This window comes from Labrus bergylta, chromosome 22 (assembly GCF_963930695.1).
Source record: "Labrus bergylta chromosome 22, fLabBer1.1, whole genome shotgun sequence".
In the NCBI taxonomy this organism is placed as follows: domain Eukaryota; kingdom Metazoa; phylum Chordata; class Actinopteri; order Labriformes; family Labridae; genus Labrus; species Labrus bergylta.
In genome coordinates, this window is record NC_089216.1 from 14,719,709 (window position 1) to 14,779,862 (window position 60,154).

General features: G+C 44.1%; 5 protein-coding genes across 14 annotated transcripts in view; 3 read left to right on the plus strand and 2 right to left on the minus strand.

Annotated features, from left to right (window-relative positions):
• Window positions 1-1,307, minus strand: part of nat16 (N-acetyltransferase 16) — a 35,130-nt gene extending 33,823 nt beyond the window's left edge. The window contains exon 1 of the mRNA XM_020649299.3: window positions 1-1,307. This exon is cut by the window's left edge and continues 505 nt beyond it. The gene's annotated coding sequence lies outside the window, so the exon portion shown is untranslated.
• Window positions 1,308-3,955: 2,648 nt separating this feature from the next.
• mtm1 (myotubularin 1) lies at window positions 3,956-20,835 on the plus strand. Of its 2 annotated transcripts, none has more exons than XM_020649284.3 (16): window positions 3,956-4,051; window positions 6,874-6,955; window positions 7,879-7,951; window positions 9,843-9,937; window positions 10,021-10,131; window positions 10,536-10,637; window positions 11,691-11,774; window positions 12,717-12,866; window positions 13,334-13,519; window positions 13,625-13,807; window positions 14,149-14,304; window positions 15,112-15,159; window positions 15,258-15,350; window positions 15,487-15,600; window positions 15,815-15,991; window positions 16,142-20,835. In XM_020649284.3, the coding sequence occupies exons 2-16, from the start codon at window positions 6,899-6,901 to the stop codon at window positions 16,334-16,336; spliced, it is 1,824 nt and encodes a 607-aa protein (XP_020504940.1). In that variant the 5' UTR covers window positions 3,956-4,051; window positions 6,874-6,898; the 3' UTR covers window positions 16,337-20,835. The 2 variants fall into 2 exon arrangements, with proteins under 2 accessions (XP_020504940.1, XP_029136133.1); XM_029280300.2 differs by having other exon boundaries at window positions 16,145-20,835.
• A 2,733-nt stretch (window positions 20,836-23,568) lies between these two features.
• On the plus strand, window positions 23,569-33,894 carry mtmr1a (myotubularin related protein 1a). 8 transcript variants are annotated; one of them, XM_065950122.1, is made up of 20 exons: window positions 23,569-23,737; window positions 24,647-24,746; window positions 24,886-24,909; window positions 25,297-25,320; window positions 25,767-25,835; window positions 26,462-26,549; window positions 26,639-26,733; window positions 27,073-27,174; window positions 27,694-27,792; window positions 28,099-28,182; window positions 28,526-28,675; window positions 28,821-29,009; window positions 29,291-29,476; window positions 29,555-29,713; window positions 29,793-29,840; window positions 30,308-30,400; window positions 30,478-30,591; window positions 30,691-30,734; window positions 30,834-30,966; window positions 31,360-33,894. In XM_065950122.1, exons 1-20 carry the CDS (start codon window positions 23,631-23,633, stop codon window positions 31,522-31,524), a joined length of 2,073 nt encoding a protein of 690 aa, XP_065806194.1. In that variant the 5' UTR covers window positions 23,569-23,630; the 3' UTR covers window positions 31,525-33,894. The 8 variants fall into 8 exon arrangements, with proteins under 8 accessions (XP_065806194.1, XP_065806199.1, XP_065806195.1 ...); XM_065950127.1 differs by lacking the exon at window positions 25,767-25,835; XM_065950123.1 differs by lacking the exon at window positions 25,297-25,320.
• A 6,533-nt stretch (window positions 33,895-40,427) lies between these two features.
• LOC109995508 (prothymosin alpha-like) lies at window positions 40,428-42,549 on the minus strand. Of its 2 annotated transcripts, none has more exons than XM_065950130.1 (3): window positions 42,296-42,549; window positions 41,021-41,285; window positions 40,428-40,732 (listed from the first exon to the last, which is right to left on the minus strand). In XM_065950130.1, the coding sequence occupies exons 1-3, from the start codon at window positions 42,355-42,357 to the stop codon at window positions 40,640-40,642; spliced, it is 420 nt and encodes a 139-aa protein (XP_065806202.1). In that variant the 5' UTR covers window positions 42,358-42,549; the 3' UTR covers window positions 40,428-40,639. The 2 variants fall into 2 exon arrangements, with proteins under 2 accessions (XP_065806202.1, XP_065806203.1); XM_065950131.1 differs by having other exon boundaries at window positions 41,021-41,282; window positions 42,296-42,548.
• On the plus strand, window positions 41,281-43,822 carry LOC109995509 (polyunsaturated fatty acid 5-lipoxygenase-like). Its single transcript, XM_065950132.1, has 6 exons — window positions 41,281-41,716; window positions 41,937-42,018; window positions 42,325-42,409; window positions 42,609-42,787; window positions 42,884-43,016; window positions 43,619-43,822. Exons 4-6 carry the CDS (start codon window positions 42,617-42,619, stop codon window positions 43,711-43,713), a joined length of 399 nt encoding a protein of 132 aa, XP_065806204.1. The 5' UTR covers window positions 41,281-41,716; window positions 41,937-42,018; window positions 42,325-42,409; window positions 42,609-42,616; the 3' UTR covers window positions 43,714-43,822.
• The last annotated feature ends 16,332 nt before the right edge of the window (window positions 43,823-60,154 follow it).

A 60,154-nucleotide genomic window follows, 5' to 3' on the forward strand; every position in this document is an offset into this window, starting at 1 on the left:
CAGATCTCACTTCGCTCTTTTTTCTGCATCACCAGAGATTTATTTTATATAAAGATAATTAAAATAAAGAAACACATTAACATTAATTAACTTTAAACATCACAATGTACGGAAGCCCAGAGTGGACATATCCTTACTTTTCATTTATTAAGTGTTCCTGTGATAACGAGTCCATTAAGTTTGTTTCATCGAGATCTGACGACAAGCTGCTTTTCTCTTCGTTATGATTTAAAATATCCAAACCTCGAGACACAAAGTCGTTACCACGTGAACTGCAGTGGTAACCCCGAGATCACGAGGTTAATGAGTCGAGATCTCAAGGTCGCTTTTCTCGGGGAAACAGAGATGACCAGACTGAGGATGTTTTTATTTCAGTGAATATAAACCTGCAATATTCTAACATCAAGTGGGGAGCGAGGATTGTTTAAGAAGTCTTATTGTTTGAGGATTGCGTCATATGGAAGCCCTGAGTGGACATTTCATGTACCTCTGAGTAAATATTGTCTTGAGATCTTAAGAAATGTAACACCTTAAATCACCTGACACGAGCGTGGTGATCTCGAGGTGATGACATAAAAAAGTTCAGATCTGATGAAGACGGTAAAGTAAAAACTTTAATACGATCCTAATGAAAACTATGAACACCTGATTGGCAGAGTTAGGGCAGGGCTACCTGTGATTGACAGGCTCTGGGGAGATGCGTGTTCATGACTTCAGTAAGCACATTTAGTTAGGGAAGTGACCATATTTGACAAGTGGGAGGAGCCTGGCTCATCTTCAGCCCCTCCTACTTGTCCAAATGTCCACTTCCTGTTCTAAAAAAAACCCCTTAACCTTCATTCTATTAAACATGTAAACATCCAGTGAGTCAGTTTGACACGTTCACTTTTTTATTTCTTTAATTTGTTTTTTAAACTTCATCTTTAACGTAACAACACTTTACGTTAGTTTCGAACAACATGACCACACGTCACGTAGTTACAAACAACATGACCTTACGTTATGTTAGTTACGAATAACATGACCACATGTTACGTTGGTTACGAACAACATGACCACACTTTACGTTAGTTATGAACAACATGAAGACACGTTACGTTAGTAACGAACAACATGAAGACACGTTACGTTAGTAACGAACAACATGAAGACACGTTACATTAGTTATGAACAACATGAAGACACGTTACATTAGTTATGAACAACATGAAGACACGTTACATTAGTTATGAACAACATGACCACACGTTATGTTACTAGCGAACAACATGAAGACACGTTACGTTAGTTACGAACAACATGACCACACGTTACATTAGTTACGAACAACATGACCACACGTTATGTTACTAGCGAACAACATGAAGACACGTTACGTTAGTTATGAACAACATGACCACATGTTACATTAGTTACGAACATGACGACACGTTACGTTAGTTACAAACAACATGACCACATGTTACATTAGTTACGAACATGACGACACGTTACGTTAGTTACAAACAACATGACGACACTTTACATTAGTAACAAACAACATGATCACACGTTACGTTAGTTACGAACAACATGACCACACGTTACATTAGTTACAAACATGACGACACGTTACGTTAGTTACAAACAACATGACCACACGTTACTTTAGTAACGAACAACATGAAGACACGTTACGTTAGTTACGAACAACATGACGACACGTTACATTAGTAACAAACAACATGATCACACGTTACGTTAGTTACGAACAACATGACCACACGTTACATTAGTTACAAACATGACGACACGTTACGTTAGTTACGAACAACATGACCACACGTTACATTAGTTACAAACATGACGACACGTTACGTTAGTTACAAACAACATGACCACACGTTACTTTAGTAACGAACAACATGAAGACACGTTACGTTAGTTACGAACAACATGACCACACGTTACTTTAGTTACGAACATGACGACATGTTACGTTAGTTACAAACATGACCACACCTTACTCTAGAAACAAACAACATGACGACACATTACGTTAGTTACAAACAACATGACGAGTTACACATCAAACAATTTCAACCTGCGAACACCAAATCCCCCACAATGCATCAGTGTCACTTTGATGTTTAGCCATTTAAATCTCCTCCTGAAGTGGTGACGGACTCAACTCTTTAACATATGAAGATCTCATCATAGATTCTTCTCCGCTCTGAAAACTGATGAATAATAGAAACATAGAGCTCACCAGCTGTTGACCTTTGACCCCGCTGAGCCTGACACCTGTTCATGCTCACAGTTGAGACGACAGCAGGCCAATCAGAGCTCCTGTTACTGCCCTGTGGCTCTCCTTCTAAACCCGAGCTGCGACCTGACGCTTGTCCGCATGGTCGATGTCTCTGCACGTGCTCAGTGCAGCTCGGTGTCATCGATCAGTCAGGTATCTGTGATTCAGAGGACGGACGTTCCCCTTGGGTCATTCATCATCTCTCCATGGTTCACCTCACACTTCAGCCTCTTTGTTATCCCAATGAAGTCGTAGCCTTCATGAAGTCGTGTCATTCACGATTAAGTCATAGTGTTCACGATGAAGTCGTGTCGTTATGATCCCTGCGAATCCTCAAACAGTTTTATTCTCTACGGAGGCCCTCAGATGATATGTGCAGAAACATAACAGTTCCTGTGAGCGTGAGATCGTTTCCCGAGCTCACGCTGTGGGTGTTCATGCGAGCACGTTAAACTTTGTCATGGAGAGTGTTTCCATCCTGCTCTAGTCACCTCAGAGGCTCAGATATCACTATTTTATGGAAAGAACTTGTACAGCCTTCACAGGATAATTGTGTGTGTGCAGAGAATAAAAAATATATATTTTCTGGACTTCATACTTCTTGATTTCATTTATTTTATTTTAATATTTGTTTGTTCAACATCGAGACACTTTGATCAGAGCGCTCGGCTTCTCGTCTTCAAACTCAAGGATTAAATTCATTTCCTATAACGATGTTGGCACACAGAAAAACAAAGAACTAAAGCTCCTCTGTGTTTATGAAACGAGAGTAACAACAGATTAAATGTGGGTTCTCATCATGAATTCACTTCATTGATTGAATCGATATGAAGCTGCAAAGTGCTTGTGGATAAATGAACTATAAATAGACTACACCACCAACCAGCTGGGCTTTACTGCCCCCTGCTGGATACAAGGAGAACTGCAGCTGAGAGAGTCAGAGCTGTGTGAATGCACGAGTACATGAAGAATAAAACATGTAAAAACATGAACTGATAAAAGAGTCTGCATGAGGCGACAGCGCAGCGAAGAGGAGGAAACAAGAAATACATGATGAAACATTCTTAGGTTTATTGGAAAACACAAAAGAAGATTTCAGTCTGCTGAGGGAAACGTTCGGGGGGGGGGGAGGGGGGGGTCTCCTCCCCCAGATGAACAGTCGTGGTTTATGGAGGGGTCTGAGGCCCCTGTGGACCTGAATGTACCGGATGTTTGGTTAGGCAATTGATGGAGGGCTGAAGGATGGTCCTGATGCAGAAGAGACTCTTAACCCCTCATTGACCATCAGAGGAGTGATGCATTGTGGGAGAACTTGGTCAGCAGTTTAAGTTGTGTTATTAAATTTAATGAAGTCATGTTGAGGTTTAAGTTGTGACTTTTTATCTGGACTGAAACTCAAAGCTGATAAGATTTAACAAAAACATCAAAGATTGTGCTTCTCTCCTTGAGTCACATATTCATTAAAAAATGTTAGAGCAGAATAAAAAATTAGAGCAGATAATTTCGTAAAATTATCATCATAAAAATTACAAAACAAATAAACTTATTTTAATTTAAAACAAGAACAGCGCTTTTCTGATCCATTTCAGGAACCACGGCCGTTTACTTAAAAAACTACATTTTTCCCAGGAAACAATGCGAACTCCAGCTTGACAAGCAGCCAATCCGCGCCCTGACAGTCCGGCACGTGACGCGGAGTAAGTTCCTGCTGAGGCTTGAGGGAAACAGATCGACATTCAGCCACGGGAGAATCGCACTTTGCGGGTAAGTTCCGACATTTGGCCTCCGCGAGGCTTCCCGAGGTCACAGCAGGGGGTGTTCGGGGGGGTTTACCGGATATTTCGGTCCTCTTCGGGGTTTAACGAGCCCGTTTTTCGGCGGGAACGAGCTTTCGTAGCGTGTAGGCCTCCGCTGTTTCCTGGTGCGGCTCCACAGCTGCTGGAATGGAGGAGTTGGAAAAGTTCAGTTCAGGCTCCAGGAGCAGCTTTGTCCCGGGTCAGCTTTGTCCCGGGTCAGCCTGCTTCATCCTGCTCTGTGTGGACTGGTTCGGAGACGGACCCGGGTTAGATACCAGACTGCGTTGTGTGAAGTGGAAGAGGTTTAAAGACGGTATTTCTGTGTTTATGTTCACACCGAGGAGCTGCTGTCAACACACAGCTAAGTGCTACACCCTGAATGATCCTGTACCTGTGTAAACAGGTGTTCACCTGGCTATGATTGGGCTTTATCAACACCTCATATCCCGGTTTTATCACGTCATCTCTCAGGTACAGTCAGGTGTGTGCAGGTTGAGTAACTGGTAACAGAGCTGTGATTGGTTTAAAATAAATCTGTCTGAAATGTTAGAGTGTCACAGTACCTGGATCTTAATATTTGATGTGATTTTAATACAAATACAATTATATTGACACCTGTTGGTTACCATGGCAACAGAAACAGCAGTCCTAGACTCCTGACATTCGATCATTTATCGTTTATTTGCATTTTTTCATGGACTCCTCCCTCCTGTACCTCCTGGGTGATTTATTTATAAGTTAAAAAGTTTCCTCTGACACGCCTGTCACATGTAGCCTACCTATCTGAATACGAGAGAAAGTGAAAATATGCAGCAGGCTGTGACACACACACACACACACACACACACACACACACACACACACACACACACACACACACACACACACACACACACACACACACACACAGAGAGAAGTGAAAGTGAGGAAACTTTAGTTTGAAATCTCAGAAGTCATGAGATCCAGAGATTAAACTTCAATAAGTCTGACACGTTTATTTTCTTATTTGAGGACGGTTATAATCCTGATTGTTTAGGTTTTCTGACATCATCGAGCAGCCCTGTCTCACCGTCCTCATGGAGACGATTGGTGGACACGTCTTACAGTTCAGTCTGAACGTCTTCAAAGAGAGACTGAGCCAGATGAGAATGTTTAAAGTGATCAGGGCGCTGATGGCCTTGCGGTTGTGGTGCGTGCCCCATGTACGGAGGCTGTAGTCCTCTTCTCAACGGCCGTGGGTTCGAATCTGACCTCGGCCTTTGCTGTACATTGTCCCCCTTTCTCTCACAACTTTGAGCTGTGTTTTATTTTGAAAGGTCGTCTTGCGATTTGACAAGTCTGTAAATAATATATTCATCTCGTATTCAGTGTTGAGTTACCTGAGCTGTGCTGTCTCCCATATGCACACTGCACACCTGTCACTCACCTGACGGTCACTCACCTGTTGGCTCCTCCAGTCAGAGACGAGGGGTAGTTTGTTAATGTAACCAACGTAGAGCTGATGATGAACACGTCCTGAGATCATCGCGAGGAGCTTCATGTGTGAACTCAGATTGTAAATATTAATGACGCCTAAGTGAGGTCGCCCGTCACCTGCAGGGGGCGCTAGAGTCCCATCAATGGCGGTCTCCATGCTGGAAATGCGAACTCAAAATCAAAACTGATGAGTTATCAAAACATTCACCCCCGTACAGTCTGTGCCGATCAAGACATGAGATAATCAGACCTATTTGGTTTATTGACCAGGCTGTAAACATGTTAATCTCTGCTGTAAAAACAGGCTTTTAGGGCGCAGTCTCACTGGCCAGCCGTACCGTGCCCAAGCAGACCTTGGCTTTGGCACACAACGGAGAGGTGTGCTTCAGCACGGTACACTTCATGCACAAGCAAAAGCACGCGGGTACACAACCCTGACAGCCTTCATTATGGAGAAATCCAGAGTTTCATGGCTGTATCTGACTCATGACTCAATATAAGCCACAAAGTAGCTGTCATGTTGTCTGTGTTGTTCTCTGATGTGCGGGCGTCTGCACGGCTTAGCCGCGTGTCTATTTTATTTTTTTATTTTTTTATTGCTGTGTCTGAAAAAAATGGCCTAAAAATAGCCACAAAGTCAGTAAAGTAGCTGTCATGCTCTGTGTTTTTCTCTGATGTACAGACATCCGCCTGTTTGTAAACTGAGCATGCTTCATAATAACATAAAACGTGCATGTGTTGTATTACAACTTTATGTACAAGAGGTAATCGTGCTTGGGCACAGTTAGTCCTGGCCAGTATGACTGCGGGCCGTGCCGGCCGGCGTGGGAATGGCGCAGCGGGGGGGGCAATCGTGCTTGAGTACAGCACGGTACAGATGGCCAGTGTGACCGCGCCCTTAGAATGGGTGTGTATGTGACTTCCTGTGCTTCTGCAGCCAGCCTCTAGTGGACACTCGACAAACTGCAGGATTTTACACTTCAACGTCGACTTCATTTTTCGACAGGTTGCTGCTTGGTGTGAACGCAGGCGGCTTCACCCCAAGTGTCTCCTCCCCGCTTTCTGATTAAATGTCTGTTAAAGTCTGGGAGAGCTGATGTGAGGACACAGATGGAAACATCCTGAGTCAGAGTGAGGAGCTTTAGTGAGAGTGTTAACGTGTGTGACCTGCAGCGTTACACTCCTCAACGTGTGAACACTGAGAACACTCTGATACCTGCCGTGTTGTGCTGATAACAAATCTTTGGATTTAATCTGGAGTTGGATATTCACTGCTGATCCACCCTATTAACTCTCTCTCTCTCTCTCTCTCAGCCTGTGAAGCCCCCCTCCCTGAGCGATGGCCTCACCAGTCTCCGTCTATAACTCCAACGCCTTGGACACACGCATCTCCAGTGTAAGTTCACTCAGTGTGGAATATGCTACATCATATCTGTGCTGTTTTCAGAGTTCATCTGTTGATGCACCTGGAGATCAGACGTCAATATATATCTAACTCTGACCCCTAGTGTTTAAAATGGATACTGGGTCTAAATTCTAAACATTGTAGAGAGCTGTCTCCCCCCGCCCCCTCCTCTCTAGAGTCGATGCTCACGTAGGTTGCCATGTGGTGGACACTGAAGCTTCAGTGTTTATCCAGCTCTGCATCAGTCTGTAAACCTTTCTGTGTTCTAACCTCTCTCCATTTTTCAAAAGCATCTCTAATATTGATCCTAGTTTGAGCACGTTTCTGCTCGTGGAGCTTATTAGAAACATGCAGAGGCTTTTTAGGTCGGGTACAATCACTTCTATCTGAACCACTTCTCTTGCCCGCTTCCATCACTGCAACACCTGTTGACCTGATAACTGCTCTCATATCTGGCAAATTGAGGGGTGTCCAAAACGGCCGTGTGGGGGTGCCTTAAAACCGCCTTCTGAACAAATCCAGAGCATTCAGGATCAGAATCAACATAACATGTTTCCTTAATGTCTGATCATATAGTAAGGTCACTTTATCATTTCACTCACTACACATCTTACTGATTGAACTTTACCGTTCAGAATGTGACCCCATTATCTGACACTTTTAAAAAAAGAAGGAGAGGCCACAGCGGACACCTGGAGAACAGCGGAGACGGGAATAAATGGAATTAACCTGTAGAGGATGATGAAGAGCTTTAGTCTCCTCGCTCCTTTAACCCTCAGGGTCTCAGTGATGCTGTTTCACCTGACCTCTGACCTCCGCTTGCTCACACAAACCTGCTCCAAGTACAAACATGAAGCTGAGAGCCTTCACTGTCTCTTTAAATTAATCTGTGTGTGTGTTTGTGTGTGTTTCAGACGTCCAGAGAGTCTCTGAAGATGGAGCTGCTGTCGGACGTGTCTCTGCTTCCAGGAGAGGAGAGGATCATAGGTGAGTGTTGTGACTGTGAGGCGCATTTCTTTCTAAGCGTCTTTACATCAGAAGACGTCACATGATGAATCACCTGCAGTCACACTCACGAGGGCTGCACCCTCCCTGAGAATGAAGACGATTCTCTCAGACCATTCTCTTTCACTGAAGCCGTATCTCAGTATTAGCGTCACCTGGTGACCTCAGGTAGTTTGGTAGTTACCCCCTTTACGTCCGTGTTCAGTGCTGCGCTTTTACACGAGATAAGTTTTTATTTACTGACATTTCTGATCAGAGACGTTGAGGCGCTGCATGATGACCTCCCCGTCTCTGGGGGCAGCATCACACGTCACAGCGTACACCCTGCCGGGGTTTCATTAGAATTCATTAGAATCCCCGTCAGGAAGAAGACGACTGGTCCACTTCTACAAACAACCAATCAACAAGCGCTCTGAACTAAGAACATTAGTCTCTCTACGACGGCTGGTTTCTCTGATGGAGTTTAGAATCGGCCACCGTGTGGCGAGGTGAGCCGACTGAATTTAAAAAGCTGTCCACACCTTGGATTAGAACGACCAGCACAGCCTCCAACGCCACAAAGGACTGAGCTGCTGAGTGAGGTGTGGGAGATGATATCTGTAATTCGCCCTTGAAGTTTTACTTTACAAATTATAGACATGGACGATTCGCCGGTTTGAATGGCATCCAATCACTGAAGTGTATCCACCCCTAATCTCACCTGCTGCGCTGTCATTGGCTGGAGGAAACACACCAGCTCCGCCCAAAAACATCCAGAGTCAACCAGAACAGTAAATTCCTGTCAGAGGACACGGGCCGTATCCGAATTGCCAAGTACCTACTCAATCTTTCAGTATGCAGTACGTACTATCCATGCTGTTTACTGTTAGTACCTACTATTCAGTATGCACACACTGTAGGCAGATATTTGTTCCTACTTCTTCTGATTCATTCAGTATGGAAGTGACGTCATTTACGTTTCCCGAACCGGCCGCATCCACCCATTTGTTGTTGTTTTTTTGTTTATCTTTATTCAAGAAGAGTAATGCGCATATACAGTCAGGTAAACAAAAAACAATATCACAATGTAACTCAAGTAAAGATTACAGATTAAATAACTAAATAACATACAGTACATAAAGGACAGTACTAATGAAAGACAGTAATATACAGAATATAAAATAAACCAATAAAGACGCATTTAAATAGTGAAATTATTATTTAAATAGAGGGGGAAAGGTTTTATAATAATGCAGATATTTGTTATATTTTCTGTTGTTAATTTAAAGTAGTGATTTCAGTCGGGACTTTGACTCTAGATTAAAAATGTATTCAATTAATCCACGCTCGTTTGTTTTGATTTGGAGGACAATTTACGTTTAATTTCGCACAGCATTGTGGGTGATAAAATACAATTCATTTCCTGAAAGCATGCATTCGATCCATACTGCATGAAACCCGGAAGTTAGTATCCATACTGAAATGTTCAGTATACTGAGGTAGACCCAAAATATGCATATTGAATGACCACGAAAGTTCAGTATACTGAAACTCCATACTGAATAGTACGTACTGCCTACTGAACTGTGACAATTTGGAAAGGGCCAGGGTCTCTGCAGACACAGTCACCACCGTGGAGCAGCTTCTTCGTGTCTCTTTTAGTCTTAGAACCTCTCAGAGGAGAGGGCCGTTCACAGATGTACTCATGCTTGTATTTTTAGCCACACTCTCTGCACGCCTCTTCTTCCTCTTCTCTGCACGTGAGCTGCTCTCACAGAACTCTCCGTCAGCAAACACACGAAGCTGCTGAGAGGAGAGGAAGCAGCAGAGTTACAGTGATGATCTGTGTGTGTCAGAGCTGCTGATGTTTAACTGATGATCTGTGTGTGTGCAGATAAAGACGTCATGTACATGTGTCCTTACAACGCAGCAGTAAAAGGAAAAGTGTTGATCACCAACTTCAGACTCTACTTCAAGAGCTCGGACGCCGTGAGTGTTCGCCTCAGTAATAAATCATGTAATACGATCACACACCAGTAACATGTTCACATCATCACCACTGTTCTCTGCAGGACGTTGCCGTCATGTTGGACGTTCCTCTGGGCGCCATCAGCCGGGTGGAGAAGATGGGCGGGGCTTCAAGCAGAGGAGAGAACTCGTATGGCCTGGATATCACCTGCAAGGTGTGAGAGGAGGAGGAGGAGGAGGAGGAGTGTGTGTGTGTGTGTGTGTGTGTGTGTGTGTGTGTGTGTGTGTGTTTGTGTGTCTCTGTGTGTGTGTGTGTGTGTGTGTGTGTGTGTGTGTGTATCTGTGTGTTTGTGTGTGTGTCTCTGTGTGTGTGTGTGTTAGTGTTTGTGTGCCTCTGTGTGTGTGTGTGTGTGTGTGTGTGTGTGTTAGTGTTTGTGTGTCTCTGTGTGTGTGTGTGTGTGTTTGTGTGTCTCTCTGTGTGTGTCTCTGTGTGTGTGCGTGTTTGCGTGTGTGTGTGTGAGAGTGTTTCTCTGTGTGTGTGTGTCTCTGAGTGTGTGTGTGTGTGTGTGTTTGATTGTTGTAAAATCTTGTCTCTCCTGTTTCTCTCCCTTTTCTTCAGGACATGAGGAACTTGAGGTTTGCGTTGAAGCAGGAAGGTCACAGCAGGAGAGACCTATTTGACCTCCTCTTCAGACACGCCTTCCCCCTCTCACACGGCCTGGTAAGAAGACGCACACAGAGCTTCACTACACACATACACACACACGTTTATCCCCCCACATAACCAGACTCCTGATGTTTGACATGAGAGAGGTGTGGACCAATCACAGGGCTCGCAGTCTGCATCGTGTCGTCGTGTAGTTTCATTTTTAAGATGTGCATGTCAGGCGGTGTACGCAGGCTGCAGGTTGCTCTACTGCCACCTACTGAATAAAAACTATCGGAAGATTTAACGCCTAGCGACGAACCAAAGTTGTCACAAACTTTGATACCTGGTGTTTTAAATCAATTTAATCTGTTATGTAACGATCCGTAGCATCAAAACGTGTCTGTGTGGTCAGGCCGGCGTGACGAGACAGAGGAGAAAACGTTGCCAACATGTTTGTTCAGGAACAAGAACCTCTCCGGTATCGGGTGCTGAGGTCGCCGTGGTTTTCCCGATCATTCTTTTAATGTTTGAACTAGAAGCTACTCTTAAGTCGTGTTACCATGACGACCCTACAACATGTCTCAGATGATTGAAACAGAACGCCGCTCTGCCTGTACTGATTGTAATTAAAGCAGGAATCCATATTTGTATTCTGCTTCTGGCTGAGTTAGAGTTTGAATCAGTATTTAGTGCAGGATGTTAAAACATGAGAGCTGCAGCCTCCTCACACTGTGACACACAGCTCAGCGCCCACGCTGCAGCTCCATCTGCACGCCGTGTGAGACCAAACATTTCTGAGAAAACCTTCATTCTCATCTCCACTTATGCTCCCGTTTGTCCGCGTTACTGCTGCCGTCTCAGAGGAACACAAAGAGTCGACAAGAGTTTAATTAGTTGTCACAGATCTTTAAAATCAGCTGCAGGAAACATTTGACTGGAAACTGAGAGGCAGCGAGCGCCAGTGTCAGGGACGATACGAACAACAGATCAGAGTTTGTCCATCAGGAGACTTCTTCTACGCAATAAATGTTTCTGTGAGACGTCAAAACCTCACCATGCTTCTCTTCACGCCCTATCTTTCTCTCTCTCTCTCTCTCTCCATCCCTCTCTCTCTCGTCCATCCAGCCTCTGTTTGCGTACGTGACTCAGGAGAAGTACGAGGAGAACGGCTGGAGCGTCTACAAACCCATCGAGGAGTTCAGACGGCAGGTGAGGATCAGCAGCAGTAATATCATAATAAGGATTAAACTGTGAGCTGGTGCGTCATTGTTTAGAGTAGGTGTGTGAATAAAACATGGAGGCAGAGAGTGGGAAGAGGTCAGAGAGGACCAACCTGCTCCCTGAATAATCCTCTTCAAAGGATCCTGAAATAAAATAACCCCCCGAAACGTTCCTCTTCAACTGAAGCCCGACTGATTCATCGACCAGCCAATAATATCAGCCGATATCATCTCATCCAGTGACTATAAGTATCAGCTAATTTAATCTGAGCTATGCACTGATATTACAGATTTATTCACCAGTCAGATATCATTTCATTTGAGCTTCATTGTATTACACTAGCAGTTCTCTGTCACCAGCAGAGGGCGCTATATGGATTACAAGGAGCATCATCACTCTGCAGAGAGTCGAGCGGTGATGCTCGTACATGGTCAGTTACTTTCCAGCTGAGTGACCATCTTCTCTTCATTATATATCTTGACCACGAGTGTTTGATAACTGAGGGATCAACAGATTGAAGATGGGTAGACGAAAGATATCGGCAGATATATCGGTATCTGATTGTTTTGTCTCTCTTTATATCAGTATTTTTATCGACCTAAAAAAGACGTATTGATCGGGCCCTAGTTTCAACCAGTACAAAGCAGAACAGTAAAATCCAGTCAGAGGACAGAGTCTCTGCAGACACAGTCACCACCACACATGTACGGAGGCCCAGAAGGGACGATGGAGCAGCTTTACTTTAGGAGAAGTCTGTATTTTATTTTGAAGGACAAAGAAACAGACTCTATCTTTGAACTTGAAAACACTGCATAAACCCTGAATAAGTAAACAAATCAACGTAAACACTGGCAGAGCCTCGTAGTTCCACTGGTGTACACGTTAACAAAGCCGGACTTTTCTCTGACTGAGCCTCTCTTTGTGTTTCAGGGCTTACCCAACAATAAGTGGCGTATAACGTTCATCAATAAGAACTACGAGCTGTGTGACACCTATCCCACCGTGCTCGCTGTTCCCTTTAAGAGTAAAGAAGAAGACCTGAGGAGAGTCGCCGCCTTCAGGTCCAGAGCACGCATACCGGTAAGAGAAAACTGAACCAGGATCAGTTTGAGTCAAGATTATTTTAGATTCCCTTCATTAACATGGAAAGATAATGACTGTCTGCAACGGGTAAACAGACTGTAACGTCTGCAGCGGGTAAACAGACTGTAACGTCTGAAACAGGTAAACAGACTGTAACGTCTGCAGCGGGTAAACAGACTGTAACGTCTGCAGCAGGTAAACAGACTGTAAGGTCTGCAGCAGGTAAACAGACTGTAATGTCTGCAGCAGGTAAACAGACTGTAATGTCTGCAGCAGGTAAACAGGCGGTAAACAGACTGTAATGTCTGCAGCAGGTAAACAGGCGGTAAACAGACTGTAACGTCTGCAGCGGGTAAACAGACTGAAACGTCAACAAAAGATGCTATTCAAAGTTTCCCGACATTAACGGTGACTCTCTCTCTCTCTCTGTGTGTGTGTGCGTGTGTGTGTCCGTGTGTCCTCAGGTTCTGTCGTGGATCCACAGGGAGAACCAGGCGGTGATCGTGCGCTGCAGTCAGCCTCTGGTCGGGATGTCGGGTAAAAGGAACAAAGACGATGAGCGTTACCTCGACCTGATCAGAGAGGCCAATGACACCACCAAGCTCACCATCTACGACGCCCGGCCCAACGTCAACGCCGTGGCCAATAAAGTGAGGTTTTATGTCTAAGCCACACCTGTCATCCATTTTTATACTGAATGTTTCCACTACTCATGATGTACATCAGAAGCTGATCCTCTTCATCTCCCCCTGCAGGCGACCGGAGGAGGCTACGAGGGCGACGAGTATCAGAACGCAGAGCTGATCTTCCTGGACATCCAGAACATCCACGTGATGAGAGAGTCCCTGAAGAAACTCAAAGATATCGTCTACCCCAACGTGGAGGAGTCCCACTGGCTGTCCAGTTTAGAGTCCACACACTGGCTCGAACACATCAAGGTACGGCCGTCCACATTTTTGATACCACATGTTTTTCAAACGATACAATCTCTGTTATTGTAAAGCTTTAAAAACACACAGAGCACTGTCTAAGTTGCACAAATAAGTTTTGCCCTCTTTCACAAAATGTTACGGTCATGCAATGGTTAAGTAATGCTGAGAGTGCCCTCTGCTGGATCACACTCCAAACTACTTCAGACGCCTTGATGCGCTGATAGACTGAATGTTTTTAAGCTGAATGGCTCATTACAGTTTGAATGTGAACTTTCTCCCTCAGGTTCAAAAGAATGTTTGACTGTATGAATGAACAGCTTAATAAAGAGTCTCATCGGTTTCTGCAGCTGGTCCTGTCAGGAGCCATCCAGGTGGCCGATAAGGTGTCAAGTGGAAACTCGGTGGTGGTTCACTGCAGCGACGGCTGGGACAGGACGGCTCAGCTCACCTCTCTGAGCATGCTCATGTTGGACAGTCACTACCGCACGCTGCGAGGGTTTCAGGTCAGTTTCTGTACAGCACGGTGAGCTTTCACCTGGGGAGAATCTGACAGAGTCTCAGGAGTATTTTCTACTGATCATGATGATTTGCACAGCTGATGTTTATTAGTATCACTCCTGACCTATATCGTTAGAAAGCTTCTGATCGTGTAAACAATCTCAAGATCCAACCACCACAGCAGCCACAATCTACACATCTGTCAGACCACCACAGCAGCTACAATCTACACATCTGTCAGACCAACACAGCTACTATCTATACATCTGTCAGACCACCACAGCAGCTACAATCTACACATCTGTCAGACCAACACAGAAGCTACAATCTACACATCTGTCAGACCAACACAGAAGCTACAATCTACACATCTGTCAGACCAACACAGAAGCTACAATCTACACATCTGTCAGACCACCAAAGCAGCCAGCAGCCACAATCTACACATCTGTCAGACCAACACAGCAGCTACAATCTACACATCTGTCAGACCAACACAGAAGCTACAATCTACACATCTGTCAGACCACCACAGCAGCTACAATCTACACATCTGTCAGACCAACACAGAAGCTACAATCTACACATCTGTCAGACCACCACAGCAGCTACAATCTACACATCTGTCAGACCAACACAGAAGCTACAATCTACACATCTGTCAGACCACCAAAGCAGCCAGCAGCCACAATCTACACATCTGTCAGACCACCAAAGCAGCCAGCAGCCACAATCTACACATCTGTCAGACCACCACAGTACTGTACTGTCTGTTGACCTACTGAACCCTTCCAATGTTTGTGTTGTTTCAGGTTCTGATTGAGAAAGAGTGGATCAGCTTTGGACACAAGTTCGCATCAGTAAGAAACTTTTAAATCCTTTGTCTTCAGGATGATCAAAGTTTAGTCTCACTTCATTATTAATCTGTGTGTGTGTGTGTGTGTCTCTGTGTGAGCAGAGGATAGGACACGGAGATAAGAACCATGCTGATCAGGACAGATCTCCCATCTTTGTTCAGTTCATCGACTGTGTGTGGCAGATGACCAAACAGGTACGATCACGACCCTTACTAATGATGGTGATCTTTACTCTCTGGTGTTTGATTTAGCCTCATAAATATATACACACATATACATTACTGATTTATGACTCCTCTCCTCTCCTCCTTGTCTCCCCTCTCCTCTTAGTTTCCCACAGCCTTTGAGTTCAATGAGCGCCTCCTGCTGACCATCCTGGATCACCTGTACAGCTGTCGCTTTGGGACGTTTCTCTACAACTGTGAGAGCGCACGAGACCAGCACGTAAGACACACCCGAATCCTGACGAACTACACCTCAACCACACACTTACCTCAACTGAACTATAAATGATCTACATCCAGGTCACACCTCAATCACATATTAAATACTTTTGTTTCCCTCTGCCTGTCCCTGGGGGTCAGTGAAGGTATCATCATCGACCTCTTTGTCTTGGTGTCAGTGAACGCCTCACGGCCTCTCCTTTCTGTGTCTGCAGGAGCTGCGGTTGAAGACTGTGTCTCTCTGGTCTCTGGTCAACAGTAAGATGGAGAATTATTTAAACCCATTCTACACCCCTGAGTCCGGCAGAGTCCTGTACCCGGTGGCCAGCATGCGCCACCTAGAGCTGTGGGTGACTTATTACATCCGCTGGAACCCCCGTATGCGACAGCAGGTAACAAGGAACATGCAGTACAACCGACAGTATGAGGAGCGCTCCCCTCAAGCTCCTCCCACATGTCCAAATATGGTCACTTCCTTCCCAAGTTATCATAATTTACTAAGTTAACATCATGCACGTGTGTCCTGTTTGTGTGTATTGCAGCAGCAGAGTCCCGTGGAGCAGCGCTACAAGGAGCTGTTGGCACTCAGAGACGAGTACTTGAAGAAGCTGGAGGAGTTGCAGCTCTCTGACTCGTCCCCCTCTCCACGCCATGCCAACAGCCCCGGCCCCAACACCTCCCCCTCTCCTTCCTCCCCTCCTTCACAGCAGTACACACACCTACACACTCCCCTCTGAGGGCTGCACACACACACACACACACACACACACACACACACACACACACACACACACACACACACAGTCTCTTGCACTTATGTCCTGTTCTGGTTTGTGTGTCACAGGGAGCTAACCATGCTAATGTGCAGTGCTAACTCAGAATGCTAATAAGATTTAGATTTGATCGTGAGGTTTTAACGACACAGAGGTGAGGATGGTGATAATGATGGTGATGATGATGATGATGTTGATGATGATGATGGTGATTTATGCAATATGTCACAGTACAGCCTTTAACACACTTTTTTACACACACTCGAACAAAGAAGCCTTAAACACGAACAGTTGCTTTATGTCCAAGGGCTTCAACACACACACACACACACACACACACACACACACACAGACACATACACACAAACACACATGGGACACACAGGACACCTTGCAGGGATCGCTCTAAATGATCAACCTCCATTCTTCATTCTTCTGCATCGGAGAGCTGCGTACAAAGTTACCGATGTCGTTGCCAGACGTTCGATTATTATCGGGAAACTTGAATCGAGTCCGATAGTCAGCACAAGTTTGATTATTTTAAGCTCAAGTGAGTTCACGTGAAACTGTTTCCTGAAAGTCTCTCAGCGTTGAGAGTCTGCTCATGTTTAATCAGATAACAACCAAACTCCATTCAAAAAAAGAGCATGATATCCTGTCTCCATTGGAGGGACGGGTGGAGTCAGAAATTTGAGAGGAGTGACGAGCAGCGAAGGGCTTAAGTATCTATGTTTTTCTGAAGAAACTTGAAGGAAGAATATTCTCAGGTTCCGACAGACATTGAGAAAAACAAAGATCCTGAAGTCCAGATGTATGTAAGGCATGTGGTTTAAATCCACTCAGGTGTTTCTTACCTGCAGTCTGAGCTCACACGAGGCTTCTTTAAAGAGATCAACCTGAACGTTTCTCCTGCACGTGTCCTGATACATGCTCACCTGTGTCCTGTGTGTCACCAACATGTCTTCAGACCTGTTGCTACCTGCTGCACTGCTGCTGAGTGTCGTTGCCCCATGAAGAGTAGGTCCATGTAGAGATCGATCAGGTGAGAGCTGAGTCTGTCTGGAATGTGGCGGCGGAGGCGGTGTCTGTGAGACTTGTGTCAGTTCCTCTGACAGACTCAAACAGTTCTCATGAGGTTACAATAATCAGTGATTAATATGAACAAAGCTTAGATAGAATTAGAACTTTATCTTCAGGTGCTGAAGCGCGTGTAAGGGAATGAAGTGGTGCTGGCCTCTGATCCTGAACACAGTCAGTCAATGATGGCCTTACAGACCGGGACAGGGTTCTCCATCCCTCTCACATACCCTCTGTTCCCTCTTCGGCAGATAATCTGTCCTCCATCCCAGGATGCTCACAGGTGATCTGAAGCACGGTGCCTTTCGGACAGCTCTTGGTTTAGTGTGCAACAGTTTATTTGACTTTTCCACCTGAACTCTAAAAGTTTGCAACTGGCTCCAGTTACCGGCTTTGTGAAGGGAACGTGATTCCAACCGCTTCTTCGGTTGTCTGAGGTCTCTTGATTCTGTAACAATCACAAGAGAACTCACAGGAAACATATTTTCAACACTTTAAACTGGTTTACTGACATTTGGAAATCTTTAGATACATTTATCCTCCCGATAATAAGTCGTACTGGAGCATCAGCTGACCTCCCCACAGGGGTCGTCACCATACCAGAATTTTAAACTTCAATATGTTTCTTGTAGAAATCAAAATATTTTAATACCTGGTTGATACCACAGCCACAAAGAACAAGTACTACACACACAATATTCGGTCTTTTATTGTTTTTAATGATCAAATATTGCAGGAAATATTTAAACTTTCTCAATTGGCAACATGCAGGTCGGGATTTTGGTAGGGGGCTTATAAATAAAGCTGATTGGTGTCCCTGTAGAGTTCCCCTAAAACCGGCTTGTCCACAGAAGTCCCCGTAAAGTTCCCCGTAAAACCAGCCAGTCCATAGAAGTCTTCGTAAAATTCCCCTAAAACCAGCCTGTCCACGGAAGTCTTCGTAACGTTCCCCTAAAACCAGGCAGTCGGTCCTCAGGAGGCGCTTTAATCCAGCCTGGGTCACTTCATTAACAGAGTACTGTAAGAGATACCTGCACCATGTTGGCCACCTGGCAGACCATCACTAGAGAATGTAAGAAGAATACACAAATGGATAGCTCCCCCCCCATCTGTGTGGAACTTCAAACTTAAACAGGGTCGATAAACCTAGAAGTCTCCAAAGAACAAGAACACCATGAAATTATTACCATCATGTGAAGCTTTTCAATCTGCACCCAAAAAAATCTAAATCATCCCTTTCTTATTTCACTCTTTCTTTCAAAGAAGTGACGAGCACTTCAAAGGTGTGTTGCTTTGTAGAGCTGCAGAGTGTGAGGACTTGCTGAACTTGCTTTGGCACTCCGTGTAAACGTGTCAAAGCATGGCAGCAAATCTTGGTCCTGACTCTGGGTTGAGTGGATCAAAGTCTGGATCTTTGGTTCCCTTCATGCTGAGGCCCTGACCTTGATAAGGCATTGTCAGCCCAGGCCTTAAAGGGGGTTGCTGATTGAATGGGACCACCTAGAAGTTCTTTGGGAGGGAACTAACTTCTGGAATCCTTGATACCCAAAGTATCTCCTCCCAGTTTGCGCCTCTACAGATTCCTTGACTTCCTACAAAAGCATCCTCTCAGAGTGAAGCTCGGACTTTTCAGTGTGTTCACCGCGCTGTGTTTTCAGGAAGTTGGAGGCAGTTTGTGCAGGTGTTGTGCGAGCAGTGTGTCTGTTTCCATTTGAACGAGGTGCAATAAGTCATTCTTCACAGTGTGTCAGGTCTTGTCCAGATTTGTGCCTTGATTCTTGTTAGAATCACCTCCACCTCTGCAGATAGAGACTTTCTCCGCCTTGGTCTAAGTCATGTTTGAGGTCGACTGCTCGCTGGTTCACAGTCCCAAAGAAAGACTCCGGCTAAAGGTCGTAACATTTAGTGTGTGGCGGATGTTCGCCTAAGACCTACGTTGAGAAGACCCGGGGTCAGCTGCAGACTAATGCATGAAAATACTCCAAAGTACTCTTCTGAGATCACCTGGCTGGCAGCCTTTTAGAGCACTTTGAACGATCTGAGTTTTTCCAGCCGACAGTCTTTGATACGGACTCTTGTGGAAGTAAAAACGTCGGCACACGGCGGAGAGTGCGCAAAATAATTGTTCACGTAGAAAACTGAATGTCCCTCAGCTGCTTCAATCCTTCCGTTCTCTATTTGTCATCGATTTATTTTCTCTTTATACATGATTGGTTTGGACTCAGATGACCGACTGTCACGGAGAGGGAAAACGTCCAGAGTGATTTCAGTTGAAGGATTTTAAAGGTGTCAGGGACTTGTTTTAACGCGTTCACCTCTCTGGGAAATGGCTAAACGTTGGTGAGCAATGGTAGCCAACGTACTCCTGGTGTGCAAGAGTTTGTATAAATAACCCAACATCAGGGGTCTAGGACTTCTACTCGTATTGCTGTTGTACCAAACAGGTTTCAATGTAATTACATTTTTACTAGCATCACATCAAACTCTAAAATTCTGGTATCCTGGCAATCCTAAACCGTAAGGGGCGCCAAAGTCGATGAACACGAGGTGTCTTTTATACAAGTGTTATTCCAAGGATCGGCCGGCAGCTGTCCCTGAGTCTTTGTTGGAAAAAGAAAGAAGTGAACTTTTGGTATTTAGACGTTCTACTCGACGATTTAACTCAAACTTGACTCGAGCCTGGGTGTCACAGAGCGAGCAGGTGGAGGTGATCTAACGGGTTCTACCAAACGGATTCTGCGTCGACGTAAGAAGTTTGATCTGGTTTAAGGAGGTTTTTTGATGAAAGGACAGCGACAAAAAGAAGCGACCGCCACACGAGAAGCGTGCGTCTGTCGGATGTTTTTAGGGAATAAAAGAGATAAATCTATTTTTTTTATTTTATACTCTGTACAAGAACCATGATGTAATTACCTCAATTAAAACCTATTTTACTGCCTAAAGTTCTATTGTTGTAAAATACAATTATTTTCTGTAGTGTACAATCTTCCAGTTTTATAAAAAGGAACGTGTGACGTCTTGCAGAAATGGTCGGTTTACGTTAGTATTCGTGTGTTTCCTTTGATTTGGGATGAAAAGACGGACACTCGTCTGGAGGATGTTTGTGGATCAGACGAGATGATGTGAGAAGTTTCTCCGTCTTTGTTTCACTTTGACTCTTTCTTTCATGTCGGGCGAGGGGTGGGGTTGTTTGAGGGCTTTAGTGTCATAATTTAGCCTGCTTTTATAGATACACATGAAATGTGTTTGGGGATCTTTTGGCATTAACAAGGGAAGAAGAACAGAGAAAACATTTCAGACATATTTCTTTGAATCCTGTTTTATCCTCTCCAGTCTGTTGGATGGCTCCTGATGTGTAAATATTACTGATTAAATTAATTTAAGGATTTCTGGCTCTGTGCTTTCTTCATTTCTTCAACATGTTGTGGAGCTCCTGTCTTTCTGTATCAGCATGTTATCCTCATCTTTATTTACAGGGCGGGATTATTGCCATTTGAACCGTTTAGGTCCAACAGAGGCGCTGCTTGTCAACAGGCAGGGCAGGTGACTGTTTGGGTCCAAGACCAGTAGGGGTCCCCTGAGGGCTAACAAACTTTAAACCATAGCAGTGACTCAAAATGTAGCTAAGTGTTGCAGCATTATGGTGTGAAACCAAAGTTTGGCAATGAAGTCATCAAAGAAAAAGGAAGAGCGGGATTATCCGTCCATAAAGAGTTGTTAAAGGAGCTCTATGTGACTTAATACCACGTTATAGTGACACTGCAGGCTGTTAAGCGTACTGTACCAGTAACATATTGCTCGCTCTCGCTGATACTTGGCAGCATAATGTTTACAGAGGAGGTAAGTGGACATACACATGTGAAAGTCTGTGAAGGAGTCTGTGTTGTGCTAGAGGCCGGTCGTTTATTTGTACTAACAGATTCCATATTAGATTCACTCTCCATCCTACGACAGTCAGGCACTTCTGTTGAGCTCTGTAAGCGGAGTGAGGAGGACGTCGAGAACACACATGAAAAGTCACTTCCTGGAGTTTTCGCAGAAAATTCGACCCAAGTACAAATTGTATACAGGCAACACAGATAGACAGTGAACATCTACTTTTTCAAATCGGTTAACCGTTCACTTATTAATGGGCGATAAACACAATTTATAAATGTTAAAAGTTACATATAGGACCTTTAAAGTCATCAATCTCATTGGATTTGTGTAAATATTTTCTGCAAAACGTCCAACTTCCAGGAAGTCTGGATTCAGAAGAATAAAGATTTTTATTAAACACGTTTTGGTGTTTTTAAACTCCTTTATATTCATCACATCTCCTCACAGACACACGTGGAGGAGAAACTGAAACTGACAGTTGATGTATCAGAGACTGATGTGACCTGGACCAGCTGAGCATGGCACATCAGGAGCATCAGAGGGGTCCATCCCACATGCTCTCCTGCTTCCTCCTGTCCACTCCTCATCCTCCATCCTCTTCTCCTTCCTCCTCACCTCGTCTCATCCTCTCCTTCCTCCATCCTCTTCTAATCCTCTCCTTCCCCCTTTCCCCATCCTCTCCTTCCTCCTCTCCTCATCCTCCATCCTTTCCTTCCTGTTCTCCTCTTCTCATCCTCTTCTCATCCTCTCCTCATCCTCTCCTTCCTCCTCTCCTCATCCTCCATCCTCTCCTTCCTGTTCTCCTCTTCTCATCCTCTCCTTCCTCCTCTCCTCATCCTCCATCCTCTCCTTCCTGTTCTCCTCTTCTCATCCTCTTCTCATCCTCTCCTCATCCTCTCCTTCCTCCTCTCCTCATCCTCCATCCTTTCCTCCTCCTCTCCTTATCATCCATCCTTTCCTCCTCCTCCCCTCCTCCTCTCCTCTTCTCATCCTCCATCCTCTCCTCTTCTCATCCTCCATCCTCTCCTCATCCTCTCCTTCCTCCTCTCCTCTTCTCATCCTCCATCCTTTCCTCCTCCTCTCCTCTCCTCATCCTCTCCTTCCTCCTCTCCTCTTATCATCCTCCGCCTCCTCCTCCTCTCCTCTTAACATCCTCTCCTCTTCTCTTCCTCCATCCTTTCCTCCTCTCCTCCTCCATCCTTTCCTCCTCCTCTCCTCTTCTCATCCTCCATCCTTTCCTCCTCCTCTCCTCTCCTCATCCTCTCCTTCCTCCTCTCCTCTTATCATCCTCTCCTTATCATCCATCCTTTCCTCCTCCTCTCCTCATCCTCCATCCTTTCCTCATCCTCTCCTCATCCTCTCCTTCCTCCTCTCCTCTTATCATCCATCCTTTCCTCCTCCTCCCCTCCTCTTCTCAATCTCTCCATCCTCCTCTCCTCATCCCCATCCTCTCCTTCCTCCTCTCCTCTTCTCATCCTCCATCCTTTCCTCCTCTCCTCCTCCTCTCCCTCTCCTTCCTCCTCTCCTCTCATCATCCTCTCCTCCTCCTCCTCTTATCATCCTCTCCTCCTCCTCTCCTCTTATCATCCTCTCCTCCTCCTCTCCTCTTATCATCCTCTCCTCTCCTCCTCCTCTCCTCTTATCATCTCCTCCTCTCCTCTTCTTATCCTCCATCCTTTCCTCCTCCTCTCCTTCTCCTCCATCCTTTCCTCCTCTTCCTCCTCTCCTCCTCCTACTCTCCTCTTATCATCCTCTCCTCCTCCTCCTCCATCCTCTCCTCCTCCTCCTCTCCTCTTATCATCCTCTCCTCCTCCTCCTCCTCTCCTCTTATCATCCTCTCCTCCTCCTCCTCTCCTCTTATCATCCCCCTCCTCCTCCTCCTCCTCCTCTCCTCTTATCATCCTCTCCTTCCTCCTCTCCTCTCCTCCTCCTCCTCTCCTCTTATCATCCTCTCCTTCCTCCTCTCCTCTCCTCTTATCCTCCTCCTCCTCCTCCTCCTCATACTCTCATCACTGTAGACAGGCGGAGCCTCTGAAAAGGAGATGCAGAGGAGGAAGCACAAACAGCCTGACATAGGAAACCACAGAGTCCGCTTCCTGTAGACACGTTTTTTAGACCGACAGGCTGATAAACACACATGCAGACAGACAGACAGACTGATCCGTGTGTGACAAGAACAAAGAGCAGCTTTAATAATCTAACCTCCATCTCCTAGTAGACCCCCCCCCCCGCCCCCCCCTCTCCCTCTCTCCCTCTCTCCCTCTCTGAGTGACCCGTACAGAGAGCATCCCTCCGGCTGGTGATGGAGAAGCACGCCGGAGCTCCCGGGGGGTCGGATGGAGCAGGGCCGAACAGAAAGCTGTGGGGCTCACCGACCTCTGGAGCAGCAGCCGGAGAAACCCCGGAAAGGTGAGCGAGGCACTGTGTTAGCTAGCTAACCGGAAGTGTCCAACACCTGCCTGAAAATGTCCACATCAACCTCGGTCTTGCTTTTCCACAAAGTTTGTACATTGCTGTCTTAATCAACAAGATGTTATCTTTAATTCTGCTTTAATGTAATAAACATATCAGGACATGTTTCATCAGTATTACTTCTTTAAAGACGGGTTCTCCGGTCTGTTCCGGTCTGTTCCTGCAGACACAAACTGTCTTATTGTGACTGGAGTTTGGTGTGAAGAAGCTACATGGAAATAAACTAAAGACTGGAAGCTTTGTAAAGCATATCTGTGTATGACAACAGAGAGCAGGTTTAATGTTCAACAGAACAATAAACACAGAGCTAAGAGCTAGCATTAGCTCAGTCAAACAGTTAGCTTGGTGCTAATACAGACCACAGTAATGTAGAGCAGATGATGCTAAAGCTAGCTGCTGTTTACAGATGATGCTAAAGCTAGCTGCTGTTTACAGATGATGCTAAAGCTAGCTGCTGTTTACAGATGATGCTAAAGCTAGCTGCTGTTTACAGATGATGCTAAAGCTAGCTGCTGTTTACAGATGATGCTAAAGCTAGCTGCTGTTTACAGATGATGCTAAAGCTAGCTGCTGTTTACAGATGATGCTAAAGCTAGCTGCTGTTTACAGATGCTAGCTTTAGCATCCTAGTAATAATAATAATAATGATGACATAATGAAATATAAAGATATCATGTGTGAGAGAAAAGAGGATGATAGTCGTTGTGCTCTCTGTCTCTCATATCGAGTCAAAATGCTCGACTTATATTTAAACACAAAAGTTCAAGTTATTGTGAAATATAATAATAAATTGATAAAAACAATCTGTTGTTAAAGAATAAATCAGCCGTCTGTGTTTAAATTCAGTCCATCAGGTTCTCATGTGGAGTGGTGTAAACAGCTGATCGCAGCAACAATCTCCAGTCAGATCTCAGTAACACCTGAACACAGCATCAGAGACAGCAAGGTAACACACATACACACACACACACATATACATATACACACAATCACAGACACACATGTATGACTAACACGTCACACAAGTCATACACGCACACTCACGCACACTCGCAGTGTTTCTGATCAGTATGTGTGTATGACAGGTCGGGAGGAGACAGGACTTCATGGTGAGACACTGAAACATGTTTGTGTGTGTGTGTGTGTGTGTGTGTGTGTGTGTGTGTGTGTGTGTGTGTGTGAGAGAGCGCTGCTGTGTTTGTGTGCGTGTGTGCTCTGTGTGTGTGTGTGTGTGTGTGTGTGTGTGTGTGTGTGCTGCTGTGTGCGTGTGCGTGTGTGTGTTTGCTGCTGCTGTGTGAGAGTGCTGCTGTGTGTGTGTGCGTGCGTGTGTGCGTGTGTGTGTGTGTGTGTGTGTGTGTGTGTGTACTGCTATATGTGTGTTTCTAATAAGCGTACACTCTTCAGCAGCACAACAAGAATAATCATGACCAGTCTGGTACCAGATGTACTATTTTACATGTGTGTGTGTGTGTGTACTGTGTGTGTTTAACCTGCAGGTGTCCAGGAGGATCAATCGTCAGGTAAGACGTCTGTCAGACTGTCTGCTGATGGATTTAGTTCTGATGAGCTCACAGTTACTCTCACAGCGAGCAGTTTAATGATTCATTTATAATCAGAGGGTCAAACATCTCTCTTCAGTCAATCAAACAGGTGTGTGCGTAAAGCAGAGATCAGATTACAGACGGGTACTTGTGTGTACAGATCGTTTTGAAGACGTGTGCTCACTTTAATATCTAGATTCACGATGAGGGGAGCAGCAGGTCAATGCTGTTCACCTGAGTGTGTCGACAGTTTGAAATACGAACCGTCGTCAAGGTGACAGACGTATTCAGATCAGCCCGAAACTCAAACAGGAGGATCTCTGTTGATTTCTCTCTCTCTCTCTGTATTTCTCTTTCTGTTTTTCTCTCTCTCTCTCTCTTTCTTTGTCTCTTTTTCTCTCGCCCTCCATGCTGGCTCTCTGCAGCAGGACTCTCTGGATGAGGGGCTTTGTTACCATGGAGACGGTGACTCTGAGCATCCTGCCAATGCTTCGGCAAGTCTCTCTGTCTGCATTCACTCCTCTTCCTCCTTTTGTCTGCATGTCTCCTCCTCCTGCTCCTTCTCCTCTTCCTCCTCTTCTGCCTTCTCATCCTCTTCTTCCTCCTCCTCTTCCTCCTGCTCCTTCTCTTCTTCCTCCTCCTCCTTCTCTTCCTCCTGCTCCTCCTTTTCTTCCTCCTCCTCCTCTTCCTCCTGCTCCTCCACTTCTTCCTCCTCCTCCTCCTCTTCTTCCTCCTCCTCCTTCCTCAGCTTCGTCCTCTTCCTCCTTCTCCTCTTCCTCCTGCTCCTCTTCTTCTTCCTGCTCCTACTTTTCTTCCTCCTCCTCTTCTTCCTCCTCTTCCTCCTCCTCTTCCTCCTCCTCTTCCTCCTCTTCCTGCTCCTCCCTCAGCTTCATTCAGCATGTTCTCCTGACCAGTGACAGAAAATAAGAAAACATATCAAGTTTTTGACTTTAAAGACTTTTTGATTACTACTCTGGAAATATCATCATCATCATCATCTTCATTATCATGAGTCACTGATTCTCTGTCAGGCATCATTTGTCGAGGTGTAGTAGCAGGTGCATGCTGGGAGTTGTAGTCCCTCTGACGTGTGGGTGTGTGTGTGTGTGTGTGTGCGCAGAACCTCCCCGCTCTGAGGTACGGAGCTCAGGGGAAAATGTTCCAGAACCAGATTCCTCTGCTGCCAGGAGAGAGCATCCAGACCACAGGTGAGTCAGTGTCACCTGTTTGACACCCCCCCCCCCCCCCCCCATCCCTCATGTGAGGATGATGATGATGAGGTCCTCTTCATTTGCAGTGAAGGATGTGATGTATATCTGTCCATTCAGCGGGTTGGTCAACGGCACTCTGACCATCACAAACTACAAACTCTACTTCAGCGGCACAGACCGGGTAGAGACCCTCAGGTTGTTACTAAAAGACAGTTTTAAAAAGGACTGTTAAGACCAAAACATGAGAGTTTGAACAAGTCTGCTGGAATCTGCAGCGCTATGAACCCAAACAAACAAAGATCAGACTGGGTTGACAGTGGACCAGCTGACAGGAGGAAATAACGACATGGGGATGAGAAACCTGGAGCAGGCTCCGTGATTGGTGGTTTTCTGCTCAGACCTGGGTCTTTATGAGACTGAATAAGGATGAATTTGGAATGAAACTGAATGACAGCTGAACACACGTTGAACTGCCACAGAGCTGCTGGTAGTGTGTTACAGTCAGTGTGTGTGTTTCCAGGAGTTTGTTCTGGACGTGAATCTTGGTGTGATCAGCAGACAGGAAACCATCAGCGTCCCAAACCAGGGCGAGAACACCAAGGGACTGGAGCTGGTCTGCAAGGTAACACACACACACACACACACACACACACACACACACACACACACTCCATCCATCCGTTATCTATTCTAATCTATTTAATACACCCTGGACTGTTCACCAGCCAATCACAGGGCTGACATATAGAGACAGACAACCAGCCACACTCACATTCACACCTACGGACAATTTAGAGTCACCGGTTAACCTAACGAGCATGTCTTTGGACTGTGAGAGGAAGACGGATTACCCAGAGAGACCCCACACATGCACGGGGAGAACATGCAGACTGCACACAGAGAGGATCCTGACAGACGGGGATTCAAACCAGGAACCTCCTCACTGTGAGGGGAGAACGTGAACAATACTTTGAATAAGTGTCCTCATGAGGTCTTCCATCTGTGATTTATTCACCCACACAGAGAAAGTATTTGTAGCAGACTGAATCTGAGGACGTTGGAGGATCATGGGAGTCATGAAGGAGACCTTCTCAGAGTTCTCTGTAATAATCATTTGTCTGTGATGTTTTGAATGCTTCAGGACATGAGGAGTCCGAGGTTCGCCTATAAGACGGAGGAGGACCATCCAGACGTGGTGGAGCTGATCTCCAAACACGCTTTCCCCCTCTCTCATAACCTGGTCAGTTTGTCTCTCCACGTCTTATTAATGCTGACGACACATTCATGGACTCTGTTCATCAACGTCTCTATGTTCTATAACTCTGGTGCTTGTTTCTGATACCAGTCAGAGATCGTAGTACCTTTAGTGTCCACCAGAGAGCCCCGGTCCTCTCTTTTTTTAAAACCACATGAGCAGCAGAGAACACGACACACACACACACACGACACACACACGACACACACACACACACACACACACACACACACACACACACACACACACACACATACACACATACTAAAACTTTGTGTCCTCGTCTGTCAGCCTCTGTTCGCCTTCCTCTACAAAGAACTGTTTCCTGTGGACGGTTGGAAGGTCTACGACCCCGCAGCAGAGTACAGACGACAGGTAAACACACAAACACACCTGATGATGTCACTCTGCAACACCACAAACACACACCTGATGATGTCACTCTGACATCATCACAAACATTCACCTGATGATGTCACTCTGACATCAGTTTCCACAAATACACTTTAGATTTAATGTAATTTTTCTATCTAAAATAAATCTGTTTATAACGTCTAATGAGCTGGGAGTGTTACATTTATTCAATCATTCAACATATGAATTCATCGTGTAAACATCGACCTCAGCAAAGAGTCTCTGAATGAAGTCACAAACATCAACATGAAGCAGACCTGGGACCCCCATCAGCCTGCAGTCACTCTGTGTGTGTTTGTTTCAGGGTCTCCCCAACGAGAGCTGGACCATCAGTAAAGTGAACAGCAGCTATGAGCTGTGTGACACCTACCCCGCCACCCTCGTCATCCCCACCAATATCAGCGATGATGACATCAGACGAGTCGCCGCCTTCAGAGTCAAACACAGGATACCGGTCAGTCCCCCCCCCCCCTGATCTCCAGGACCTATCTCTCCCCAGTTTTCTCAAACAGCTGCTCCCTCCAGACGGGAGTAACGTGTGTTTTAGGGACTATTTCCTGCCGCGGATGAATCCTGACGGGGTTGTGCTCCTCCTGCAGGTCTTGTCGTGGATCCACCCAGAGACTCAGGCCACCATCGTGCGCTGCAGCCAGCCGTTAGTCGGCCCGTCAGACCGCCGCTGTAAAGAGGACGAACGCTTCCTGCAGATCATCATGGATGCCAACGCTCAGTCGCACAAACTCAGCATCTTCGACGCCCGGCAGGGCAGCGTGGCGCTCACCAACAAGGTCAGTGAATGACACTTCCCTGTGCCTCTTTGTTTCCTGTATCAGCGTCTGTCAACAAGTAGTTTAAAGACGTGAACTTACAAGAGGTTAGACATCACACCGACACGACCACAGCAGATCTTTGTTTACAGGACTCAGACTCCTTGCTGTGTAGACCGCCATCATGGCTGACAGACTGTAGGACTTTAAACGGCGTCTGCTCTCTGACTGCAGGAGGTCATGAGCGGCTTCATCCTGTTTCAATTCATCTCAAATATACTCACTCCTCCCCCCTCGTGCAGGCGAAGGACGGCGGCTTCGAGAGCGAGAGTTTCTACACGAACGTAGAGCTGAACTTCTTAGAGATCCCGAACATCCACGTGATCCGAGAGTCTCTGAGGAAGGTGAAGGACGCCGTTTACCCGACCATCGACGAAGCTCACTGGCACTCCAACATCCACCAGACGCACTGGCTCGAGTACATCCGGGTAAAAGAACCACTTCCTGTTCCTTTACCACAGTAGATTAGACTTGTCTCTGATTACCCGTGTCCCTGTGCGCTGTAGCTGCTGCTAGCCGGAGCGGCCAAGGTGGCAGATAAGCTGGAGTCGGGGAAGACGTCGGTGGTGGTTCACTGCAGCGACGGCTGGGACAGGACAGCTCAGCTCACCTCTCTGAGCATGCTCATGTTGGACAGCTTCTACCGCACGCTGCCAGGGTTTCAGGTGGGTTAGAGCCCCTACAGGAAGACCTCCATACTGCACTCTTCTTCTATGCTATCTGACAGAGTGCTTGTGTCTGCAGGTGCTGCTGGAGAAGGAGTGGATCAGCTTCGGACACAAGTTCTCCGCTGTAAGACGAACACAGAGAAATCAGGAAATCTAACGTTAATAAACAAATGTCATTAGTTTAACTGAGCTGAATATTAAATTCACTCTTCAGAGATCAGACTCGTACTAATCACTCGTCTGTGACGCTGCGCCACCTGAGCGTAAGGGAGCCAGACGCCATGCTGGAGGGGGCCCACCTCTCCGCAGGTGCTGCTAATGAATGTTAAAGAGTAGGAGTCTTAACTAAGCTCCGCCCTCATCACGTCTTTGTACGTTCATATTGATTGGTGTAATATCGGTGTCCCAGTCTGTGAGGTCACATTGAAGCACGGCACAGCAGGAGTTCCACATACACACACACACACACACACACACACACACACACACACACACACAGCGCTGTTCTCCCCCGCTACTGTGTTGACGCTCTGTGTGTGTGTGTGTGTGTGTGTGTGTGTGTGTGTGTGTGTGTGTGTGTGTGTGTTTCAGCGTGTGGGTCACGGGGATGAGAATCACGCTAACTCTGAGCGCTCGCCGCTCTTCGTCCAGTTCATCGACTGTGTGTGGCAGATGACTCGACAGGTACGTTCACCTCCTTTTATCTTCCATTCAAACACTCATGACCTCACTCATAGTCCCCTCGTGTCCTGTGACTACAGTTCCCAGCAGCCTTTGAGTTTAACGAGCTGTTCCTGATCACTGTGCTGGATCACCTGTACAGCTGTCTGTTTGGTACATTCCTCTATAACAGCGAGCAGGAGAGGGCGGCCAAGGTACGAACCATTCTGATGATAACATGGGGAGGGGGAAGGGGGGGAAGGGGGGGGGGTGAGACAGCAGGTTTAACTGTTAACCTCTCTTCTTCTGTGCAGGAGGTCCAGACCTGCACAGTGTCCCTGTGGTCCTACATTAACAGGTAAATCAGTGAAATCTATAAATGCTGATATGACAGAAAGGAGTCAGTGAGGAGTAGTAACTGGACCGTCTCCCCCCCCCCCCCCCCCCCCCCCCACAGTCAAAAGGACGACTTCACTAACCCGTTCTACGTGGACTATCAGAACCACGTCCTGTACCCGATGGTGTCCTCCAGACATCTGGAGCTGTGGAGCAGCTACTACGCCCGCTGGAACCCTCGCATGAGACCACAGGTAGGACCCCCACATGAGGCCCCAGGTAGAACCCCCACAGGAGAACACATGTAGAACCCAACATGAGACCACAGGTAGAACCCCCTCATGAAGTCAAAGGTAGAACCCTCGCAGGAGAACACATGTAGAACCCCCATATGACCTTTGAAATCTGCCCAACATGTTAACAGAAAGATTAATAATTTTTTTCAAACTTTTTAGTTTTTGGGGTTTACCTGTGATTTCTCTGTGTGTGTGTGTGTGTGTGTGTGTGTGTGTGTGTGTGTGTGTGTGTGTGTGTGTGTGTGTGTGTGTGTGTGTGTGTGTGTGTGTGTGTGTGTGTGTGTGTGTGTGTGTGTGTGTGTGTGTGTGTGTGTGTGTGTGTGTGTGTGTGTGTGTGTGTGTGTGTTTCAGGTGCCGGTGCATCAGAGCCTGAAGGAGCTTCTTACCCTCCGGGCGGAGCTACAGAGGAGAGTGGAGGAGCTGCAGAGAGAGGCCTCTTCTTCACACTCCCTGTCCTCCTCCTCCTCACACTCCCCCACACACACCACAGGGACACCTGTGCACTCCGCTGTCTGACACACACACACACACACACACACACACACACACACTCTCTCACACACACACAAAGCTTAATCATAGACTGCGTCTATGATATTTAAACATGTTATAACAGTGTTTACCACCAGAGGGCGCTCTCTCTGCTTTTATATAAACTTTGTTCACATATTTCTGGTGAAGTTAAAATACATTTTAAACATTTTTAGACATTTTAAGAAGCAGCAGCCCGACTCAACCTGCAGCCACCTGTGATTATTATTTATAACAGACAGCTCACCTGTGCTGCCACTTTGACACACCTTTAGATCTAACGTGTTGATGTTGTTGTTTTAATGGAGGATAGTTTAATAGTGTCTGTCTCAGGGACGTGTTACAATCATCTGCATGTTTTATACTCACTGACAAGTTATTTCATCTCTTTATTTCCTACCGTCTCTCCTGTGTCTCTCCTGTGTCTCTCCTGTGTCTCTCCTGTGTCTCACCTGTGTCTCTCCTGTGTCTGTCCTGTGTCTCTCCTGTGTCTCACCTGTGTCTCTCCTGTGTCTCTCCTGTGTCTCACCTGTGTCTCACGTGTGTCTCTCCTGTGTCTGTCCTGTGTCTCTCCTGTGTCTCTCCTGTGTCTCACCTGTGTCTCACCTGTGTCTCTCCTGTGTCTCTCCTGTGTCTCACCTGTGTCTCACGTGTGTCTCTCCTGTGTCTGTCCTGTGTCTCTCCTGTGTCTCACCTGTGTCTCTCTTGTGTCTCTCCTGTGTCTCACCTGTGTCTGTCCTGTGTCTCTCCTGTGTCTCACCTGTGTCTCTCCTGTGTCTCTCCTGTGTCTCACCTGTGTCTGTCCTGTGTCTCTCCTGTGTCTCACCTGTGTCTCTCCTGTGTCTCTCCTGTGTCTCTCCTGTGTCTCACCTGTGTCTCTCCTGTGTCTCACCTGTGTCTCTCCTGTGTCTCTCCTGTGTCTCTCCTGTGTCTCACCTGTGTCTCTCCTGTGTCTCTCCTGTGTCTCACCTGTGTCTCTCCTGTGTCTCACCTGTGTCTCTCCTGTGTCTCTCCTGTGTCTCACCTGTGTCTCTCCTGTGTCTCTCCTGTGTCTCACCTGTGTCTCTCCTGTGTCTCTCCTGTGTCTCACCTGTGTCTCTCCTGTGTCTCACCTGTGTCTCTCCTGTGTCTCTCCTGTGTCTCTCCTGTGTCTCACCTGTGTCTCTCCTGTGTCTCACCTGTGTCTCACCTGTGTCTCTCCTGTGTCTCACCTGTGTCTCTCCTGTGTCTGCCCTGTTTCTCACCTCCTCACCCTGACACAGGTGTGCTATCTCACTGTGACTCCGCCCTTTCTCTTCATGTTTACTGATACATGACTGTGATATGTTTTTTTCACCTCCTCGTCATTGTCTTTTCATTTCACTTCTTCTTCTTCTTCTTCTCTGTTTTTAAACGTTGATAATCCGTGTCCGTCAGGTTGACTGAAGGTCTCTGTGTTTGTGAAACTGTGAGGACGTTTCCTTTTAAATCCTAACAAATTTAACAATCAGACAGTCTAAAATATTAAATAAAACTCAAAGTTTACCTTTTATAATGGGATGTAATAAATGTTGTTTAATGGAAGATTTTAAAGATGGCGTCTGAAATGATCGTCTGTCAGAACCAGACTGTAATCCGGATCAGAATAACCCAGATTCAAAATCCTGGATCAGGATCCGGTGATCTGGTTCACTCTGAAAGAGACTGAACTGTGTCCACAGGGGGGCGCTCACAGCTGCTTTAAATTAATGATTTCATGATTACTTCATCTGCTTGGTCGTCATGGAGATCTAACAACAGTCATTATAAACAAAGTTTCAATTTGTATAAATGTTTTACTGACCTTTAGTTTCTGGTGATCTGGACTCTGCTGAGATCCTCCAGATATTTCAGAACAAAACACAAACTGGACGTCTGATTCAAACTGACTTGGAGTCTCTCTTTGTTTGGACCAATCAGACATCAGGATGTGATCAGCTGACTCTGAAACATCTGGTCCTGATGATGAACTTGATCTTCCTTGTGTTGTCCTGCTTTAGTTCAGTGTTTTTTACAGTGTAATATTAATTCACTTTGACTCTGTGATGTGATTCGTTCATTTACTCTGATCCTGTTTGTGAGCGTGTGTGTTTGTGTGTGTGTGTGTGTGTGTGTGTGTGTGTGTCTGTGTGTCCTCAGTGAAGTGTGTCAGTCTCTGCAGAAACTTACAATTCTATTTGATACAAGTAGAAATCCAACAATACTTTTAACTTGTTTCGTTACCATGTCCACAGTAACAAAAACACAAGTCCTCAGTAGACATGGTTTAATAATGCATTAACAATATGCAGTACGAGAAATTAAAGTGCACATTAGATAAAACTCTTTGAAGTGTAAGTGCCTGTCTGCTGTTCCTTATGAGAAACTAAACCTGTGTTTGAAGCATGTCTCTCCAGAAACCAAAAATAGAGATTTTTATTCACCACTGAATTGGCACTGATTACTCGATAGGTAGCTGATAGTTTGCAGATGGCATCAAAACATTGTGAAAGCGTGACCGTTAAACCCAGGCCTCCATCCTTAAAAGTAAATGTGCATGCTGAGAAAAGCATTGCCTGTTTACATCAATTCTTTCTTCGTATTTATTGCCATACATTTATATTTTCACAATGACTTAAACCCAAACCTGAAATTTGCATCAAACTCAGCCGTGCATCGTGTCTAAATTACACATATTGATAAAGTCAGGTTCTGAAACATTGCCTATGTATTTGTGCAGTGAAGATGATGGCACCTCATCTGCTCTCTGTCAGTAAGAGACATAAACACCAGATGAACTTTAAAACTTGAGGATTTTCAGACCTGTGAAAATGAAGGGACCACAGATGCTCTCTCTTGTGATTGCTTTTGGTTAAAAAATGACAATCTTTAGATTTAATTAAATTTCGCTATTGACTATTTAAAAAAAAACAAACAGATGGGGCGCCAGTGGTCTAGCGGTTAGTTCATGTGCCCATGTACAGAGACTGTGGTCCACACGCCGCCCAGGTTAGAATCTGACCTGTGGCTCCTTTCCGCCCTGCACACCCCACTCTCTCTCTCTCTCTCTCTCTCTCTCTCTCTCTACCATATTTCTGACTATCCACTGTCTTATTTCTCCAATAAAAGCATGAAAACCCCCAAAACAAACCTTTATTAAATAAAATAAAAGATTACATTGTTTTAAACAAGTGGTCTTAAAGTCACATCTTTTTTACAACCTTAACTCTGTCACAACTGTGTTATTGTGAGTTATTATTGTGTAGAGATAGAGGGCACAATCACGTCAAATGCTAAAACATGAGGTCTGAATGCTGAGTCTTACTGCCTCTGTAAAAAATTTCCCTTCTGCAGCGCATCAGTGACATGCTTGTAAGTATAAAAATAGCCACATAATCTTAATTTCATTTATGGCTTTTATTTTTTCTTAAAGGCAGAAACAAAGCTTGAAGAAGGTTGCGATGGTTGTTGGGGCTTGGTTGGAGTCTTTTTCACCTTCTGGGTCACATATAAAGTTGTGAAACACAAAGTTATGACAAGAGAGTTGTACTTGAATGACACTATTATTTGGTTTGTATGGAACGAGAGTGAGCACAAGGCGTCATGATTCTGCCTCACCAGACAGGAACATCTTCAGAGTTTGTCAGTAATGCGTCAGGTGAGATAAACACTTTGGATCTTCCCTACAGGTGCTCACATCTGCCGCAGTCCCCTTCAAGGCATGGTACGGGTGTTTTGGTTTGCTTGTTGTTCCTATGACCTTGTAGCTTTGAGGGTCGCGGTACTGGTCTTGGTATTCAGATCTCATTTTTGGCTGAGAGGGTGCTCTCTGAGAGCCTAGATTATTCCTGTAAATGGTGGAAAAGTAACTTTATACAACTTCAACAACACTGGAGTGATGCTTTAACCTTTGTAAGGCATACAGAGGAAAGAAAACAATAAAGGGCTGAAAATCATTCAGAGGAAGACAAAAGATAAAAGGCTTAAGTTAAACAAAACACAGACATCTTTGGCATCTCACACAAAGGTAACATTTTATGTAAAACCTGCTAAATTGTCATTGATGGCAGCTTTACAACATACACAATCAGCATAGGCTAAACCCTGTCAGGAGTAAGCTGATCACACATTTTGGCAGATGCATCATATTCAACATCCTGCAACCAAAGTCCCAGAATTTCATTAAAAATATCAATGTAACGTTTAAAAAAAAAAAAAATACAAGCTAGCATTTTATGTTCTCTTCAATAAAAGCCGTCAAAAGGTCCGTCCATCATAGAAATAAAGACACAAGCTCACCTCACTGATGCGCCTTGTTGTTGGTGGTTGGTGGGCTTGGTGGTTTGCACCTTGGGCTTCATCTTTTCCATGTCTAGAAAGTCTGAATTATTGACCTTGGTGTGTGTGTGTTGAACGAGAGCGTCTAAAAATAAACATCAGTGATACGGGCCGGTTGTCAATGCGAGGACACCTTAACAAACAAAAACAAATTATGGACGATTCTGTCCACAAAATCGAGTGCCTTGCGAAGTTTAAAAGAACATTCGGATGTAGAAATTAATATTTGGGGGAAAATAGCGCACTTGAACAAATGCAATCCTATCCTCATAATTACACATATTTAATTACAACAGGTACAGGAGATTCTTAAACATTTAAAGTGACCACAGAAGCGTTGTACTATCTTTAAAACACGTTCTGCTCTCTAACAAGCAAACGCCAAACAAACCACATACGGTGACAGAGATGAAGAAAAAAACATCTCTGATCTGGAGCAGCGGTATAAAAGTATATATGGTGCTAAACAAAGCAAGTTATCTGGATCTGTACTTCCATCGTCTTGTTCATTTAAAAGAGGGACAACAACGGGAGCTGCAGGTGGCTGTACTGGAGGAGATGATGAAGTGAGTGTGGCAGTACGCAGCGAGTGAGTGAGTGACACCGGGCCAGGTGCTGAACAAGATCAGTAAACTGCTGGAAACACGCTCTAACGGCTATGGGTGGACAGAATATCATAATCACAGGCTATATGAGAGAATTATATGCAGAACAAGTTCAGTTGTTTTTCTTTTTATATGATCCAGAGAGCTCTCAGTTTGAACACAAAGCACGGAGCAGAGAGAGTTATATTTGTGCCTCATTCCTGAGCGATCAATGAGCACTTTTGAACACATAAACATATAGTTTGCGAGAGGTTTGAATCATATTTTGTATAAAAGTTATATACAAGAGAAAAATCATATAGTTTGAAGAAACAAAAATCCATACAGTGTTCATTAAATCAGTTTGAGTGCTTGAAACAATCCATACAAGAGTGCTTTAACAACCTCTCTCCCTCAGTTTTCCTCGTGCGCTCTCTCTCAAAGTCTCTCTCTGTGCGCTGGTAGGCCGCCGCCCACTCGCTCAATGGTCTTCTCTCTCTCTCTCTCTCGACCCTGCTCACTCCGTGTGTGCTCAACTTTGCACGCTGTTACAAATGTGCCACAAAATCAACCAATCAGGAGTCAGGAAACGATAAACTATACCCAATACAAGCACAAACTGACATAAAAATACCAACATAAGTCAAATTGAAATACTTACAAACATGTGTTTTAATACTATTGAGGATAATGCACTCTTCTGTTAGTAACATGGGTAGACACGTTATCAGTCAGTAATCAAACAATGATTCAGGGATGATGTAAATATTATAGCAGTGATCTAATTGGAGAAGAAGGAGCCAATCAGAATTGAGCTTTCCTGACTCCTGATTGGTTGATTTTGAGGCACATTTGTAACATCGTACTTGTGTGGTTTTGTTGGTTTGCTCTCTTGTGCACATAATGTATAAAAATATAAATTCAAACGGTTCAAACTAATGTGTTTTTTTAAGAATGAATATTCAAAAGACCTTTTTGGCCATTTTAGACAGAAACTACTGTGTTCTGATGAATAGAAATGAAACTTCCTCAGACCAGGATCCAGTCTTTGCAGTCCACCATGGTCCAATCTGGAGAAAGAAACCAGATCAGAATCTACTTCATCTTCATCTAAATCCAGCATCAGACAAGAAGAGTTCATCATTCAGAAACAGTGAGACAGCTTCTGTGTGTCTGTCTGTACCTCAGTGTCTCCAGTCAGCAGACAGCAGCTTCTCTCCTCGTTCTCCTGGATGATTGTAGCTCAGGTCCAGCTCTCCTCAGGGGGAGGAGCTTAGAGCTGAGGCCAGAGACGCACAACCTTCTTCTGTGATCAGACAACCTGACAGGCTACACACACACACACACACACACACACACACACACACACACACGCACACACTCTCTCACACACACACACACACTCTCTCACACACACACACACACTCTCTCACACACACGCACACACACACACACTCTCTCACACACACACACACACTCTCACACACACACACACACACACACACACACACACACACATACACACACACACACACACACGCACACACTCTCTCTCTCACACACACACACACACTCCGCCCTCATCATGTCTTTGTACGTTCATATTGATTGGTGTAATATCGGTGTCCCAGTCTGTGAGGTCACATTGAAGCACGGCACAGCAGGAGTTCCACATACACACACACACACACACACACACACACACACACACACACACACACAGCGCTGTTCTCCAGACAGCAGGTTTAACTGCTTTGGCTGGTTAACGTCATAGAACTCCTCCATTTCAAGAAAGCAAAACCATGACAGGCATTTTTAATTCAGCAAGGAGTCGATTTTAAAGCTCCTGTGAGGGACAACTCTCTCCTCTGCTCACTCTCTTCCTCACACTCTGCTCAATCACTCCTTTGTGTTATATTATAATATATTAGAGTTTATATATTAAACTCTTATATTATATAAAGTGATTTATGATATGTGATTCAATATGTTCACTTTGTGTCACTTTTAGTCACTTCTGTGGTCTCCGTTTCTCTCCACACTCAGAAACATTTGAGATATGTGTTAATGTAAACGTGCTCCATGGCCACAGGCAATAACTCAGAGCTTTCACATGACCTCACACACTAAAGGACCTGCCCACTTGGCATGCAAGAAAGTCTCTCTACTGCTGCACGCTGCCAAGAACTGCTCAGTCTCAGAGTCCCCCCCATGTCTTAACATATTCCTTTAACAAACATTAAAGCTCCTGACAAACCGTTACACCGCGCCTGCCTGTCAATCAGGTCAGCTACATGCCTTAATGTGAATAACTCTTATCCTTCATTAAATCAAAACTGATGAGTCATCAAAACATTCACCCCCTGTACAGTGTGTGCCGATTGAGACATGAGCTAATAGCACCTGTCTGTTTTTTTGAACCAGGCTGTAAACATGTTAATCTCTGCTGTAAAAACAGACTTTTAGAATTGTAAATGGACATGAGCTTATAAAGCGCTTTTACACCGCAGGTCACACCTTCACATTCACACCCTGATGGTAGAGGCTGCTATGTAGTGAGACCATCAGAAGTAACTAATCCGATTCATACACCGCCAAAGAAGCAGTGGGAGCAATTTGAGGCTAAGTGTCTTGCCCAAGGACAACTTGGACATGTTGCTGCAGGAGCTGGGGATCGAACCCTTGTCCGTCTGGTTGAGAGATGATGACTCTACCAACTGAACCACAGCCACCCCTGAGTGTGTGTGACTTCCTGTGCTTCTGCAGCCAGCCTCTAGTGGACACTCAAGGAACTGCAGGATTTTACACTTCAGCATCATCTTCATTTTTCAACACCAGAGGAAATGGTGTCTCACGTAGTCACAGTTCATCTTTATATAGGATCAATGTGATCACTCACCGTGACCTCACACAGACATCTGCCGGACGCACACTTCCAGATGTTTGTGTCCACACATAAAGCCCTAAAGGACAAAATAAGGAAATGTTTCTCTCTTCACCCGGAGTTTCTCCTCCAGCCTCCTCGTATTTATTCTGCAGAAAGTCAGAGTGAGCTGATGTGAGAACGCAGCAGGATATAATCAGGAGAATTCACCTGGAGCGAGTGGGAGGGGGTGGTGACGTTTATTCCCTGTGATCGCTGCACGACCATAGACTGTCTGCACGCCACCTCTACCATCTCCGTGCTCTAATGAACTTGCTACATTATGTTTCCTGTAGCATTGATAGAAAGACGCATATTCTCCTGAAATTCTCTAGAAATGTTCAGGAGTGTAGATGTGAAAACAGTAGTAGTGTGTATGTGTTTGTTTGGAAGTGAAGCAGAGCGACAGAGAGCACAAGGTAATGCGATAAGGAGCTAACGATCACCTGACCATGAGACATGTCTACATACGTTTATAATCTAACCCAGAACTTCCAACAGATATGCGTGTGCTGCTCCCTCGTTCATCAACAGCCACAGGCGGCGTTCTCAGAGCACAGCATGGAGCAGCGGCGCCGGACAGCTGGAGTCACGAGACAAAGGAGTTCCTGCTGTAATTCTACAGATTCACTCCCAACAGCGTGAGATAATACGATGTTTTTGATATAAACACATCAAAAAACACACAGATGGTCGTTGTTCTGAAACGTGACCACAAAGTGTTTTATTCTGAAAATAAACAGCATGTTTTAATGTTGTTTCTGTGTCTGACTTCCTGTTCCGCTCGATCTGCTCCATCATCCTGCAGAAACAGAAGCTGCAGAGGACTCTGGACTGACGGAGCGGAGACGCAACGGAGCGTGTGGAAGCACACACACTGCTAATGCTAACGTGACGGAGTGAACACGTGGTGACTGGATTTTTCAACAGGATGAGACGTCAGGTTGAGATAAACTCTCGGAGACAGGTTTCATGTTTTCACTCGTGTTTGATGATTTTACTTTATGAAAGGTACAAATAAGACTTTACACAAACTGAGTCAGCTGGACTGTGGGAGGAGTCTTCTTTTTTATTAAACCTAACTCTACTTTTACCTTTATTAACCTGGTCGATGGAACGTCACTCACAAAGACGCCTCACGTCTCAACAGAAGTGACGTGAACACTGAGAGCGTTCAACCATGATGGAGGATGTGGCGAGGAGGCAACGTCTCTAATGATACAGTCTCCATGGTAACCTCGACAACATCAGTTCAAGTCTATGAGCGGTTTGATCCAGACGCTCCGTCCTCATCGTCAGGAGGACAGGCGACGAAATCAGCCAACATGGACGCCATCGACTCCTCGTCCATCTGAGAGAGAGAGGGAGCGAGAGAGAGAGAGCGAGGGAGATGAAACATGTTTATGATAATGCTTTTAATTCCTTTTTAAGCCTCACCCCCGGAGAAGCCGTGATATAAAAAATTCAGTTTGACTTTCATGAGACAAATGTCCGATCATAATAATGACTTAAGTCGTAGTGTCAAGTGGGAGGAGCTCGAGAGCAGTTCCTTCACTCTTTCTGGCTCCTCCCACTTTACCAAATATGGCCATGTGCAGTTAAAAAAACATTTAAAGGAACCTCCTCCCTATTCATTTACCTTTTTCTTCTCTGAGCCTTGTCCCGCCTCTTCCTCCTTCTGCTCGCCCTCCCTCTTCCTCTTCACTCCCTGCCCCTCCTCTCCTTCACTCTCTCCTCCTCTTGCCTCCTCAGCTCCTTCTGTCTCTCCTCTCTCAGCCTCCGTCTCTTCTTCTCCTGGCAGTTTAGGATCTGTGGATGTTTCAGGATTGGCTGCTGCAGACTCTTGTTCCTGAAGCGCTGGTTGTAGCTCCTCCTGCAGGCTGGAGGTGGGATCTTCACTCCTGCTGACGAGAAAAGAGACACTTTATAAAGAAACAGATTCAGATTCTGTTTTCATTTATTCACATCCCGATGTGTTTGGATTTACAGATTCTTCTTCTTCTGCGTCTTTACTCGTGTGTCTCGACTTTTTTGAGATGTAGCAACACTAGACTGTCGGACAAGCAGCAGAAACATCCTATAAAGAAAGATCTTACTAAATTCTAAAGATATTTGTGAACGTTCAAAATGTTTGTTTTTGGAACGAGGTTCGGTTTGAGCAGCTGTGATGCAGCGCAGGACGTCAGGAGAAAATCTCAAAGCAACGACAGTTTGGATTGAAGGTTTCTGAAGCATCCTGGAAGTCAGGGGAATCTAAATGCTGATTGGCGCTGGCAACACAGCACCACACACACACAATCCACATCACATGGCGGTGATCCTTTTCGGTTGAAATGTACGTGTGATGTCTCTCTAGAGCGCAGAAAGGTTTACAGACCGATGCAGAGCTGGATAAACACTGAAGCGTCAGAGTCCACCACTTGGCAGATTTTCACTTCGTGTCATAAATGGACTCACTGTTTTCCTCTTAAGTCAAGCAAACAAACAGCAACCTTCCTTTTAGCTTGTTAGATATAAGAACAACAAACAGCTGTGTGTTTCTGTCTCCTCATCAGCAAAGACCCTGAAAGACGACTCGTCCCCTCAGCTGCTCGCTCACAGGAAGGCCGACCTAAAGGAGAGAAAGTCTGCCTACAGGTCTCACACACACACACACACACACACACACACACACACACACACACACACACACACACACACACACACACACACACACACACACACACACACACACACACACACACACACACACACACACACACACACACACACACACACACACACACACACTTGACAGCCAAAAAACTGTTTATGCAGAATTAAACTTGTGCTGGAGGATCTTTTGACCTCCAGGTGACAGTTTGGTTTCCTGTTAATTAAACCTTCATAACATTAAAGTGACACCACCCCCTACCTCCTCTCTCTCCCCCGTCCCCCTCTCAGCCTGCTGGAGCTGTCTCTCAAGAAACTGGCCATCAGGTTTGGAAAGTCCTGGAACGAACTTCGGAGCTTCGGAGTCCCGTAGCTGGTAAATAAACACTGACCACTCACTCCCAACTAAACCTGAGGACAAGAAATTAGACAAATCCACTGTGTGTGTATGTATGTGCGTGTGTGTGTGTATGTGTGTGTGCGTGCGTGCGTGTGTGTGCGTGCGTGCGTGTGTGTGTGTGTGTGTGTGTGTGTGCGTGTGTGTGTGTGTGTGTGTGTGTGTGTGTGTCTGTCAGAGTACTGTATGGAGCACTGGAGGGACGACTGGTTCTTTGGGTATCAGTGTATGAACGGTTCCAACCCGAGGATGATCCGGAGGTGTAAGAAGCTTCCTTCCGTCGAGAATTTCCTCATCACAGCGAACATGGTGCAGAGCTCCATGAGTCCCCGGACTCACCTGGACAGAGAACTGAAGGTGGAGAAAACTAAATCTGTTCTTAACCACCTGTACAGGACTCATTAATGTTTACATCACCCGTATCATTGTTCTTAATGCCCCGCCTCCTCTCAGGCAGGTAATATCTACCTGTTGGACTGTGCCATCACAGACCAACACAATCCGAGGTACACGTCAGCATATCGCTGCTCCGCTTTGCCTCCTGTACCAACACCCGGACCAGGGACTCATACCTGTTGCTATACAGGTAAATGACTCCTCTCCTCGTGACCACAGAGTCGCACTGAAGGACTGACGGAGATTTCATGTAAACCTGAACAATGTTTTTATAACACAGAAGATCATCCTCAGACGTATCATCATACTGTGAGGAGGCGTGTCCACAGACAGCGTTCTTTTTCTGGCAGCGCCTGCTTTCAATATTTTGCAGAACCGCATTAAAAGTATTAATAAAGAGATATTTATACCAAGAGAGGCTATGAGCCATGAATTATTTGGAGAAAACAGACACATCTATGTAAAGTTAGACATTAAACACCCCCATGTACCTGGAATGGAACGATCCTCATGCTCGACTGTAAGACTGGCGGTCGACTGAGGTCTGACCAACGAATGGTCAAAGATTTGAGACTATGGGGTCACCTCTTCAGAGAATATATCATGAAAACATTCAAATGAACGTAACAAATTTTGAGTGAAAGATCCTTAAATGTTGGTGAGGGTACTGAAATACCTCTGAGCAGATCAAACATTAACCATGAATACAGGTGTTTCTTCTACATGTCAAAACAAACAGCTGATCATCAAAGGCCTCTCCAACACTAAACATCTCTTTTGCTGTTTCTTTAGCTGGAGCAGACTCCCGGTTTGGACACGCCCATTTTCCTGCCCACAAACCCGCCCCTCACCTGGCTGCTGGCCAAGATGTGGGTGCGTCACTCTGAGTTCCAGGCGTTCCAGCTGCTGTCTCACCTGCTCAGGACTCACCTGGTCTTAGAGGTGTTCTGTGTGGCAACTCTACGACAGCTGCCTGCTGTGCACCCTGTTTACAAGGTGATCATACGCACAGTCATCATACGCACAGTGATCATAGGCACACATTGATCATACACACAGTGATCATGCACACACAGTGATCATACGCACAGTGATCATAGGCACACATTGATCATACACACAGTGATCATGCACACACAGTGATCATACGCACAGTGATCATAGGCACACATTGATCATACACACAGTGATCATGCACACACAGTGATCATACGCACAGTGATCATACACACACAGTGATCATACACACACAGTGATCATGCACACACAGTGATCATACACACACAGTGATCATACGCACAGTGATCATACACACACAGTGATCATGCACACACAGTGATCATACACACACAGTGATCATACGCACAGTGATCATACACACAGTGATCATGCACACACAGTGATCATACACACAATGTGATCATACACACACAGTGATCATACACACAGTGATCATACACACAGTGATCATACGCACAGTGATCATACACACACAGTGATCATACACACACAGTGATCATACACACAGTGATCATAGGCACACATTGATCATACACACAGTGATCATACACACACATTGATCATACGCACAGTGATCATAGGCACACATTGATCATAGGCACACATTGATCATACACACAGTGATCATACACACACATTGATCATACACACAGTGATCATACACACACATTGATCATACGTACAGTGATCATACACACAGTGATCATAGGCACACATTGATCATACACACAGTGATCATACACACACAGTGATCATACGCACAGTGATCATACACACACAGTGATCATACGCACAGTCATCATACGCACAGTGATCATACACACACATTGATCATACGTACAGTGATCATACACACACAGTGATCATACGCACAGTGATCATACACACACAGTGATCATACGCACAGTCATCATACGCACAGTAATCATACACACACAGTGATCATAGGCACACATTGATCATACATACAGTGATCATACACACACAGTGATCATACACACAGTGATCATACACACATTGATCATAGGCACACATTGATCATACACACAGTGATCATACACACACAATGATCATACACACAGTGATCATACACACACAGTGATCATACGCACAGTGATCATACACACACAGTGATCATACGTACAGTGATCATACACACACAGTGATCACACGCACAGTGATCATACACACACAGTGATCATACGCACAGTCATCATACGCACAGTAATCATACACACACAGTGATCATACACACAGTGATCATAGGCACACATTGATCATACACACACAGTGATCATACGCACAGTGATCATACACACAGTCATCATACGCCCAGTGATCATACACACAGTGATCATACGCACAGTGATCATACGCACAGTAATCATACACACACAGTGATCATACGCACAGTGATCATACGCACAGTGATCATACACACAGTGATCATACGCACAGTGATCATACACACACAGTGATCATACGCACAGTAATCATACACACACAGTGATCATACGCAAAGTGATCATACGCACAGTAATCATACACACACAGTGATCATACGCACAGTGATCATACGCACAGTGATCATACGCACAGTGATCATACGCACAGTGATCATACGCACAGTGATCATACACACAGTGATCATACGCACAGTGATCATACACACACAGTGATCATACGCACAGTAATCATACACACACAGTGATCATACGCACAGTGCTCATACACACACAGTGATCATACGCACAGTGATCATACTGGTCTGACATTGTACTGGACCCTGACAGAGAAATTCCAAATGATGCTATTTGATGCAATGTCTCAACAGATAAAACTGTGATTGTTTTTTTTTTTCTTCGAGCGGCTTTGGAGGGATGTGTGGACCACAGTAACAAGCACATATTATGATGTGCTGCACAGTCTCGAAGAAGAGGGACTGCTACACATCTCAAACATGTTGCACTACGCAGTGACCTTCAAACCTTCACTGAGGGCTGGAACCATCACCCACTCCGCACAGAAGGAAACCTGACCCCTCAGCAGTTGTGGCAAATGGGGCTGCTGCAAAACAGCACAGCCGAGGTTGATAATGTTGAGGTGCATGCTTACATTACTGCATTTATCTCTGTTGAACATACAGTCCTCTCAACAACTGAAACAACAAGGCCAGTCATAGGAATTGGCCAACATACACTTTTGCTTAATTGAAACAAGGGTTGTCAAAGTAAAGTTGTTTGTTTGAATCCTAGCAAGAACTTGACATTGACTAGGAGAGTGCCCTTCACAGTCATGAGCACCTTCCAGAATGTGGGGTTATGGTCCCAGATTTCCCCTCACCTCTAAGTGACCAAGATGTGGCAGACCTTCAAGCTGCTGTGGACCCTACAGCATCATCTGACAACCATGGTCGAGACATTTACTACCACTGTCTTCAAATGTTTCAGTGAACGGTCATTTTATGTCAGTTAGAGGCCTCTATAGTGCATATAGTGTTGTTAAGTTTGGGGATCAAGAACACACACACACACACACACACACACACACACACACACACACACACACACACACACACACACACACACACACACACACACACACACTATATGCTGTATATATAATTCCTATAAATCAATCTTAATGTTGTGTTAATGTTCATGTTACTGTTTATTGTGGACTGTCCGAATATTTTGACAAATTGTATTTTTATGCTTTGGCAACGTTGTTATAGTTACTTTCATGCCAATAAAGCCCCTTTGAATTGAATTGAATTGACTATATTAATAAGGGTTTCAATGTTACACTTATGTTACAATGTTACTTAAATGTTTATATTTTACTGGAAGTTAAGAACAAATCCATATTTGTAAAGAAACGTACAAATAATTGTTAGTGCAGAAAGGAAAAGCCAACACCTTATCCTTTTAGTGTGGTATGGTGCTCAATGAAAAATCAATACATCACAGAACAGAACAGAAAGTTGTCAAAAGAAAGGAGTACACAAACAGAACATCAAAGAACTACAGTTTTTAGAAATAACTTCCAGAGAGGGGGCGTGGTCAGACACAGCTCATTACATTTAGAACAAGAAACTTCACACACATGTTTTGAGGCGCTCTGACACTTATTTAAACTGGTTGAAGAGGAGGAGGTTATGTTAGCTATAAAGCATGCTGCTGGCATCATTCTACATGGGAATAGTTTTTTTTTAATGTTAACTTATGAACACTATCCTACGCTGGCCGGGATGGGGTCACACTCTCTGCAACGGCTGAAACACTAGGATTTTGACGTTGAGGATGAGACAGCTGAGTGTGGGTTCCGTGGCACCTTTCAGCCGTTGCATTTGTTTCTGGATTTGTGCATTTTCTTTAGAATGTGCAGTGTTTCTAAATATGCTGCGTGTTTTTCTCAGTGTGCGTTGTTTCAGCCGTATTATCCCTTTTCAAATACCCAAATAATTAAATGAATGACTGTTTTGCCGAATGAACTAATTAACCATTATATAAAACTATTTAAAATGTTAAAAACTATAAACAGCTTGAACATTTAAAGTGCTGTAAAACAATTCTGCCTCAAAGAAATTAAAAGTCAGTGTAGGCTGACACTGGTCTACACTGCGCTAGATGGAATGCCTCAACCAGGACTTCTTTAAAATCTTTGAAGGAAGTCATGTGTTTAACAGGGAAGGTGATGGTTTTAATGCAAGCAGCGACATTTGGATAACATATTCTGTGTTCCCCAAAATGTGACTCGCAGTGATGCTCAGACTTCACATTCACTTTGAACCTCATTTTCTCCTCCTGAAGGACAGGAACGTGGCCTTGCCCCGTTATCCACTGTAGAAATGCCTCTACAGTGAGTTGTGGTCCTGAAGCCTCCACCTCTGATTCCACTTCATCTGAAGTTAAAAGCAATGACAATAGAATGAGAATGAGATTAGACAGCAAAAACGTCCTCCCGTAGTTTGTCCAAGTATAAGGAGAGTAGTTGAGCAATAATACCAGGATTATTGATGAGGAATAAAATAGAAAGGGCTTTGTTACGGCTACTACAGAGACAAAACTGGATCGCAAATGCCAGAGTGTGCTTAATATGCTGCTGGTTGAAAATGTTAAACAATAGGCTTATATGCTTGTATGATATCTTAATAAAAAGTAAGGAGGAGATACAGTACCTCCACCACTATAAAACAACAAGGCTAATTCCTTTGTTTTTGTTATACATTGAATACATTTTAAGATCAAAAGATGCACATGAAACAAAAGTTTAAATTAAAACATGTTCTGCTATATAGATGTGGTAAACATGAGGAGCATTCTGGTAATATTAAGGTGCTTTGTCCTAAGTTTTTAATGTATATAGATATCAATACCAGGAAATAAAAGCTTAAATTCTCAACTTTTGTCTCACATGCATATTTTATCTTAAACTCGTAAGTCAGGGAAGCTGGTAGCCTATAACAAATGGAGTCGATTTGCCCTGTACAACATCAAGAAGATCAGACCTTACCTGTCAGAACACGCTACACAGCTCCTGGTACAGGCTCTTGTGATATCACACATCGACTATTGCAACTCTCTGCTGGCAGGTCTTCCTACATGCACTATCAAACCCCTGCAGATGATAAAAAATACAGCAGCACGACTTCAACCTTCCTAAAAGAGAACATGTCACTCCGCTGTTCACATCCCTCCACTGGCTCCCAGCTACTGCTCGCATCAAATTTAAAACTCTGCTGCTCGCTTACAAAACAGTCACAAAAACTTCTCCTCCTTACCTCTATAATCCAGGTCTACACTCCCTCCCGCCCACTACGCTTTGCCAATGAAAGGCGTCTGATTCAACCTTCACAACAGGGTCCTAAGATGCTAAATAGACTCTTCTCCTCTGCTGCCCCCCCCGGTGGTGGAATGAACTTACAAACTCCATTCGATCTGCAGAGTCCCTCTGCACCTTTAAGAAAAAGCTAAAGAGCTCTTTATAAGTACCTACGACCTGATGATGGTTTAGATATTGTTGTTGATGATGATAGTAATGATGATGGTGTTAAGAAGTGTTTAATGTAAAATGAAGACACTGACGTCTCACTTTATGTGTATGTGGAAGGAAGAGAGAGACAGACCGTGTGCGTGTCAAAATCCACTTATTAGCTCATCTCAGACAACTGTGTGTGAGACTGAAAGGTTTCCATGGTGATATGAATTCAAAGGGACTGCTATAATTTAATTCTGGGGAATTTAGTTGGATTTAACCTCTGAAACTCCCGATCTGTGTCCAAAGAAAATCAGCACATAACAACATATCTAACAGTTATGTGAGAATGTAGCTTGCTTCTCATTGTTTTAAATCAACATTAACAATAAACTACCGGAACCATATTTGTGTAAGTGGACTTCAGTGTTGTAAACAGCATCCAGCAGTCTGTGCTGTCGCTCGTTTTCCTCTTTTGATCGACGAAATTGCTTCTCATGTTCTGCTATCGTTCTTTTAAACAGATCAAATATCTCTTTAGCAGTAACAGTCAGTCTCTGGTTGATGAAAGATCTCAGTGTTTTAGCTTTAGACATTTTCACACCCGAGCAGAGCAGCTTTTTCTAAACACACACACCGGAAAAAAATAGTAGCCTATCTGGTGTTAGCTTTGTCGCTTTAATCACGTTTGTGTCCCAGCTAGCATGCTAAGCTAATTCCATACTTGTCTTCTTCTTGTGGGTATATTACTGCCCTCCGAAGGACAAACTACCGGACACACTCACGTTTATAGACATAAGCTTCTTTGAAAGTCAGCAGGATTTCATTTAAACGCTAAAACAGATGACAATACTATGAAGAGCCCTGGATCGAGTCTACTCTTCTTCTATTTGTTGTTGTTTTCTGGCGGTTGGCTCACAACGTATTGGTGCATTACCTCCACCTATCTGTAGGTGGTGTAGATCAGAAACCTGAAACACCAAGCTAATGAAGTTAGCTTAGCTTGCAAGCTGGAACTAGCGACAAAGCTCAAATCAGATACCGGTTTTAAATGATGTGTGTGAATAAAAAGCTTCTGTCCATGTGTGAAAATGTCTAAAGTCCAAATACTGAGATCTTTCGTCAACCAGAGACTGACTGCTGCTGCGGAAGAGATATTTGATTTGTTTGAAAGAACGATAGCAGAACATGAGGAGGTAATCTGTCGATCAAAAGAGGAAAATGAGAGACAACACAGACTGCTGGATGTCGTTTTAAAACCTGAAGTCCGCTTACACAGATTAGGTTTGTACAATTTAATGATGTCGACATTTTAAACTGATGGGAAACCAGCTGTCTTAGCTGCTTTTTGTCGGAATGTCCTCACCCCGCCCATTCTGCTGATCCCTTTAAAAACATATTTCTTATAGTCTGTCTGTCAGTCTGCCTCTGTGTGTGTCTGTGATTGGCAGAGAATCATACCTACAGTTCAGCTGAAAGGCTTGGAGAGGGTAAAAGGCTCCAGCAGCACTTGTAGTACGAAGATCAATTTGATGAAGTCCAAGGCAAATTTCCCACTGGGACAATACAGTTCATCTTATCTATCTTATCTTGTCTTAACTTATTAAGTTAATATGACACGTTTCAGCTTGTGACCTTTGATGACCCTGCTGGAGGCTACAAGCTGAATCATGTTGGTCTTAAAAAGTTCATAATTCAAATGGTTGTTTCATTCTGATTTTTTATAGATCTTATTGACTGATATTTCTTTCTCTTATCAGCCCTGATTGGTGAAACCTTAAGTACTTTTATTATTTTTATCTCCTTTATTAATATATTTTATAGGCTTTTTTATCATATTAGTCTGTTATTTCTTATCTGACAATCGCATTTTTGTTTGTAAAATTGTCTGTGAGTTCTTTTGTTTGCTGTCCTGTAATTGTAAATGTATTTTATGTTTTTTGTTCGTACCTGCCTTTAGAGACTACGCATGAAATGTAGCTTTTGTGCTAATTCCGGCATATTGACTTTGATGGGATTTGCTGATTCATGTGCAATGTCCTAATTCAATAAATACAATTTAAATTGTTGTCCTTCTCTTCATTGTGTTGTTTCTTGTTACATCTGTTTCATATTGTGTGTCATGATGGACGTCGCTTTGCTAGCTGCAAAACAAATCTGCCCACAGATACAGTCACCTGAACCTGAACCTGAAGTCCTAGTTTGGTTGTCATGAAACCAGAATTTATTACTTGGATAAGTTATCACTAAAAATCAAACAAAATTGGGCGCAGAAGACGGAGAGGATGGACTTTTCTCATCATTGGGGGGTTTGTGGACAGACTAGAGACACTTATTAGTGTTAGAGGAACATGGTGAAGTGGATTATACAGAATATTCGACCTTTAAATAATTCTACTTACTTGTGGGATGACTTGTCTATTGCTCTCCACTCTTTTCAACGCCATCGATAATTGGTAACCTTGTCAATAAATAATTCAGTATATGTTAGAAGAATGTGCCGACACTATGAAAAGATGTGTGACATCACTGTTTTAACATCTAACAACAGATCACATAGAGAGAGTTTGATTTCATCTTGATACTGTTCATCATTCCACATATTTCTCCCCTTTGATCCTATTTGAATAAGTGCATTAATACGTCATGTTTTAGATGATGAGGACGAGGATTTCTGTTGTGATGAAGGACAGCTGTCAGTCATCCAGTGTTCAACTGTCAGGACTATAAACTCTCCCAGAGCACTGGAGCATGGTGCTGCTGATGCAAAGTGGCTCTTTATGGAAATGTTCTGACTGACTCCAACAGGGATCACTGTCATTACTCTGTTTATGAATCAATCAATTAATCATTTACCAGTCTTCCCCTGGATAAATGCAGATATTTTAAAACTGATGAAAGAGCGAGATCTCGCACTGAAAATGGCCATTAAGACCAAATTGTTCCACGACAAATTTCATTTTGCCATGTTAAGAAATAAGGTGATAACAGGGTTGAGGAAGGCTAGGGCTGATTTTTTTATGACAATAATTAATGAGGCGAGGGGAAATTCTAAATTAATATGGAGTCAGTTAAAAAAGCTCCTGGGTCAACAAACCAAAGCAGGAAAATAAATTGAACTTAGCCTGAATGGAAACCTGACTAAGGACCCAGCTGAAGTAGCTGGAGCTCTTAATCGATACTTTGTCGATTCTGTAGCAACTATTGCACAGAGCTTTTCTGCTAAGCAGGTTAATCTGTGCTTGGCAAACAAAACAGAGCCAGCTTTCCATTTTATAAATGTTAGTGAATCAAAGATCACAGAAATTATTAGATCCCTCAATCCATCAAAAGCAAAAGATGATTTTGGGATGGACACAACAATGGTTAAGGATCTTGGTGCAGCATTTGCCAAACCCATCACCAAAATCATTAATCTCTCAATATCACAGGGTGAATTCCCAAGGGTGTGGAAATCTGCCGTTATTTCACCAATTTACAAATCTGGTGATCCCCATTCACCCTCATTCATCAGCATTCTTCCTATTATGTCTAAAGTTGCAGAGAAATGGGCGGCTGAGCAAAATATACATCACCTGAACAACAGCTCTTATCACCTGCATCCAATGCAGTTTGGATTCAGATCCAACCACTCAACAGAGACAGCTAATTGCTTCTTCATTGAAACATCAGATGACAACGTAACAAAGAGGTGAGATGTTGTAAAGCGTCAGCAGGAGTAGTCGAGTGACATCACACACATTACCCTTCTGCAATATTACCAGCATCATATTGATGTCCCTGAAGGTTTCACAATGTGTTACAGAAGAGTGAGAGGCATGGCATGCAAACACACAGCGGGAGCTTTAGATACACAAACAATCATACATGCACACACACACACACACACACACACACACACACACACACACACACACACACACGCACACACACACACACACTAACACATGGACACACACAACATCGTTCCAGCTTGACCTTTCACCACCTCACATTGGAAACAAGATGTAACAGAAGCGTAAATATCACACCTTTGACCGGCAATATGTGAGAGCCAATAGAGAGTGAGTACTGATGATAACATCAAAGCAGTGAAACAGACAAAAATGCTGACTGTACACTCGGAAACGCTTGATGAAGCGTTTATTCAGCTCATTCAAAGAGAAATGAGCGTGCTCGGCTGAAATTCAGAGACAAAAGAAAAGTGACCAGATAAAGATCAATAACACCACATATGTAGAATTAAACAGATTGTGTTATGTTAGATACTGATGCAGCAAGTCTGAGGCCCCGTGTCCACCTATAGCGTTTTTTTGGCTTGTGCGCTTGATGGAGCGTTTGTGCGCTGAGAAGAAAAGAGCTGCACATCCCACGTCCGTCCTGTCTCCATGACAACAGTCTGAAGCCAACAGCTGCTATTTGATCAACACAGCGCCGTTATTTTTTACTGCATGTTTTATATTTGAGATCGTTTTTTTCCTGATCAGACTCGGAGCGAAGAGGATGCGAGTACAAGACACGATCCGTAGATGGCAAAAATTCTAGGAATATCTCATATTTTGAAAAAGACGGCTCCCTCAACAGCGCCTTTCTAAAAAGTTTGAAGATTTACACGCTGGTGCTCAGAATAAATGTTAGGTGGCCTTACATGCTCAAACTTCTGCATGAATGTGCTTCATGCACTCTGTGTGTGTGCCCGCTCTGCTCTCAGACAGGAGACACAGAGATGTCACCTGGGTGCTGTGTTTTCTTTTAGTCCTGACTGATGGCGTATGTATATATGATGACTTGGAGGGAATGTTTGTCTATAAATATTTATTAAAGTAAATTCATGCTGATGTAGTCTCTCATTACTGTTAACGGTGTGTTCAGTGGTAATTAAAAACAAGACAATTCCACAACTTTAGATACACAGACTGGACCTCTTGTTGCTGTGGTATCAAATATTGTTTCTACCAGACCAGTATGGTTGTTCCGTTAACATTACAATCCTGTCTGCGACCCAATACTTTTTTCTTCACTCTTATTTGGCCTCCAGATCTCGTCCCTCCAGAGTCAGATTCATTCCCAGGAGACAGACCTGCAGAGCCAGGAGGGTGAGCTGACCAGGGCAAAGGCGGACCTTGGCAGGCTGCAGCAGGAGGAAAACCAGCTGGAGCTGAGTCTGGCTGCCGGCAAGATACAACTGGAGACCATCATCAAGTCCCTGAAGGCCACACAGGATGAGATCAACCAGGTAGGAAACAGATCTTGTGTGTTTGTCTGAAACGTGCCAACAGAGGGCGCCATTGCACTGTGTTATATAGTGTCAGTATTTGGTCCCCTTGAGACACTGGAGGAACTCCAACATAACCTTTAGCTCTTTGTGGGTGTCGATTCCATTCAGCCTCCGCGGCTGTGGTTTGTTTTTTCTTCCAGTTGCTCTTGCTGCCCATCACCACAGCAGCATACTGCATCCATACATCAGACTACTTGGGATTAGATCATGATGTAGTCTGAGTGTCTGTTCTCTCTTTCTGTAAGGATTACATTCATTAGTGACCTGCAGTCTATATGACGCCACTGCCTCCCCATGACAACCATGTGGCCCCCCCTCCAGTAAGGAAGCCTGATGGAGGGTCAGCGTCTCAGGAGATGATCATTGTAATAATGTCCAGTCATGTTGCTTCCAGTGATCGTCATGTTGACTTCATGACAAATGTCCCATGTACCTAATTAGTAATCATAAAACCTTTCATAAAATCTGCCACTAGGTCTACCAAAGATCTAAATCCTGTCCTATGCTCTATTAAATGTCAGCATGCCCCCATTTAGGGGAGGAAACCCCCTATGTGATATCCATAATCTATCTACTGAGTATCAAATACTAAAAAACAACAGCTCAACAAAGAACAGCTGTTCTGGTAAGCTTGGATTCTGATAGACTCCAAGAGGTCAAAATTTCAGTGAAAAGTCAGTAATCAAACCTCAAAGGTGTAATATGAAGATGGCCAACAGGGTACCCCGTGCACAGCCTCCACGTTCTCATGTGCGCTCGGTGCAGGAACATACTGTACCATGAAAAATTAATCAAAACTCTGTGGCACACTAAGAAGAACTTTATTCAACTGTGAGCGAACAACGCGTTTCGCCTGTAGCTTCCTCAGGTTGGGCGAACAGTTATCCTTCATTTCATAGTTGTAACGGCCCTTTTTCTTTCTTCTCAGCCAGAAGGTCAGACTTTCCACCGAAGGAGGGAGGAAGCCTACGGGCAGCACCACTGGCAGACCCAGAATGGACCTGATCACTCACTGCCTCAGAGACGTCCACCCCAATGACAGGTGGTTGCAGATCTCAGAAAAGAACTGGAGGGAGTGAAGGCTCTTCTGAAAGAGGAGACAGATCTAAGCAAGGCAGGGCGGGAGAGATACACCATCAGTGAGTCAAAGATCCAGGAGGTAGAAGAAAGGTTGAGGGTGGAGCGAGAAGAGAGACTGCAATGTGACCAGGAGATCAGGATGCTCAAACAAAAACTGAAGCACTTGAAGAAGCTCCAGGAGACAACCTGTAGTGAACCAAATCAGCAAGAAACTCTGCAGTCTGAAAAAGACGCCCTGCTGAAAAAGATTAAGGTCATGCAGAAAGAAACCTTCAGCAAGGACATCGACCGCCAAGCAGACCATGGCCTTAAAGTACCAGCTGGAAGAAGTAACACTAAGCAGGCAACACCTCTTCTCCAAACATAAGAAACATCAGGCCATTAAAACAGCAGAGTTAAAGAAAATTTATCACAAAGAGCGACTTGAGGAAATCTCTCAGAAAAAACTGTACAGAGGAAGGGAGGAACAAAAGTCAAATTTGGAGGATTTGAAAACAGAACGTAGTCATCTCGAAATAAAAGAGAAGCAGCTGCATAGTAAAGCTGACAAACAAGAAAAGTTTGAACAGAGACAGGTGACACTAGATGTCACAAAAGATAAGTTGGCAGTTATGAAAAAACAGCCGGCCACCTCCTTGACCATTAAAGAGGAGGCGCAACTGTCCAAGAATGTGGCTGAACAAAGAGCAGCAGCAGCCAAAACACAAAAAGAGGAGAGAAAGAAGGCCCAAGAGCTCGCGTCTATTACTGCTCACAGGGAAACAAAGATCCGTGAGAAAGAGCAGATCAAGGGGGCTGAGAAACAGGAAGAGCTGGTCTTGCACCAGGCCCTGAAGGAAGCAGACAGGTTGTTTCTTGAGGAAGAAAAACTAAAGGCCAAAGCAATCAAGGCAAATAACATTAAGTATAGAGATCTGAATGTTAAATTAATAGCTGAAAAAAATGCCTGTCTGGAAAAAGTAAAAGAGGAGGACCAGGATGCTGAAAAGAAGATCTCTGAACATTTTGCTGAGAGAGAGAAGGAGTTGGAGGATTATGTTCAGAGTGAACTTAAGAAAGCTGCAGACACTGGACGGTTTGCCATAATAAATGTCAAAAATGGTAAGAATGATCTGCAGCAGCTGTGCATCCCACCTATTTCCAAAAAGGAACCGCCTGCAGGAATGCGGTGCTCTTCTCCTGGAGTGGAGCATTCCTCATATTGTACCGCTGGTACCGGAGAAGAACTGCCGAGATTTGGGAATGAGAAAACTGAAAGAATGAGAACAGAACAAGCTGCTCTGAAGACTCTGAAAGGCCAATCCTAAACAACATTGTGTGTATGGGTTTTCTCCTGGTGCTCAGGTTTATCCCTCAATACAACATGTCTGTTGTGCAAACCAGCATTATTATGTCTTTCAAGTAAAACAGAAATCAGACAGACCAATTTGTTTCGCTTGAACGAACTATACGAACTTTATTCATAGATAACATACATCACAAACGTGCAATATATTTATCTGTATAGTAATTTTACTCATAGCTTTTCTTCTTATATCTATTTATATCTGCACCTTATTTTTTCTATGTGAATACTTGCTGCTGTTTTTATCCTGCACTAACGTGTCAAATAATAATATTTGTTAGTATCACTCTGTAACCTTGACCCACTTTAGTTATAAATGTGTAGATAGATTTGTTCTTGCAATGCACTGCATCATTTGTACATAAACACATACAAGATCTTGAGTGTGGAAACATTTAAACTGTTTCTGTAGGCTTAAATCATCGACTGTAAATATTAATGGAAGAAGCCTGAGTGACGTCACCCATCTGTTACTGCAGGGGGCTACGGAAGCTCATCAACACCATCTTTATATAACTGAAATACATACAAAACTATAACAGGCTGTATGGGCGATATACAAATAGACTATATGAAGTATATTTAATTTCTAAGAACTCAAGGTTATTTATATATCAATACTGTTTTTTAGTTCATTAATATTTCACAACTGATGTCAAGACAATGCTTAAACTTTCTAGAATGAAATAGAAACAATGCCATAGGTGACAATATTGTTGAAAGCAGCGGGTTGACTCCAAGTGTCATCGTATAAATCATATGTGAGACAAAATGTATTAGGAATAACTATAAAATGTTTAATTATATATATATATTACAGAATACAATTATATTGTGTCTTGTTGTTAAGTCTTAATCAATTGTTTGTGGCCACCTCCTCCCACATACACATCCTTAGGGCCCCATTGTACCAGGTCACCCTGAAATCCTGGCTGCATTAGTTTCCTGTTAGGGGCTGGTGACAGCATAGGGTCAAGTGAAAAGTCAAATAACTTGCTTTTATGTTGAGATAACAGTCTAAAGAAGATAAAAATGACATATTTTAATGTTTGGTGTCCTTACTTAAAAAATGACAGACTTTGATATACATACCTTTTGAATTTTTGTTTAAATTTTCAATTTCCGCCTAAACTACGTGTGTTTAAGTGTGAAAAATTCAAAAATTGAAAATGGCATTGATAAAAACTTTGCATAATTGTAACTAATAACTATCTGTAAACATCCTGTCCTTATTTGGTGAAATTCTGATTCTGATTCCCAGAGGTACATGTGATAAGGCTAGAGCTGTCCCTTTTGGAGAAGCCCTAATTTGACCTATTTTTGTTTTTGGTAAGATGCATAAAACATCCAAAAAAAGTTATTTTGCAGTAAAAGATTTTTATACAACTATCCGTTTCATAAACTAGACATGTTCAAGTTATGAAAAAATATGGTTGTGCTTTGTTCTACCTCAGGTAGGGGTATCTGAACTTTTAGGGGCCCAAGTTCCTCTACTATACGGTGATGAGCCTATTGGAATGACAGAGAAGGACAATTGTTATACCGTATTGGTCCGAATATAAGACGACCCCCGTTTTTCAACACTCACATTTAGAAATAAAGATTTGCAGACCAGATCTTTTTTATAAAAAACTTTTTTTTTGAAGAACTTCATTTTATTTGAAAATAACAATATTAAAAACACATTGAATTAAACACCTGTTGTATTAATAATTATAATAATAATTAACATACCGTATTTATCGGTATAGGCCTACGGCACTTTTCAAAACAAAGTGTTTCACAAGGGCGAACTATGTACAGTATGATTCAAAGTTAAAATCAATTAAACAATCAAGCAATATTATCAACATGTTTTTAACATTTTGAAATAACAGAGGAAACACAGGCAACATTTTTAACTAAACTACCGCTAAACTAAAACTCGCCAAACCTCCTCCGATGTCTCCTCTCTATTTCTCACACACACACACACACACACACACACACACACACACACACACACACACACACACACACACACACACACACACACACATACTCTGCCCCGCTGTGTTCGCTCTCGCTCTCATCACTCCCCAATATTAAAAACACATTGAATTAAACACCTGTTGTTTAACAAGTTTCAGATCATGAGGTAAATGTATTGGCGTAATCCCAGGATCAGTCTGCAGAGGGCGCTGAACGACTTGCTCTGTAAATCACGCCATAGTTCCCCGATATGAGACCAAGAATTTCACCAGAATTTCACCTTCAAGCCTCTACGTAAACCACTGAAACCTCTTACATAGACTCTCTTCTCCCAGCTCTGGAGAGCAGCCCTCCCCTGGCAGCCCTGCAGCATTCTGCCCCCCCAGGAAGGCTTCCAGAAAGCTGGCCAATCAGAAGAGAGTGGGCACATGGGGAGGGGGGCCTTAACGAGACAGCAGCTAAAAGAGGCTGAAATGAGGGTTTTTACTAACTCCAGTATCAGATCAATAAGATCATTAAAGCTGCTCTAAAGGTTTCACAGACTGACGACATGAGAGGAGAACATGAGTCCCAAATAATGTTATTTGTTGATTTGAGAAGTTGTCCCCCATGTCTCAGATGTTAAACATGTTCTGTTTTTGTGCTCATAGCATGTCTGTGTGTTTTGTTCTCACAGGATGGTGAACACGTGTCTCGCCGACGAACTGAAAGAAATCCACGCGTTCGAACAGAAGACGCTCACACCTGAACAGTGGGAGAAACAGAAAGCACAGTGACACGCACACACACAACACTTACTCTCTCTGATATGTGGACAGAAAACTCAAACTCTCCTTCACTTCCTGTAAATGATCAGCAGTGATGAAAACACAAACATGTTCTGGTGGCAATAAAAAAACAACCTGATGATATAATATTTTGTCTGTTTGTTATTTCCTGCTAATGGCTGACGTCAGAAACATCATATTAAGACTGTTGAACACATAAAACAAAATGGATTTCAGAGCAGCTTGAACAAAAGCTTCAACGACAAAACATAGTTGACCTGATTGCCAGGTGGGAGCGGTGTAACGGTTTGTCAGGAGGTTTAAAACCCGCCTCAGCTCCAGCTCTCAGCCTGTTGTTAGCTTGACCGAAAGTTAGACTGAGACAGCATTTCCAGCATGGAGACCGCCATCGATGGGACTCCAGCGCCCCCTGCAGGAACAGACGGGTGATGTCACTCAGGCTTTGTTAATATTTACAATCTATGGATTTTAATTAATATTTGCAAAACGATATTTTGACAACCTCATAGCCTCTCGCCCCCCCCCCTGAGATCTCTGGCGCCCCCCCTAGGAGGGCCCAGTCCCCAGGTTGGGAACCAAAGGTGAAGTGTGTGCGTTTGGAGGATTATAATGTTAAAAATCATTTTTATCTGCAGTATATAACAACATAAAACAATACACTTTTAACAGCTATAAAATCCAGGTGTGTATTTCTGATAATCTCTCCTCATGAACATGTCAGAGAGCATTAGACATGCAGCTGAGCGACTCTCTGTGTGTTTTCAGTGTATTAATAAACAGGGTTATTCTTATTCTAATGGATGGTGGAGAGCTTTCAGGAGGATTAACTCCACACTCAGTCTGCTTCATGTTTAAGTAAAGCAGCCGCC

Excerpts from the sequence above, each read along its gene's own strand:
- LOC109995509 (XM_065950132.1), top strand. The coding sequence starts at position 42,617 with ATGGAGCACTGGAGGGACGACTGGTTCTTTGGGTATCAGTGTATGAAC. Across the intron at positions 42,788-42,883 it reads ACCTGGACAGAGAACTGAAG|GCAGGTAATATCTACCTGTT; the intron begins GTGGAGAAAACT and ends GCCTCCTCTCAG. Across the intron at positions 43,017-43,618 it reads TCATACCTGTTGCTATACAG|CTGGAGCAGACTCCCGGTTT; the intron begins GTAAATGACTCC and ends CTGTTTCTTTAG.
- mtm1 (XM_020649284.3), top strand. The coding sequence starts at position 6,899 with ATGGCCTCACCAGTCTCCGTCTATAACTCCAACGCCTTGGACACACGC. Across the intron at positions 12,867-13,333 it reads GGTCCAGAGCACGCATACCG|GTTCTGTCGTGGATCCACAG; the intron begins GTAAGAGAAAAC and ends GTGTGTCCTCAG. Across the intron at positions 15,351-15,486 it reads TGTGGCAGATGACCAAACAG|TTTCCCACAGCCTTTGAGTT; the intron begins GTACGATCACGA and ends CTCTCCTCTTAG.
- mtmr1a (XM_065950122.1), top strand. The coding sequence starts at position 23,631 with ATGGAGAAGCACGCCGGAGCTCCCGGGGGGTCGGATGGAGCAGGGCCG. Across the intron at positions 26,550-26,638 it reads AGAGAGCATCCAGACCACAG|TGAAGGATGTGATGTATATC; the intron begins GTGAGTCAGTGT and ends CTTCATTTGCAG. Across the intron at positions 27,793-28,098 it reads TCCCCCTCTCTCATAACCTG|CCTCTGTTCGCCTTCCTCTA; the intron begins GTCAGTTTGTCT and ends CTCGTCTGTCAG.
- LOC109995508 (XM_065950130.1), bottom strand. The coding sequence starts at position 42,357 with ATGGCCAGTTTCTTGAGAGACAGCTCCAGCAGGCTGAGAGGGGGACGG. Across the intron at positions 41,286-42,295 it reads GGACGGGGGAGAGAGAGGAG|CAGGAGTGAAGATCCCACCT; the intron begins GTAGGGGGTGGT and ends TTTTCTCGTCAG. Across the intron at positions 40,733-41,020 it reads AAGGCTCAGAGAAGAAAAAG|ATGGACGAGGAGTCGATGGC; the intron begins GTAAATGAATAG and ends TCTCTCTCTCAG.